This window comes from Molossus molossus, unplaced genomic scaffold (genome assembly GCF_014108415.1).
Source record: "Molossus molossus isolate mMolMol1 unplaced genomic scaffold, mMolMol1.p scaffold_m16_p_27, whole genome shotgun sequence".
Lineage (NCBI taxonomy): Eukaryota > Metazoa > Chordata > Mammalia > Chiroptera > Molossidae > Molossus > Molossus molossus.
In genome coordinates, this window is record NW_023425363.1 from 2,105,208 (window position 1) to 2,169,727 (window position 64,520).

A 64,520-nucleotide genomic window follows, 5' to 3' on the forward strand; every position below is an offset into this window, starting at 1 on the left:
GTCCATTGTTCATGCATACATGCGTATAAGTTCTGTGGTTTATCTCTCCCCCACCATCCCCTCTTCTGGGGATTGTCAGTCTGTACCCCACTTCCACATCTCTGGGACTACCCCATTCCTCAGACTGTTATGTTCATTATATTCCACAAATAAGTAAGATCATATGATACTTGTCTTTCTCTGTTTGGCTTGTTTTGCTTAGGATAATACTTTCCAGGTCCTTCCATGTAGTCTCAAAGGATAGGAGAACTCTCTTTCTTACGGCTGCATAGTACTCCACTGTGTATATGTACCACTGCTTTTTTATCCATTTGTCTACTGATGGACATTTGGCAGCTGGCTGTCTTTTTATTTTGTTATCATTTCTTTTGCTGTGCAAAAACTTTATTCTGATGTAGTCCCATTTGTTTTTTTTTTCTTTTGTTTCCCTTGCTTGAGGATATGTAAAAAAGAAAAATGTTCAAGATTTTACTGCCTGTGTTTTCTTTTAGGAGTTTTATGGTTTCATCTTACATTTAAGTTTTAATCCATTTCAAGTTTATCCTGGTATATAGTGTAAGAAGGTGGTTTAGTTTCATTTTTTGCATGTATCTGTCCAATTTTTTCAATACCATTGTTTTTCCCTCATTGTATGTTCTTGCCTCCTCTGTCTAATATTAATTGACCATATGGGTGTGGGTTTGTTTTTGGGCTCTCTGTTCTGTTCCATTGACCTACATGTCTGTTTTTATGGAACTACTATACTGTTTTGATTACTATGGACTTGTAATATATTTGATATCAGATAGAGTGATTTCTTTAACTTTGTTCTGGATTCTCAAGATGCTGTGGCTATTTGGGGTCTTTTGTGGTCCCATATACATTTTTGGATCATTTGTTCTAGTTCTGTGAAATATGTCATCAGTACTCTGATAGGAACTGCATTGAATGTGTAGGTTGCTTTGGGTAGTATAAACATTTTAAAAATGTTAATTCTTCTCATCCGTGAGCATAGCATATGTATTTGTACCTTCTTCAATTTCCTTCTTCAGGGTCTTATAATTTTATACACCAGTAATGGACTATCAGGAAGGGAAACGAAGAGTGAGAGCATAGTAAATGAACTGGGTGAGAGGCTCAGCCAGGCGGTTCAGGTCGCAGGAACCCACTGTTCCCATGGCTTCCGAACTGCCATAGAAACCACACATTCTGAAACTATGATCTCCTCACTGACACGTACGTGAAAGACACCAAGGAACAGGAGTTTCTCTTCTTGTGTCAGGAAGAAGGCAGCCTGGGCCCTGTGCTGGATCGGGGGTCGAAAGACCACCCACGGAGAATGTTTTAGTTTTTGCCCTAGTGGAAGGAATCTTCTTCTCTGGTTCTTTTGCATCAACATCCTGAGTCAAGCAACGAGGCCTGAGGCCTGACCTCACGTTTTCCAGTGAGGTTTGCACCGTGACTTGGCCTGATTGATGCTCAAACACCTGCTGCACAGACCTTCGGAGCAGGAGTGAAAGACATAATCATCGATGCTGTTCGGACAGAATAGAGCTCCTCACAGCGGGCTTGCCAGTGAAGCTCATCGGGATGAATTTTACTTTAAGGAAGCAGGACATGAATTCATGGCCGACAGACTCATGCTGGGGCTGGGTTTTAGCCAGGTTTGCCGCATAGAAAATCCATTTGACATCATGGGGAATATTTCACAGGAAAAGAAGACGAACTTCTTTGAGAAGAGAGTAGGCCAGTATCAGAGGGTGGGCGTGATATCAAGTCCAACAGAGAACTCCTTCACCCAGGATGCTGACTTCCAAATGAACGGAAGGTCTGCTCTTATTTTGCTGATTTTTTCCCCTTTTCTTCAAAAGAAATAACTAGCTACCTGAAGTGTATCAACCAGCTACACTGTGAATTCTGCATCACATTCATTAACAGCATCTTTAAAGCTGTGTGGCTACCGCAAGCTTAGTCTGTTTATTAAGGATGCGCGTGGAGCCGCCTGGAATGAGGGCACAGACAAGAGCCGCGCGGATTCCTGAAAGATCTCGTCCTGTTCGACTGTTACCAGCAGGCTGACTGTCCATGGCTTCACCGTGGCTCTTTTTTTTAATCCTCACCTGAAGATATTTTTCCACTGATTCTCAGAGAGTGGGAGGGAGGGAGAGAGAGAAAGAGGTTAAACATCAATGTGAGAGAGATACATTGATTGGTTGCCTCCTGCATGACCCCGACCAGGGCTGGGGATTGAACCACAACTGAGATACATGCCCTTGACCGGAATCAAACTCATGACTCTTTGGTCCGCAGGCCAGCGCTCTAGCTGCTGAGCCAAACTGGCCGGGGCTTCACCATGGCTCCCTCTGTGGGGATGTAGGTGGGTCTGGCCAGCAGGTTTAAGCATTCATTCAGCTACTACCCCAGGGCCGCTGGAAGACATCAGCCTCGCTGTTTCAACCAGATTTTAAAGTTTACTTACTTGTATATAAAACTGGCATTTTACACACATATAAACATAGTTTGTATTGTCAACCTAAAGGCATTATTTAACCTAACTCAGGGAGTTTCTACTTCAAATGCAAAGTATTGTGTTGACCACTAATGGGAGTTAAACTCAAAATTTACCAGGTGACCAAGAGAAGTTAAACTGTATTATTTCTGTTCTTTATTTTCTTTAATGAAGTGAAGTACCTTTTCATCAACTTTGAGTTCAATCCTGAGCGCACCTAAATGTTAGCAGTTGCACCTACGTAGAAGGTGGGCTGTTCTGTGTTCTGTAGCCAGGTCGAGTATTGTGGGATAAGAGATAAAGGGGAAGGGACTTCTAACTTAAGTCACGAGGCACTGAGGTGTGGTCTGTGCCGACTGCTAGGAACCTACCCTGGGTGTGTGACCGTCCGTATCATTTTACTTCTCAAACTGCATTTCCCCCAACTTCAGTTAGTGTGAGAGATCCTTGAAGACCCTCAAGCGCTTGGGTCTTGCTCTGGCCGGTTTGGCTCAGTGGTTAGAGCATCAGCCTGTGGTCCAGAGACACCCGGGTTCGGTTCCCGCTAAGGGCATGTACCTCAGTTGCAGTTTATCCCTGGCCCTGTTTGGGTCATGTGAGTGGCAGCCACTCAATGTGTCCCTTTCACGTCAATGTTTCTCTCTCTCTCTCCCTCCCACTCTATCTGAACAAAAAATGGAAAAAAATGTCCTTGGGTGAGGATGAAAAAAAAAATAGCTTGGGTCTAGATAGGACTGTATATTGATTTTCAAATCATCCTTGAAAGAAAGAATCCAGCCAAGGTCTTGCTCCTATTAAATGGTAAAAACAAGGCTAAAATTGGCTTTCCAAAAATTGTGTTTATTCTGATTTTGTTTAAGTTGTATGTAAATAGGTACTATAGGCTGAATCCATTTATATTTACTGAATGCCTTTTACATTAGAAAATGTGTTTAACCTTATCTATCCTTTTACATTATATCTATAGTGTATACTTTGAAATAATTAGCCAGACTTCAGCTGCAGTTTATAATCGATTGAGTATATATTGTTCAATGCAATTACTTCTAGTGTTTACCTGGATCTGAGCATCACTTGGTGGGTTGGAAAAGTAATGTTACATGAACTATTAGTACATGTTCCATTCAAATATTAGCTACTGAAGCAAGAATAACTAATAGACACATATCAGTTCTTTGGCCCCATCTGTTAACATGTGTTGTGTGTTGGTTAACCACTAGCCTATATACTATTGTCAGTTTTCTTCACCATTTATTGTGTAAATGATCAAACCGTCCATTTAAAAATTTCTGTAATATGTAACCCTTTTCTATCTGTTAAGTTATTGTTAACTGAAGTTAATCCAAATTATATGGTCCTCACACTTATGTAACACAGAAATAAGTAAATACTTTGCAAAAAAGATTTTTTTTTACTTTGACACTTTGATTTCCGTTAACCCTCATTTTAATGCACTTCACCAGATATTGCATATTTTACAAATTTAAGGTAAGACCCTCCACTAGCAAAAAAGAATTTCAACTGACTGTAGGTTCAGATGATGGTTAGCATTTCTTTCTTTCTTTTGTTAATCCTCACTGGAGGATATTTTTCTTTTCTTTTTTTTAGAGACAGTGGAAGGGAGGGAGAGCCGGTGGGTTGGGGATGAGAAGAGAGAAGGAAACATCAGTGTTGCAACAGACACATCAATTGATTGCCTCCCGCACACCCTCTGACTGACCAGGGCTGGGGATTGAACCTGCAACCCAGGTACATGCCCTTGATTGGGAATTGAACCTGTGACCTACCCATGTGCAGACCGACACTCCAACCACTGAACCACACCAGCCAGGGCAGTTTCTCAGCACTAAAGTATTTTAAATTAAGGTATACACATTTTTTTTAATGTAATGATATTGCATAGTATAAACATAACTCTTATATGTATTAAGAAACAGAAACATTTGTGCAACTTGTTTTATTGCAATATTTACTTTATTGTGGTGGTCAGGAATCGAACCTATGATATCTCCAAGGTATGCCTGTTTGTGTCTCAGTATAGGCTTCTTTTGATTTATTCTGTTTGGAACCCTTTGAGCTTTTTGAATTTGGACATATTTTTTTCTTCATTGTGACAATTATTTTTCAAACTAGCTCTCTGTTTCTTCGTCTCTTCTCCTTCGGGAACTCCCATAATATATATATATTGGCCAACGTGAAGATGTCCCAAAGTTTCCTTACGCTTTCTTCACTTTCCTTCATTCTTTCTTCTTTTTGCTCCTCTGACTCAATGCTTTCAAATGCCTTGTCTTTGAGTTCATTGGTTCTTTTACTTGATCAAGTTGGCTGTTGAACCCCTGTAATGAAATTTTCAGTTCAGTTATTGTATTATGCAGTTCCAGGATTTGTCCCTTTCTTTTTTTATAGTTTTTAATCTTTGTTGATATTTTCATTTTATGTATGTATTGTTTTCCTGATCTTACTTAGTTGTCTATCTGTGCTCTCTTGTGGATCATTGTGCTTCTTTAACACAATTATTTTTATTGTCTTCAGGTAATTCATAGATAGCCACTTCTTTTGGTTTGATTTCTAAAGGTTTGTTTTATTCCTTTGATTGGGACATGTTTTCTTGTTTGTTCATGTGCCTTGTGATTATTTGCTGAGTTTTATGCTTTTGGAAAAACAGCCACTTGTCTGTCTTTACAGACTGGTCGCATGCAGGAGAAGACTTTCGTCTTTTAGTTCCGCTAGAGATTCTCAGGGCCTCTGAAACCTTTGTAGGTGATGCATGTTCACTGGGCTCCTTGGTGTCATTTCCCAGAGGTTTGCTGGTTTCTTTCCAGGAACGCATAGTCTCTTGCTCCCTCTGGTGTCTGAATGGCGCTACAGCAGCAAGGCACCAGGTTCCTCTGTTCTCTGTGGCCCACGGGCACTCAAAGTGTGCCAGCTGCCTGTCAAAGCCGCAGATCTGGCCAGACAGATACCTCAAGCAGCTGTGCACAGTCACAACGCTGGCTCTTCCCCCTCCTTCCTGAGGGAGAAGCTACTAAGCCAGGTGCCTTCTCCTGATCCAGCCAAGCTGCCCTGGCCTCCGTGGTGCACAGGCCCTCTCGGGCTGCCTCCAGACCTCCTCGCTTTTGGCAACCCCAGCCGTTTCCAGTAGCCAGTTCTGTTAGCCTGGCCAGGAGGGAGAGAAACCAGGCTCCGGGAAGCCCTCTGAGAGCCGGGATGATGATGCGCACCGCACACTCCTCTCCCGAGGGACCGGAGTCCTGGCTGGGGCGGGTGAGTCACTGACCAGCTCGACTGGGGTACCAACTTCTTAACTGGTTTCTGGAGATTTCCTAAAGGGATTTTGGTCCATATGTTGTTGTTAATGTGGTGTTTCTGCTGGAGAATGGAGCTGAGACTTCTTATTCCACCCTCCTGCTGACATCACTCCGACGCCTCTATTCTTTTTTTCCTTTATTGATTTTTAGAGAGAGAGGAAGGGAGAGGGAGAGGGAGAGAGAAACATTGATGAGAGAGACATTGATTGGCCGCCTCCTGCATGCCCCCCACTGGGGATCAGGCCCACGACCTGGGCATGTGTTCTGACCAGGAATCGAAACAGTGACCTCTTGGTGCAGGGTCGATGCTCAAACACTGAGCCGCACCGGCCAGGCATCCAACTCCTCTGTTCTTTACACAAGAGATTACATGAGGTGGCAAGATGTCTAGACCCTGGTGCTCAACTGAAACATACTAAACAAAAGAGTGAATGAGTGAGGCAGAGCATACAAAGGATATACCTCCTGTAACTAATGAGGAAATGAAAGATCAGGAAGGCTATGAGATACGCCTGAAGTCAGCCTAATTCTGCAGCAGAACAGCAATCAGAGACCCAGAGTATCTGTAAGCAAGACATGGACCTGGAGTGTGGGTTGGATAGTTTCACACAAAAAGTCCTGCCCTCCAGGAACCTCAGAACACGAGCTTATTTGGAAATGATAGGGTTTTTGCAGCTGTAACTAAGGTAAGGATCTTGAGGTGAAATCATCCCGGATTTAAGGTGGGCAATACATCCACTGACCAATGTCCTTTAAAAGAAAGGAGAGAGAGATTTGAGACGGAGGCTCGCACAGAGAGCGCCGTGTGAGGAAGGAGGCAGAGGCGGAGGGTGCAGCTGCAGGCCAGGGAACACCAAGAAGCCATCACCACCTGAAGCCAGGAGAGAGTATCGACAGGTTCTCCTTCAGAGCCTCTGCAAGGAACAGATCATGCCACCACCATGGTTTTGGACTACCGGCCTTCGAGAACTGTGAGAAGATAAGTTCTGTTGCTTTAAGCCCCCCGGTTCGTGACAGCAGCCCTAGGAAAGAGTGCAGGGACTACCGTCCCTCTCAGAGCCACCCCTTCTACTCCAGCCCCCCCAGACCTGGAGAAGGGAGAGGCTCCCAGGCACTCGCTCATCACGTTGGCTGTAGGGTGAGCGCGTAAAGACATTTTGTAGGACAATCTGACTATACACATTTACATTTTATTTTGTTTATTAGAACCAACAATTATAGAAATTTCAGTCTAACAAGACCATAAAGGACCAAGGTCTGCAGGGATACTTGCAGAACATACTCTAAAACAGGAGTGGGGACGAGAGGGAAGCCCCGGCCGCCGATGCCATCTGTCGCCTGAAGAGGAGCTGGACAGGACCAGCCGGAGCCTCTCGGGAAGCTGCCGCTTTCCTGCCCGGGCTGGAGCTGGTCGGGGAGGCCAGTCATGTCCCCCGTGTGGGTGGCTCACTGCCCTCCACGCCACCCCCGGCAGTTGCTGGAGATTCTCTCTCGGTCCCTTGGACAGCAAGCGGCCAGAGCCAAGGACACGAAGCCAGGGAGCGGGTCTGGGGCCAGCGCCGGTCGTGTTAGAGACCCTTGGGCGGGTCGGGGACAGTGTGCAAGGGAACCACGAGACGCCCTCCAAGGCACGCATCGGACACTGGACATCAGAAACAGAGAGACGGCAAATCTTTGTCCCCAGTGATGGCTCATGTTTTTAGTGATGGAGTAACAAACGGGGCAGGATTGTGACTCTCATTTCTTTCACTGCCTTGGTGGCCAAACACTTGAAGAGTCCCACCAAGAAGGCTGCACTGAACCGTGAGCCGAGAGCACAGATGTTCGGGAAGGACAGAACCCCACGGCCGCGAACAGAGAGGCGGGGCTGGGGTGTGGCTTCTGCCGGGAGGGACCGAGCAGGCGGCTGCAGAATGAGCTCTGGCTTTCACAGGTGTTGATGGGCAAGGAGCTGGTTCGTACCTGACAAGACAGCCTTGTAAGTGAAATAACCGGCTCCTAACCAGCGCCAGGCACCAAAGCCTCACCCATCTGCTGGGAAATCGGTGTATTTGTGAAGCTGGACTTCAAGCTGTGCAGGCTGTAACCCCCAAGCAACGTAGATAGCAAGTGCAAGAGGATTATGGTTAACAGGAATGAATCACATGGGAAAGTAGTCCCCCTTGAAGAGTCACTGTCTGAAAGAAGCAAAGTCCAGTTTCAGCAACAGGCACGCTTTGGGAGGCTGGAGGAGGACTTCAGATGTAGTGAGGCCGGCAGGGGGAGAGGCTTCATCTCTTCCAGAACAGAGTGGCCAGTGCCAGGCTACTCATATAGAGTTCATTATGCCCACTGAGCTCGTTAACCTCCGATAGTGCTAAAAGAGAAGCACTAACAATGCCAGTGAACTTGAGTAAAGTGGATTTGAGCTACAATAGAACTATGACCAGAAGCCTCAGTACTGAACAAGAGTGAAGGGTGGGACTTCCGGTCAGGATGGCGGGTAGGTAAACGCGGTATCGCGTCCTCCCACAACCACATCAAAGTTACAACGAAACTACAGAACAACCACCATTCAAAACCGCCTGAAATCAAGCTGAATGGAAGTCCTACAACTACGGAATTAAAGCAGCTGCATCCAGACTGGTAGGAGGGGCGGCGGCGCGACGGGCTGGTCCCACACCCACGTGTGGCCGATAAAAATCACGAGGACACCTCGGCTGGGAAGGTCCTTCCTGAGGACTGAGGGGTCCCCGTCCCACACCAGGTGCCCCGCTCAGGGTTCCAGTGCCAGGAAGAGAATCCCCATCACTTCTGGCTGGAAAAACCAGCGGAAACTGAGGCTCAGGGAGGCTGAGGCGGCTGGAGCCCCAGGCAGCTCCTTAAAGGGCCCGCGCACGGACTTATCGGACTCTCTCCCTCTAAGCTCGGAGGGGAGGCAGGTCGAGGGGCACCAGAGACACACAGGGAAGAACTGAGCTGGTTGGCACTGGAGCGAGGGCTGGAGAGGGGGCTTTCTCCGGGACAAACATGCTGTCAGAGGCCTTTGTTCCTTTGGTGAGCCCTTCCCGGGGGCGGCAGACAGAAGCCATATCTGGAACTCCAGCAACCTGGCTCACACTGGTAGCCCCGCCCTGCTGACTCCCTGAGGCCCGCCCCGCCCCACCCAACTTTCAGTCCCACCCAAGCTGTTGGCACTTGCTTAACCATAGGATTGGCCTGACTTGGATCCTGCTTCAGGTTTTTCCTAAATTTTTTCAAACGAACAGCATCTGGTCTCAGCTAGCCCCATACCTCTCATTAAGTAACACACTGAAACAAACACAGGGAGGCAGCCAAAATGAGGAGACAAAGGAACAGGTCCCAAATGAAAGAACAGAACAAAACCCCAATAAAAGAACTAAGCGAAATGGAGATAAGCAACCTAACAGATGCTGAGTTCAAAATACTGCTTATAAGGATGCTCAATGAACTCAATGAGAACCTCAGTGAACTTAGGGAGGGCCTCAAGAGCATAAAAAAAGACCAGTCAGAAATGATCGATGCACAGTTAGAAACGAAGGAGGCTTTAACTGAAATAAAGAATAATTTACACAGCTTCAATAATAGAGTACGGAAATCCAAGGAGCAAACCATCGATTTGGAATATAAGGAAGCAAAAAACGTCCAATCAGAACAGCAAAAAGAAAAAAGAATCCAAAAAAATGAGGATAGTGTAAGGAGCCTCTGGGACAACCTCAAGGGTGCCAACATTCGCATCTTGGGGGTGCCGGAAGGAGAAGAGAGAGAACAAGAAATCGAAAACCTGTTTGAAACAATAATGGCAGAAAACTTTCCTAACTTGGTGAAGGAAACAGACATACAAGTCCAGAAAGCACATAGGGTCCCAAACAAGATGAACCCCAAGAGGCCCACACCAAGACACATCATCATCAAAATGCAAAAGATTCAAGACAAAGAGAGAATCTTAAAAGCAGCAAGAGAAAGGCAGCTAGTTACCTACAAGGGAGTTCCCATATGGCTGTCAGCTGATTTCTCAAAAGAAACTTTGCAGGCCAGAAGGGAGTGACAAGAAATATTCAGAGTGATGGAAAGCAAGAACCTACAACCAAGATTACTCTGTCCTGCAAAGCTGTCATTTAGAATCGATGGACATATAAAGAGTTTCCCAGACAAGAAAAAGTTAAAGGAGTTCATCACCACCAAACCGTTATTATATGAAATGATGAAGGGTCTTTTTGAAGAAAAAGATAAAATATATGAACAAACAAAATGGCAATGAATACATATCTATCAACAATGGAATCTACAAACAAAATGAACAGATAGAACAGAAACATTCTCATAGATACAGAGAACATTTTGTTGGTTGCCAGATGGGAGGGGGTTTGGGGGAATGGGTGAAAAAGGTGAAGGGATTAAGAAGTACAAATTGGTTGCTAAACTGACAAACCTCAACGGGAAAGGGGCTGGCGGGGTGGGAAGAAATAAACCAAAGAACTTATATGCATAACCAATGGACACAGACAATAGTGTGGGAAAAGGCGGGAGGGAGGCGGGAGTGGGGAGGAGGGGGTCAATGGGGGAAAAAATGTGGAACATCTGTAATACATTCTACATTCAACAATAAAGATTTTATAAAAAAAAAAAAAAAAGAGTGAAGGGAAGCATTTTCCTCTATAATTAGCTTCCCCAGGTAAGCTTTTTGAAGAATAGAAAGTCCAAGTGCTCAGGACTTTGTACCTTTTCTACTTTGGCTTGGTTTGAATGATTATTTATTAGCCTTGTCAAGGCCGAGAATACTTGACTTGAGGCTCAGTAATTGCAGTTACAAATATGGAATGTCCTCACGGTTTAAGATGAAAACAACTTGTCAATGTATTTGTCTGTAAAAATTGTCTATTTTTACAGAAAGTCTATTTCTTTGAAATCTAAAGGGAGGAGAGTCTTGAATTTCATTAGTTTTTTCAGATCCTTTTGAAATTTACAACTTCTGAAGTTAGAACCTATTTCTTACAGCTTTTCTATTCCAAACGTTGTTCTGGTGAATTCTAGGTCATTGTGTGCACCTTGTGGTGGAACATTCTGATTCACACCTATGCAGGCTTCAGTTTTCCTATCTAATTTGGTTAAGTATTTCTTATAGAGCTTTTTCTTCTTTTTTAAACCTGGGTTGAGAAATTGAGTAATGAAAATTAATCCTTTCACTTGGATACTTATAGATTTTCAGTGATTGAGTCCAAGTGTCTTTTTAAGAAGTTTGTGGGTGGGGACAGGCCGATGTTCTACAAACAGGACAGGAGAGTGGCGAGTAGCCACTCGCAACTGCTCATCCAGGTTCACACCTGTCAGTCTGAGCACTGATTGGGCAACAACTTGTTTTGAATTCCTTCTGTTTGACCTAACTGGTGAAATCTATGCTCATGAGCTCATTTGCAAAGCTTTTAAAAAGATTTTTGGCTATTCCAAATGGGACTTATTAACAGTATGTGTATACAAAGATCACATCAGGTAGATGAGAGACTTTTGATCCCTTGTTTGCTTAAGTTGTAAAATGATGGCTTTGAAAAGCAGGTTAGAGTCTAACCATGGTGCTATTTTAGGCTGGTTTGCTCAACACAGGTCACAGGTCTAAGCCTAGTATGACAATAAAACAAATACTTAATTGCTTCATTTCTAAATAAAATAGGGGTGGGGAACCTTGTTTCTGACAAGGGCCGTTTGGATATATATAACATCATTCACAGGCCATACAAAATTATCAACTTAAAAATTAGCCCGCTGCCCTGGTCGGTTTGGCTCAGCAGTTGGAGCATCGGCCTGCGGACCAGAGAGAACCGGGTTGGGTTCCTGCTAGGGGTACGTACCAAAAAAAAAAAAAAAAATCAGCCTGCTATATTCCATCAAACATTTAACAAACTCACCCCTAATGCGATGGCTGGTTGCTCCGTGGTGAAGTTGTGATGTCAGCTGGTATGGATGACGTTGCTACTCGCAACTGCTTTTCCAGGTTTGCATCTGTCAGTCTGGAGCCCAGTTGACTCTGTGATGGTAAGTTTTGAAAAGAACAGCTCGCAGCAGTCAGTTGTTCCAAACACAGATGCATATTTCAGTGCATGTCTCCTCAAAGTGGACAGTCATCATTGCTTAGGGAACGTTTACAGAACTCAAGCAGCGGGAGGTGGTTGTACCAGCTTTCAGCTCATCGTCGCTTTGCAGCTGAATGATTTCGCGCTGTAGGTTACCAGGCACATCAGCTGGTTCCACATTGAATGGTGCAGCAAAGACGTTCAATTCCATTTGTTTACTTTTCACGTCCTTGAATCTTTCATTAAATGCCTCAATTAGTTTTGCATATTCAGCAGCATATTCAAGTGTCATAGAAGGCTTTTGTCCTTCAGGAGTGGGGAAGCGCACCATGTTATTCCTTTTGAGTTGCACTTTCCACAGCCTTAATTTAGCTTCAAATGATATCATGTTTGAAAGCAGAGAGCTGAGAAGCTGGTTGGGACCCTGCAGCTTGACGTTCAGCTGAGAGGTACTTGGTCATGTCCACCATGAAGGCTAAATCACACAGCCACTTGCTGTCATTGAGTTCCATGACAGGTTTCCCCTTCATCTCCATGAGCTGCTTGACTTCACCCCACAGTTCATAAAACCTCATGAGCATGTTCCCGAGACTCAATCACTGTTCTCTGAATCAAGATCATTCAGTAACTCCTTAAACTAGCTGCTGTTAAACCCACTGCTTTTGACAATTTATGCATGACACTGCTGTTGACATCACATTGTTGAGCCGCAACAACTGTGCACAGAGACTTTCTCGGTGTAGGATGCAGTGGCATCTAATTTGATCATTTGGATCAAGACTGAGACGATTCAGTTCTTTCTTTTTTTTTTTTTTTTTTATCCTCACCCGAGGACATTTTTCCATTTTTTGTTCAGGTAGAGTGGGAGGGAGAGAGAGGAACAGAGAGAGAGAGAGAGAGAAACATGGATGTGAAAGGGACACATCGAGTGGCTGCCACCCGCACAACCGACCAGGGCCGGGGACAAACTGCAACCAAGGTACGTGCCCTTAGCGGGAACTGAACCCGGGTCTCTCAGGACCGCAGGCCGACGCTCTAACCGCTGAGCCAAACCGGCCAGGGCTCAGTTCTTTCTTGACAAATGCAATTAACCCTTTTTTGCGAGCCAGCCATGGCTGGAGCTCCATCGGTAGTGAGGCTGTTTAACTTTTCAAATGTTAGCACGTTTATTCATTGATAAAACAAGTCCCTCAAACAAGTCCTCCCCTCCTGCAGTGCCACGCATGGCTTCCAGGGACAGCAGTTCCTCTCACGTGTCAAGCTCTGCAGTTATCGCACGGACGAAAATGGCCAGTTGGGCAGAATTTGTTATGTCCGTTGTCTCATCACAAACCAGAGAGGAAAACTGGAGATCCCCTGCAGAATCCTTCAGTGTCTCTTCAATCTCTTGTGCTAAGTCAGGAATCCGATCTGACTCAGTTCTCGGAGACAAACTAACCCTCTGGGACAAATGTACTCTGTCTGTGCTAACAACTCCGCAGCGGCCACCACGCACTCCTCACAGACTCTCCCTCTGCAGGAGGCTCAGCGTCTTTGCCATTAGCTCGCTCACCACCTAACTCGTCTGAACAACGTTGTCTCTGTCACAGTGAGGCCTAGTCAAAGCGGCTAGTTGTGATGCCAAACTCCACTGAAGAGCATTGCTTTATCCAGATGCATTTGGCCTCCCAATGCATTAAGTTTAGCATGTTTTGAGCTGTAATGATGCTCCAGATTGGCTTTTTTTTATGACTGCTAACACATCGCCACAGACTAGGCACACAGGTTTGCCTCCGACTTCAACAACAACAAAAAGTCATTTGTCCATTTTTCTCGGAAAGATCAACACTCTGCATCAACTTTTCTTTTCTTTGTAGTCACCATTTGTAGGATGTCACACCACTTAGGTTTTAATAACTATTCTGTGTGTGTGTCACCAGTGTGTTACGATCGTTCTGCTTTGGTCACTGTTCTAATTCTGCATCTTGGTATTATCGACTCTTGAGTTCTTTCTGGTGAACTGTAATTTCCTTAATCTTCTTCTGAGATTCCATTTTTGCAAGGATTGTTGATCATGGACATGTTGATAAAGGTTGGATTGGGGTTATTGTCTGTGTTGACCAAGAAGTCGACAACATCACTGTCAATCATCGGAGGTAGGGTCATCAGTGTCGTGAGGAATCATCTCATCGCATCTCATCTCATCAGCACTGAATGGCTGTAGTTTCGCCACAGTGTGTTAACACTTTCACAGTGTGTACACTCCCAGTCTGCCTGTCATTGACTGTCCTCTGAGTCACCGCAATACAGGCAGACAGGATTCAGGCAGCCGATGAAAAGCATACGTCTGTCTCATCATGTCCTGTCTATCCCATAACGGATGTTCCTTGCTTGTCCCTCAAAATTTACATTATTATTATGATTCGCTTAATATAAATTTATGTTACTATGAAAAAAGCTCCTAGATGTATTGAATTTTGAGTCCCACCTGTGGTTGCCTTGGGAGGGCCAGACCAAATGATTTTGTGGGCTTTATACAGCCTGTGGGCTAGACGTTCCCCATCCCTGCTCTCGAACCTAAGGTGTCCAGTCTTTGTGGACTGGGGCGTCCCCTTCTCCTGGTCTTATACTTTGTAGGCCTGCTCTGTGTTATATCCCAGTAATTCTCCATCTGCTAGAAGAAGGAATTTCTCCTGGGTTCCTTGAACCCGAGTTGTTTTTGCAAGAAAAATCTTGAAGAGGAAGGTATACATCAGCCATGACCACCAGGGTATTGACCATGAGCTTAACTAATCAGGAGATGCCAGACGGGGCAATGAGACATTCAAGGCTGGGGTCTAGTAAATGTTAAGAAATATAAAATTAACAACTTGTGCAGCTGCTAACTGCTGATATCCGCTTCTGTACCCGCAGCTTGCTTGCTCTGCTAAACTCTTAACGACCCCTGTCTTATATAAGCAACCCTCCCCCTGAGCTCGGGGCTGCAGTTCTCCTCTGTGTAGGTTGGCTGCAGTCCCTGCGCAGGTAATAAAGCTCCTAATATTCAAAATTACTTTGTGTCCGAGTGAGGTTGATTCTCTTGGGTTACAGCATGGGTTACAACACTCTGCGCTTGGTCATTCTGAAGGAGAGACCAGATTTCTCAGATGCAAGAGACAAAAAACCCTGATGTTTCATCTTGAAACCACCCCTGCCCAGGCAGCAAATAAAACTATAAAATAAAGAAAATTCAGTAACTGGTGCCAGAAAAATACATTCCATGCTTGTGTGGAGCTGTAGATGCCTCTGAAAACCGAGGACTTGTCCATGGCTAGTGGGTTGTTTCTCCCTGGACCGGGGCCAGGACGAGAGGGGTGCAGGTTCCACGGGAAACTTTCTCTGGCACAAATCATGCAAGTGTTATGGGCATGTGCCCTCAGTGTCCCCACCTGTTACTGGTGGAAATGGAGCTCTTGGGGCGCCGCAGGAACAAGGATTTCCTGAGGCCCCCAGGGGAGGAGGTATTGGGGACAGTTTTATTGATGATGTAACATTAAAGGAGTTCCCCTCCAAGGTCCCATCACCCTCCTTCCCACACAGAAAAGTCCCATCTTGTCTTCAGCAGAGCTAGGATCGAAGCCACTGCCCTGAGTCTTCGCTCCAGATCAAAGCCCCATCCAGTCCAACGTCTGGCCAGCTTAGCTTGTGTTCCCAGCTCTAGTCCATTGTGTTTGGGGTCACATGGAAGGCTAGTGTGGCTCACGGAGCAAGGGAGTGCAAGGAAGCAGGAGCAAAGCAAGAGAAACAAGAGCGAGAACTCTCTGTCTCGGGGGTTTTAACTAGGAGCTTAACCAATGAAGCCTTCAGGACTTCAAGGGCTTGCAGTGGCTCCACCCCCAGCCAGTGATCCTTGTTTCCCAGGCTAGCCTGACAGGCATGCATCTTTCCTACGTCACCTGACTTCTCTGCGCAGGCACCTAGCTTCCCCTTTGTCCGGTTCCCCCCTAGTGATCTGCAGGGATGGACTGGTGGTTCCCTGGGATGCGTGAAGTTGCAGCCTCCCGGTGAAGCTGCCCAGACAACCATGCTTATAATGTCTGGTCTCCCCTCTGCTCTCTTCCTATTGGTAATATTAGCTAGCACTCATTTACCTATTAATAGTTAAATAAATGGAGATGTATAGAAAGAGAACTGTCCCTCCCCAGAATTATATAACCCTCTCTAGAGGTATTGATTGTTAGAATTTTTGTTTATATGATTTTGATATTATCTCATTTATTTAATGTACTTAAAATATGCACAAATGCAGAATTTAGAAGCAGATTATATGCATAGTTCTTCAATTTGTTTTTCAAAGCATATTAGATTTTAGAGATATTTTAAGTAACAAATGTCAATATGAGAAACATTCAAGCCTGTAAGGAATTTTTCTGAGTTTATTTGAGCCAATCTGATGACAATTGCCGGAAAAGAAAGCTTCAATGGATTGAGAAAAAGATCCCCCAAATGGCAGTTTTACCACATATTTTATACATTAGACTCAAAGGGCAAGATGTAAGGGGTTACATGAAAGTCATTGCTGACTGATTAGGAAGATGGGAGAAAGCAAGGGGGGGACCTCTGGGACTGGATAAAAGGATGGACTCATACTACTTTTACATTTGTGGGAATGGGATAGTTAAGAGTCAATCATTAACATGACATGCCCTGGCCGGTTTGGCTCAGTGGCTAGAGCATCAGCTCACAGACGAAAAGTTGGGGATTTGATTCCTGGTCAAAGGCACATACCTGGGTTGCAGGTTTTATCTCCAGCCCTGGTTGGGGTCACGTGGGAGGCAACCAATTGATGTGTGTCTCTCACATCGATGTTTCTCTCTCTCTCCCCCTTCCTCCCTTTCACTCTAACTAAAAAATAATGGGAAAATATCCTCAGGTGAGGATTAACAACAAAATAAAATAAATACTTTAGAAAACAATAGTAATTACCATGATAACAATAACAATAAGAGGATTTGTGGTCTCTGCCCTGGTGCGTGGTTGTGCTTGGAGGTGTCTGAAAAAGGGGAAGTTACCTTGACATTCCAAAGGCATGTCATCACAGATGCAAAGGTAAGGATTGACCTTTGTCAGGGATGATTCTAGCCTAGGACATGACTCCTCTCCGTGACCTGCTTTTAGTCAGAAAGTTTTCATTTCAGACCATCCTGTGTGGTTACTCTTGGCCTCTGGGTTTGTGAGGCCGCCACGCAGTCTTCCCCTGAGCTTGGCAGGGTTAGTATGGTCCCTCTTTCCATCCACACAAAATGTGTACCTACCCTGTTATTTTAAATTTTCACATAATATCTAATAGACAGCAGTGAATTATTTAAGTGTTCCCACTTGGTAGGCATGTAAAGTATTTCTTCTACTTTAGCTAATGCAAATCATTTAGATTGAATAATCTTTACATGCTTTTTGGTTTACATGTACTAATTTTTCTCCAGGAGAGGTACCTAAATAATGTAATAAAAGTATTTGTTCTAATAACAAGAAAGTTTACATCTAATATATACAGACCTAAATATAATTATTTTTTAGGTCAATTCTTTATTGGTTTATGCTTATGATGGTTAATCTTACGTATCAATTTGACTGGGCCACCGATGCTCAGATATTTGGTTAAACATTATTCTGGGTATTATTTATAATACTTTCAACAATAAAGTTAAAAAATAAAGTAAAAACTGTAACAAACAGGGGAAAAAGAGATTATTCTGGGTGCATCCGTGTCGGTGTTTCTGGATGCGAGTAACTTTTGAATTGATAGATGGAGTAAAGAAGGTTTCCCTCCCCAGCAGGGGTGCCTCATCCGATGTGTTAGAGGCCTGACTACAACAACAGTAAAATTGAAATTAGGGAGAATTGCTGTCTCTCTGAGTGTCTTTGAGCTGGGACAGCAGTCTTCTCCTGCACTGGGACTTATTCAGACCCACACTGGAGTTACATCAGCTTTCTTGGTTCTCAGACCTTTGGACTCAAACTGGAGCTACATGTCAGCCCTCCTGGGTATCCGGCTTGCTGACCACAGGCCTCGGACGTCTCGGTCTCCATAACCACGTGAGCCGATCCTTCGCTCAAATGCAGAAGTTCTAAAACTGGAAACCCCTTCCTGCGAAGCTGGAGCTTTGATATAGCCTCGGTTTCTCCCCTTCAGAGGGCTTCTTCACCCCTAGACTACAGATTCAAAACTGCAAGGTACCTGAGCAAGTGGTGCCAGTCCAGGTAAGTCCAGTGCCGAGCTTTTCCTAACCCATGAAACAGACATGTCTTCCTCAGGGGTGGCCCAAAGTGGGACTTTAAACGATGACCTTGGTGTCTGAGAGTTCTAAGACAAATGCAGGTGGAAAGCAATGAGTCAGGGAGGCCAAGCAGGGATAGTTTTGGTTCATCCACTCGGGTCACGGACCCAGAAAGCTCACTCCTACAGCAACACTCTGCTCTCGGTGCAGGTTTTTATCATTTATCCCACGTTCCATGATGTGTTCTCACACTGCCACCTGCTTCCCATGAGAAGTCCTCATTCTTATTCCACACACATGGTTGTACCCTGGTCAAGGGATTTAATTTATCTTTACCACTAAAAGGAAGAAGGACAAACATGAAGGAGCCCACAAATAGCACCTCTGAATGAGGGCTTGCGGTGCAATGAATCAAGGGAGAAGCGCTCTAACTTGCCAATATGTGACGCCAAGTTGCAATCCCAGGATTGTTTTAAAAACTGGAGATCAAAAAAAGCTAATGCAGAGCACAGGTATTCTGATGCTTTATTGATTCCCACATTAACCTCACAGTAGCCCTGAGTCAGGCTCTGCTGTCATCTACTTTTATACATAGATGGTGAGATTGAGGGACTTTAAGACACACCTTAGACAACATGAGAGCCAGTCACAGGTGGAGACTCAAATTCAGGTAGCCCAGCTCCAAAGCAACTTGATTATACCTCTTAGGAAGTAGGCATTACATACTCCATCTAGGGCAACAGCTTGAAAGGCATCGGAGACACACGGGGAGGAACTGAATTCTCCAGCATCAGGGCAAGAGCTGAGAGGACAGCTTTCTCCAGACAAAAGTGCTGACAGAGGTCATTGTTTCTTTGATGATACCTCCCCCACAGAGACGGCAGGTGGGCAAAATATCTGAGACTCTAAGAACCTGGCTCACACTGTTGGCCCCGCCCTGGTGACTCCCTGAGGCCCCGCCCCACCCAACTTTTGGGCCCATCCAAGCTATTTCCAGTGGCTTTTCCATAGGGATGGTCTGTCTTGGCTCCTGCTTCAGATTTTCCTAAAATCTCTCAAACAAGCAGCATCTGGCCTCAGCGAGCCCCTTGCTTCTTGCTACGTGGACCCAGCACTAGGAGCAGTTGGACTTGGTTCACAGCTTGGCCTTGCCTGGGCACCTCCAAGCTCAGCACAAGAAGCAAATCACTGTGTAGCTCATGCCTGGTGGCCCCCTGGCAGAACACAGGTGACACCTGACCTTGACCTGCATCTTCCAGGAGGCCCCAGAACCAGTGTATCCAGTGCACAACCTCAAACAAGGTCATAGCATCACCATGCAACCACCTCCACAAGTGACACACTCAAGGGTAGACTCAGTGAGCACCAGCGCCCTGCCAAAGTAAGTCCTGCTCTGGGGGTGGGCCCCTGCACGGTGGTCAGAGGTCGGTGATTCTGAGGCAGGCTAGTAAGCCAGGACAAGTGGAATAGGGAAACTGAGACAGATTGTTACACAAGTATTTTGCAGCCGTCTAGCAAATCCTATCTTCCCTTAACCAAGGATTCTTAAGAGTAAATTTATGCTTCTTCCTAACCAGAGGGTAAATAACTGAAATCACCCAATCAGGGAGACAGACAGCCTAAATCCAATTAGTGCCATTTACCAACCACACTCAACCATATTCAAAGACAGATAGTTAAGGGGATAAATCTCATTTGGGCACATCAGCATAAAACTGATGAATATTCTATTGAGATCCTCCCCCAAGACCTCCCCTAATTTCACAAGTCTTTAATTTTTTTTTTTTTATCCTCACCCGAGGACATTTTTTCATTTTTTTTGTTCAGATAGAGTGGGGGGGAGAGAGAGGAAGAGAGAGAGAAACATCGACGTGGAAGGGACACATTGAGTGGCTGCCACCCGCACAACCAACCAGGGCCGGGGACAAACTGCAACCGAGGTACGTGCCCTTAGTGAGAACTGAACACGGGTCTCTCAGGACCGCAGGCCGACGCTCTAACCGCTGAGCCAAACCGGCCAGGGCCACAAGTCTTTAAAAACCCTCAAATCGAAGGCGCCAACATGTGCTCTCCCTCCCAGGATACATCTGTGCCTTTCCCCTTCCCCTCCCCCTGCTCTCCCCCCACGGGCCTGCATCTCCTAAACTCCAAGGGACCCCACAAGGCTTGGAATCAGGGCACCAATGGGCAGTAGCACTTTGTCCTGGGCAAACCCCGACCCTGCCCCCAAGGCCCCCTTTTCTCTGACATCTCAGTGAGCCAGCAGCCCAGCCTAGGCCCATTTCCCCACCCAGTCCCTCTCCGGTTATCCTAGGCCCTTCCTGGTTTCACTGTCCCCAGTTTTAATAAATGTCCTCTGAAATTCCCCTGGACTCGTGTTGTGAAAGTTTTCCTGAATGAAGTCGAGAACCCATGCACTACCAGACAACCGTAGGCAGATCCACTCAGGGCAGGTCCCCTTTCTGGTAACAGTTGGAGGTTGTAGCCACTCCTTGCAGTTGATCGGTAAATTCCTCCCACTGACCTGCCAACAGCAATGAAGGCTCAACTACAAGAGGAGGGTGTACACAGCCCACACTGGGAGGCACATCACAAGTGCCCAGCTAGGGTGATCGGGGAGGCTGTGCCCAGGACCCTCCAGGACACCTACATTAGGCCACTCTACCAAGCATGGGAGACATAGCAGCTCTACCTAATACATAAAAACAAACACAGAGAGGTTGCCAAAATGAGGAGGCAAGAACAGAACAGAACAGAACTCCAGAAAGAGAACTAAACAAAATGAACATAAGCGATTTATTAGATGCAGAGTTCCAAACATGGTTATGAGAATGCTCAGTGAACATAGTGAGAACCTCAACAGCATAAAAAAAGACCAGTCAGAAATGAAGGATGCACTAACTCAAATGAAGAATAATTCATAAGGAATCACCTGTAGAGTAGATGAAATCGAGAATCAAATCAGCAAGTTGGAATGTAAGGAAGCAAAAAAAACACCCAACCAGAACAGCAAAAATAAAAAAAAAGGGAGGGTAGTATAAGGAGACGCTGGGACAACATTCACATTATGGCGGTGCCGGAAGGAGGAGAGAGAGAGAGAGAGCAAGAAATAAAAAACTTACTTTAAAAAAGTGACAAGAGTCCGGCCACTGTGATTTAGTGGTTGAGCATCGACCCATGCACTGGTTCAATTCCCAGTCAGAACACATGCCCAGGTTGTGGGCCCAATCCCCAGTAGGGGGCATGCAGGAAGCGGCCAATTGATGTTTTCTCTCATTGACATTTATATCTTTCTCTCCCTCTCCCTCTATAAATAAATGAATGAATGAATGAATGAATGAATGAATGAAGACAGAAAACTTTCCTAACTTGGTGAAGAAAACAAGCAAGCCCTGGCCAGTTTGGCTCAGCAGTTAGAGCGTCGGCCTGCGGTCCGAAGAGACCCGGGTTCAGTTCCCGCTAAGGGCACGTACCTCGGTTGCAGTTTGTCCCCGGCCCTGGTTGGTCGTGTGGGTGGCAGCCGCTCGATGTGTCCCTTCACATCGATGTTTCTCACTCTCTCTCCCTTCCTCTCCCTCCCTCCCACTCTATCTGTACAAAATATGGAAAAATATCCTCGGGTGAGGATTAAAAAAAAAAAAAAAGAAAACAAACAAGTTCAGGAAGTGCAGAGTTTCGAACACCAAGACATAATGATTAAAATGCAAAGGTTAAAGACAAAGAGCAAATCTTAAAAGCAGCAAGAGAAAAGCAGTTAGTTACCTACAAGGGAGCTCCCATATGAATGCCAGCTGATTTCTCAACAGAAACTGCAGCTCAGAAGAGAGTGGCAAGAAATATTCAAAGTGATGAAAAGCAAGGACATACAATTAAAATTATTCTATACTGCAAAGCTATCACTTAGAATCAAAGAGCTTCCCAGACAAGAAAAAGCTAAAGGAGTTCATCACCACCAAGCCAGTATTATATGAAATGTTAAAGGATCTTCTTTAAGAAGGAGGAAAATAAAAAGATAAAAAATATGGACAATAAAATGGCAAAAAATACATATCTGTCAACAGTTGAATCTAAAAGACAAAATAAATGAACAAGCAGAACAGAAACAGATTCACGGATACAGAGAACAATTGCCAGATGGGAAGGATGGTTGGAGAATAAATGAAAAAGATGAAGAGATTAAGAAATACAAATTGGTAGTTACAGAATCGACACGGGATGTAAAGTACAGCATAAGAAATGTAGTCAATAATATAATATCTATGTATGATGTCAGGTGGGTGTGAGATTTATTGGGATGATCACTTAGTAAGTTATGTAATGTCTAATCACTAGGTTATACACCTGAAACTAATATAATAATGTATGTCAATTGTAATTGAAAAATAATTATTTAAAAGTGGAAAAAAGAGAAGCAAAATAGCCCAGCTGGGGTGGCTCAGTTGGTTGAGCATTGTCCTGTGCACCAAAAGGTTGCTAATTCAATTCCAGGTCAGGGCTGATCCCAGTCAGGGAGCACAGGGAGGGCAACAGATCAATGTTTCTTTCTCATGTCAATGTTCTTCTCTCTCTTCCCTCCTCTCTGTATGTTCTCAGGTCAGGATTTTTTTTTAAAGAAGCAGCAGCAGCAAAATAGAAATGATAGCGGGAATTTTATGAGAAAGCATATTTTGCTCAATTTAAGAAATAAAATTCTAATAATAATATGTTCCCTTGGGAAATAGTGTAAGCTTATTGTCCCTAAAATCAGATGGAGTTGTTGGAGTTGGCTTGGGGTGAATTTGCTCTTGGTGAGATGTTGGACTTAGGTAGACATTAAGTCACCTTCCATTTCTAGGATTTCTTTTAAGTTTTGATTCCACAGAAAATGTTAAAAAGAATTTCTATAGTTCCCTTAGGAGTCTTCTAATTCTGAAGTAAGGCTACATAATACTACTCGGCCATAAGAAATGACAAAATACATCATTTGTGACGGACAGACCTTGAGAATATCACACTAAGCAAAACAGATCAGACGAAACCTTAAGAACCATATGATTTCACTCAGATGTTGGATATAAAACTGAGAGCAACAAATGAAGAAAAACTCATAGACACAGAAAACTGTTTAGTGGTCACCAGAGGGGAGGGGGACGACGAGGGGCAATAAAGGGGTCACATAGATGGTGGTGGAAGATTTGACTTTGGGTGGTGGCACAATGCAGTATGCAGATGATGGGTCATAGAGTGTACATTGAAACCTATGTAACTTTATTAACCAATACATTTTAACATTTTAAATGATCACGGCTGATTTAATGTGTATGAATAATTTTGAAATTTTCTTTATAGCACTTAATAGGCAATTTCCACTAAAAAAAAAAAAAAAAAGATGGGCACCAGGATTCAAAGCAGCTTTAATTCAAAATATCCCCCAACAGTTTCCCACCAATAAGAGAATGTAAAGCAGTCCCTAGTCATTCATACAACAGAATAGTACTCAACAGTTTTTCAAAAAGGTGTTACCAATATATTCTGTTGACTGAAGGAAACCTTACCAACACAGCACATACTGTATGACTCCATAAATATACAGTTTGAAACAGGCAAAACGTGTGCACAGCGGTGGTCTGCGTGAAGGCAGAGGCCTTGGGTCACAGGGAGCCTGGAACAGCAGACGCTTGAATGTGACCATGTGAAGGGCGCACTGCTGCGGGTGTGGGCTTGGGTTCAGGATTGCTGTCGCAGGAGGGGAAGGCTTGTGCTGGCTGAGCCCTCAGGAATAAACCATTCTCTGGACTCACAGCTTCATTTATTGTTGGGTGGAGAGAAAATGCACTAAATGAAACACAATCCCAAGCATACCTTTCTCTTTTGAAGATGCGGAACCTCTGATGATGGTGCTCATTTAGGGCTCTGATTTTCATTCCAAGGATTTCCTTACACTTCCTTCTCTGGCTTGTGCCCCATGCACTGAGCACGTGTCATGTGGCCGCTTCCTCGGGCGTTCATCCAGTGAACCCTTCCATTCTTACTTGGGATCGAAAGAGATCTTGTTCTCAAACATTAGAGTTGGTCCCAGAAACACCTGGCATCTGCTCCTTCTGAGGTTTCTTTCTTTCTACTCAGGTGTTCTGTCCACAGGTTCTCCTGAAACCTGGTGGGATCTCACCCTCTTGTCCGTCTGGCCCGTCAGCCAGATGTCCCTGTTTAAATTTCCCCCCATTCTGCGTCAGTTTTACCTGGTCAACCCCTTCATATTCATGGAATCACCCAGTGTGGCTGTCGAGTGAGGCTTCCTTCACTCAGCAGAAGGCTGTGGTCTGTCTCGGCAGCGAGTCCTTCTGGTTGCTGAGCCGTGTGTTCCGTCGTATGGATGAGCACAGACTGCTTTCCATTCCCCTGGGATTTCTGTGACCCTGCTGAGGGCCACTGAACCTGTGACTGCTCATGCTGGTGATGGGCTTTCCTTTGTCACTGCCCTAGGGGCTTTCGAAATTGGGTATTTCCCTCCCAAGCCCAGCTTGGTGTTTTTCTGCTTCTTCAGCTGTAGGACAGAAAAAGTAGATGTGGGCAGTGAGAGGGAGAGCGGAGATGCTGAGACCGGGAGAGGGGCAGGGTGGGCGTGGGGGCGCGGGGAGAGCGAAGCCCAGTGGAAGAGGAGCAGAGCTGAGATGCTGAGACCGGGAGAGGGGGCGGGGTGGGCGTAGGGGGCGTGGGGAGAGCGAAGCCCAGTGGAAGAGGAGCAGAGCTGAGATGCTGAGACCCGGAGAGGGGGCGGGGTGGGCGGAGGGGGCGCCGGGAGAGCCAAGCCCAGAGCCCTCTGTGCACCTACTCTGCTCTGTTACCAGCCCAGAGCCTGGACCTCTAGCCCCACCCAGATCCCACCCTACCAACCCCAGCTGAGGCTCTGCGGGTGTCACAGTGGGACATTTGTGACATCATGCTGTCCCCTACCAACTGACGCAATCTGTGGGAATCCCCCAGCCAGCCCAGAGTCCTCTCTCCTCCATCCCACAGAGCCCCACTCCTGTCCAGGCAATCAAAAGATGTCCCAGTCTAGTGTTGCATTTATTGTTCAATGTATCATCACTTCTTGTCCAAGGGGTCGCAGATGAGCTGACGAGAAATGTTGAGAAGGAAATTCAAGAGGTAGACTAAAGAAAATTTATAGGTGAATGTGGTACTCGCCTCCTCCCCCAACCACATCAAAATTACAACTAAACTACAGAACAACCATCATTCAGAACCGCCTGAAATCGAGCTGAATGGAAGCCCTACAACTATGAGATTAAAGCCACATTAAGACTGGTAGGAGGGACGGAGGCGGACGGGCTAGTCCCACAGTCATGTGTAGCAGATAAAAATCGGGGGCACCTCGGCTGTGAAGGTCCTCCCTGAGGAGTGAGGGGTCGCAGTCCCACACCAGGACCCCCAGCCCAGCAGGGCAAATCCCACATGGGCCTAATATATAGTTTTTGTAAAGCCACAGTTAATTTTTAAAATTAATTAACTAATTTATATTGTGGTCAGGACACTTAACATGAGCTCGACCTCCTAATTTTTAAGTGTACAATTATACATTGTTGTTAACTATAGGCACTATTTTGTATGGCAGATCTCTAGAACTTATTCATCTTGTAAAACTGAAACTTCATACCATTGAAAAACAACTGTTTCTTCCTCCCCAGTTCCTTGCAAACACCATTCTATTCTCGGCTTTTATGAGTTTGACTATTTTACCTCAAATAAGTAAAATTATAAAGTATTTCTCCTTCTGTGACTGGCTCACTTACTTAGCAAATGGTCTGCAGGTTCATCCATCTTGCCACAGATAGCATTTTCCTACTTTTTAAGTCTAAACAATAATATTCCATTGTATGCACAAAGTATATTGTACTTATCTGTCAGTGGACATGTAGGTTGTTTCTACATCTTGGCCTTGTGAATAATGCAATTAACGTGAAAGTACACATATCTCTTTGAGATCTTGACTTAACTTCTTCTGGATATAAATAAGAAGTAGCATGGACAGTGCGGCTCAGTGGATTGAGCATAGTCCCATGGACTGAGATTCCAGTTGGATTCCCGATCAAGGCACATGCCTGGGTTGCGGGCTTGATCCCCAGTGGGGGGGACGAGCAGAAGGCAGCTGGTCGATGTTTCTCTCTCACATCGATGTTTCTATCTCTCCCTAAAAAATCAATAAAAACATATTTTTAAAATGGGCAGAGGAATTGAATAGGCATTTTTTCAAAGATGACATACAAATGGCCAGTAAGTACATGAAAAGGAGGTCAGCATCATTAATCATCAGGGAAATTCAAATCAAAACCACCATGAGGTATCATCTCACACCAGTTAGAATGGCTAGTATTAAAAAGACAAGAACCGCCCTGGCTGGTTTGGCTCAGCAGTTGGAGCCTCGGCCCACAGAATAGAGAGTCCTGGGTTCGGTTCCTGCTAAGGGCATGTACCTTGGTTGCAGTTTGTCCCCGGCCCTGGTTGGGGCTGTTTGGGTGGCAACTGGTCACTGTGTCTCTCTCACGTTGATGTTTCTCTCTCTTCTCCTCCCCCTGCTCTCCCTCCTGCTTTATCTGAAGATAAATGCAGATATGTCCTCAGGTAAGGATAAAAATAATAATAATGATAATAATAATAATAATAATAATAAAATTAAAAATAGAATGAACTACCACATGATTCATCAATTACACTTCTAGGTATATATCTGAAGAAATTAAAATCAGCATCTTAAAGAGATATCTGTACCCCCATGTTTATTGCAGCATTATTTACAGTAGCCAAGACATAGAAACAACCTAAGTGCCTCAGTAGATACATGGAAAAAGATAAAATGTGGTATACAATGGAATATTATTCAGCCATGAAAAAAAAGAAATCTTGCCATTTGGGACAACAAGGGTAGACTTTCAGGGCATTATGCTAAGTGAAGTAAGTCATACAAAGAAAGACAAATACTGCATGGCCTCTCTTAGATGTGGGGTTTAAAAAACAAACTTATAGAAATGGAGAACAGATTGGTGGTTGCCAGAGTCAGGGGTTGGTGAATAAGCAAAATGGGTGAGAGTGATCAAAAGGTACAAACTTCCAGTTATAAGATAATTAAATTCTGGAGATGTAATGTACAGCATACTGTATTATATATTTGAAAGTCGCTAAGAGAGTAAATCTTAACAGTTTTTATCCCAAGAAAATTGTAACTACATGAGGTGATGGATGTTAACTTATTGTGATCATTTCACAACATATACATATTTCAAATCTTTATGTTATACACTTTAAAGTTATACAATGTTATATTACAATTATATTTCAATAAAGCTGAAAACTTAACATTTTAAAGTGATTTACAAATCATAACAGTATTATAGTATTCTGTATTTGTCTTCATAGTTACCAGTGAGTTTTATGCTTTTGTGTTGTTATTTAGTGTCCTGTCATTACAATTTGAAGAAATCCTTTTAGCTTTTCTTATAAGGCAGGTATAGTGATAAACTTCCTCAGCTTTCATCTGTCTGGAAAAGTCTTTAGTTTCTCCTCATTTCTGAACAACTTTGCCAGTTATAATATTCTTGATTGGCAGTTATTTTCTTTTAGCGCTTTAAATAGATCATCCTACCCTGGCCGGTTTTGCTCGTGGTTAGAGCATCAGCCCACAGACTGAAGGATCTTGGGTTCAATTCCCAGTCAAGGGTATGTATTGGGTAGAGGTTTGATCCCCATCCCTGATCGGGGTTGTGCGAGAGGCAACCAATTAATTGTTTTGTCTCTTTCACATCGTTTCTTTCTCGCCCCCCCAACCCCCACCATCTCTCCCTTCTATTATTTAAAAAAATCAATGAAAAAATATCCTCAGGTAAGGATTAACAAATATATAATCCTACTCCTTTCGGGCCTGCAAAGTCTCTGCTGAAAAACTCACAAATAGTCTTATACAAACTCCCTTGTAATGACAAAATGCTTTTTTTTAATCTTTCTGCTTTCAAAATCTTTATCTTTGAATTCTGATAGTTTGATTATAATGGTATTTGGTATAGACATTGGGATCATCTTATTTAGGATCATTTGGGTTTAATAAATCTGGATGTCCATCCCTCTTCCCATATTTGGAAAGTTTTTAGCCATTATTTAAAAAAATAAGTGTTCTTCTCCTTTCTCTCTTCTCTTTCTGGAACTCCCACAATGCAATATTAATTATTTTATGGTGTTTCATAAATCCTTTAGTCTTTCTTTAGTCTTTTTCCCCTCTGTTCTCCTCTAAATAATTTCAAATGACCCATCTTCAAGATTGGGAACTTTTTCCTCTGCTTGAGTGAAGCTGTTATTGAAGCTCTATTGCAACTTTTCTCTGTTCAGTTATTCTTTAGCTCCAGAATTTCTGTTTGGTTCTTTTTTAAAATCTAAGTTCTATCTGTTGATATTCTTATTATGTTCATGTATTAATTTCCTGGTTTCATTTAGTTGTCTGTGTTCTACTGTAACTTTTAAAAGATGATTATTTTGCCCTGCCAGTGTGGCTCAGTGGTTGAGCATTAACCCATGCACCAAGAGGTCACCGGTTTGATTCCCAGTCAGGGCACATGCCCAGATTGTGGGCTCGATTTCCGGTGGGGGGGGGGGGCATGCAGGAGGTGGCCAATCAATGTTCTTTCTCATCAATGTTTCTTTATTTTTTTCCCTCTCCGTTCCTCTCGCTAAAAATCAATAGAGAAAAAAAAAAAGATGATTATTTCATTTAATTGTCTGTGTTCTATTGTAGCTTTTTAAAGATGATCATTTTAAGTTGCCCTCTTACAAAGCAGGCAACATGTCAGTCTCATAAAGATGATTATTTTGAATCTGTTGTCAGAATTTATAGATCCCATTTCCTCATGATTGGTTATTAGAGATTTATTTTGTTCCTTTGGTTACATAATATTTCTATGATTTGCCCTGGCCGGTTTGGCTCAGTGGTTAGAGCGTTGGCCTGCGGTCCAGAGAGGTCTGGGTTCAGTTCCCGATAAGGGCAAGTACCTCGGTTGCAGTTTGTCCCCAGCCCTGGTTGGGTCGTGTGGGAGGCAGCCACTCAGTGTGTCCCTTTCACATCGATGTTTCTCTCTCTCTCTCTCTTCCTCTCTCTCCCTCCCACTCTGTCTGAACAAAAAATGGAAAAATGTCCTCAGGTGAGGATTAAAAAAAAAAAATTATTTCCATGATTCTTTAGGTTTCTTGTAAATTTACATTGGTGTTGGAACATTTTAAGAAATAGCTACCTTTCCCAGTCTCTATGCAGTGCTTTGCAAGGAAAGACCTTCATCTACCTGTCTGGCTAGAGATTCGGGGAGCCTCTCAAACATTATCATAAATGTGCACGAGCCTCCCCTTTCCCTCCCTCCTGTGGAAGAAGACTCGTGGTTGTGCACCTTCTCCCAATCTCTCAGAGCTGTGCTGAACACAGTGTCACCTCCTCTCTTCTTTGTCTTTAGCTGTCCCCAAGCATCCAAACTATTCCTGTCCCTTCAAGTGCTCTGGGTGAGGCAAGACATTCCTCAGGCATAACCTCAAAAAGGCCAAGAATGTTGAATACAGGCTCCACTCTCTCATCCCCAAGGGAGAAGTAACAAGCTGAAGTAGTCTCTCTTGCACTGAGCTGTGCGGGCTTGGGAGGAGCAGAAGTGGGTCAAGTGAAATTGCTCTTAGCTATTTTGGTGCAGCCCTTCTCCACTTTGTGCTGCTCTTGGATGCTGCAAATTCTTAACTGGATTCTGGACTCTTCAAAGTTATTTTGTTCTACATATTGTTAAATCAGTGCTTCTTTGTATGAGGTATAAGGGCTGGGGCTTTATATTCCACCATCTTACTGATGTAACTCCATATACTGATTTTAATATGTTGCCCGATTGTTTATTAATACTTTACTTAGAATTTTCCATTTATATTCACATTCCATTTTAATTTGTGTTTTCTTTCATTTATTCAGGTAATACTGGCCTCATAGAATGAGTTAGGAAGTGTTCTTCCTCTTCTATCTTTTGGAAAAGCTTGTGAATTGGTATTCCTTAAATGTTTGGTAAAATTTGCCAGTAAAGCAGTATGAGACTGGGCTTTTCTTGTGGGTAGTTTTATGATTACTAACGCAATCTCTTTACTGGTTACAGGTCTACTGAGATTTTCTATTTCTTTTTATTTATTCTTACCCGAGGACATTTTTGCATTTATCTTCAGATAGAGCAGGAGGGAGAAAGGGGGGAACAGGAAAGAGAAACATCGATGTGAGAGAGACATCAACTGGTTGCCACCCAAAACTCCCCATCCGGGGTTGGGGACAAACTGCAACCGAGGTACACACCCTTAGCGGGAACCAAACCCTGGACTCTCTGGTCCACGGGACGACACTCTAACCACTGAGCAAACTGGCCAGGGCAAATTTTCTATTTCTTATTGAGGCAGTTTTGGTAATTTGTTCCTAGAAATTTTTCGATTTCATCTAAGTTATCTAATTTACAATTATTTTTAGTATTCTTTTTTTTAATCTTTTTTTAAAATTAATTTTTGTTACAGAGGTTTCTCCTTTTCCCCCCACTGATTCCCCCCTCCCCCTCCCTTTCTGCCCTGTCCCCAGTTTGTTGTCCATGTCCATTGTTCATGCATACATGCATATAAGTTCTGTGGTTTATCTCTCCTCCACCATCCCCTCTTCTGGGGATTGTCAGTCTGCACCCCACTTCCACGTCTCTGGGACTACTGCATTCCTCAGACTGTTATGTTCATTATATTCCACAAATAAGTGAGATCATATGATACTTGTCTTTCTCTGTTTGGCTTGTTTCACTTAGGATGATACTTTCCAGGTCCCTCCATGTAGTCTCAAAGGATAAGAGATCTTTCTTTCTTACAGCTGCGTAGTACTCCATTGTGTATATGTACCACTACTTTTTTATCCATTCATCTACTGATGAACACCTGGGCTGTTTCCAGATCTTAGCTATTATAAATAGTGCTGCTACAAACATGGGGGTACATATATTCTTTCTGATTGGTGTTTCAGGCTTCTTAGGGTATATTCCTAGAAGTGGGATCACTGGGTCAAATGGAAGTTCAATTTTTAATTTTTTGAGGTAACACCATATTGTTTTCCATAGTGGCTGCACCAGTCTGCATTCCCACCAGCAGTGCACTAGAGTCCCCTTTTCTCCACACCCTCGCCAACACATGTTGTTTGATGATTTGTTGATGGTGGCCATTCTGACAGGTGTGAGGTGATACCTCATTGCTGTTTTAATTTGCATCTCTCTGATGATTAGTGATGATGAGCATTTCTTCATATGTCTCTTAGCCATTTGTATGTCCTGTTTGGAGAGGTGTCTATTTAGTTCCTCTGCCCATTTTTTAATTGGGTTCTTTGTCTTCCTTTTGTAGAGTTGTATGAGCACTCTATATATATTGGAAATTAACCCCTTATCTGATATATCATTGGCAATTATGCTCTTCCATACAGTGGGTAGCCTTTCTGTCTTGATGATTGTATCTTTCTCTGTGCAGAAGCTTTTGAGTTTGATGTAGTCCCATGTGTTCATTTTCTCCTTTGTTTCTATTGCCTTAGGTGATGTGTCAGTGAAAATTCTGCTGCGTATGATGTCTGAAATTTTTTTGCCTACAGTTTCTTCTTTAGTATTTCTTTATAATTCTTTAAATTTCTTTAAGGTTGGTAGTATTAGAATAAATGCTCAAATACAATTCAACCTTTTCTCTGCTTAATTGGCTATAGTAGTGACAGGTAGCCCGGGCCCATTTATTGTCTGGTTTCACTTACATGCTTCCACTGGTGGGAAGCTTTTGTTGTCAGTGAGTCTTGGGGTCTTGGTTGGTGGGTGTGGGCTGGGGGTTGAGTCTGCAGCAATGCAGATGAGCATCGGGTGCTTCTTTGGCAGCTTTGGTTCCTCATGTGGTTTGTTTCCTAGTGTCTGGCATTTCCTGTCCAGCCACTACTCCTGGTCTTTGTTCTCCTGTGGTGGGAAGCTTACGACATGGCTGTTAGGAATTATATTGCCTTGTGAGTCCTAACACAAACCTGTGAAGAATTTTTGTGCGTTTATTTCAGGCAAACTGACCATGATTGCTGGGAAGCAAACTCTCAATGGATTCAGATAATGCTCCGAAGAAGGGCAGTTTTGCACTTTATTTTATACATTATAATCAAAAGATGTAAGTGGGTTACATGAAATCTAATGATGATAGAGAAAGCAATGGGGGTGGTGGTGGTGGTGGACAAAAGTAAAATGATAAACACAGGCTTCTTTTACATAGGTAGGTACAGGAGAGTTAACAAGTCAACAATTAACATGATAATAAAAATGAGGGGATTTGTTATCTTTGTCTAGGTGCATTGGTTGTACCCTGAAGGGTCTGGGAAAAGGGAAGCTACCCTGACACCCTGACATTCCAAAGGTATGTTATCATAGATGCAAACAGACAATAGGCTCTCCCTGGCCAGTTTGGTTCCTGGTTCCAGGCCAGCTGACTAAAGAATTTCAGGTTTGGTCCCCAGGCCCCGCTGGGATCAAGAGAGAGGCAACCAATCGATGTGTGTCTCTTGCAACGATGTTTCTTCCTCCCTCCCTCCCTCCCTCCCTCCCTCTCTCCCTCCTGCTAACTCGAAAAAAAATCAATGGAAAAAGTATCCTTGGGTGAGGATTTGTTGTGGTGCGACAGAGTCAAAGAAAGACCACTAGAGAACTGAAGTCCAAATAAGAGCCGTTTATTAGCCGGCTGGCGTCTGATTCCAAACAGCCCTGTGACAGAGTCTTTGGAATCAGCCCCGATATGCTTTATTACCTGCCTTTTATACCTCATAGCAAAAGTTTAGTGATATAAGAAAACAGTTTCTTCTTGATCTAATGCCCAGGGCTACAACAATGTTGTATAGAATTAGTTTGCCTTGCAGATAACAGGAGCACCCAGGGACATCCAGGAACACCCAGGGACACCCAGGAACACCCAGGGACACCCAGGAACACCCAGGGACACCCAGAAACACCCAGGAACCCAGGAACACCCAGGGACACCCAGGAACACCCAGGGACACCCAGAAACACCCAGGAACCCAGGAACACCCAGGAACCCAGGAACACCCAGGGACACCCAGGAACACCCAGGGACACCCAGAAACACCCAGGAACCCAGGAACACCCAGGAACCCAGGAACAACCAGGAACACCCAGGGACACCCAGGCATTTCAAGATACATTGGGTCACACTTAGCCCCGAGCTCCACAAACACAATGCAAGCCCAATTCCTTGAGATTGTGGGGGAGGTCGAGTCTCTGATTCAAGACCTCCAGGCTCTGTGGACTCTTGTCAGACACATAGCCTAGCCGGCTCCCAACAATTTCTTGGTTCAGGGGTCTTTACTAAACAGGTTCAGTTAGAGGGCACACAGTAACTTTCCCAATCATCAATTATGGAGCTATAAACAAGTCAGCACAATAATTTACCAATCATCAATTATGGGGTTGTAAATATGCCAGCACAGATTAACAACAACAACAAAAAAGACAATAGGCTCAATTAAAGTGAAAGTTGACCTTTGTCAGGGAAGATTTTAGCCTAGGACATGGGTACCCACCATAAACTGCTTTTCGTTTTTAAAGTTTTTGTTGTTGTTGTTAATCCTCACCTGAGGCTATTTTTCCATTGATTTTTTTAGATAGATGAAAGGGAGAAAGAGAAATAGAAACACACCGATGGGACCAACTGGGACGAGATGGGCCCTGCAACCCAGGTATGTGCCCTGGACCAGGAATCAAACCCTTGACCCTTTGGTCTGAGGGCTGGTGCTCTAACTGCTGAGCCAAACTGGTCAGGGCATAAAAGGTTTTCATTTCAGACCATCCTTTGTGGTTACTTTAGGTCTCCGAGTTTGCAAGGGTTTCCATGGCCCCTTTTCATCCACAGTTTTATTATTATCTGATATATCTTAGAAGTCATCTTTTATATATTTTATTGAAAACAACTATGGTGACGGAGGAAATGAATTTTGAATTAAATATAAACCACCGCAGTCTAGTGGTTAGAGCTACCATATCAGACAGCACAGGTCCAGCAGTTAGATCTCTCTATTTTAATGGGAGAAAGAAATAACCAACTGCTGCCTATGAACGGTTTCAAGAGAACTCACTTAATAGAAAGAGAAATTTTAAAAGAGAAACCAGCACAAGATTTGCACAAAGAAACGGAAGGGGGTGGGGGGACAGTTTTTGTCAGTAACACTCATAAGAAAATAGTCTATGGTCAAAATTTAGCACCAAACTACTAAACTTAAATAACGTAGTGAAGCCATACCTCTATAAACGGTGGACAAACACAGATCCCAGGGCACAGGCAGAGGCAAGGAAGATAGCAGGAGATGAACTAAACATACGACTGAGCAGGAAGAAGAAGCGTCAAGCCGGCCAGTGTGGCTCGGTGGTTGAGCATCCACCCATGCACCAAGAGGTCACCAGTTCGTTACCGGTCAGGGCACATGCCCAGGTTGTGGGCCAGATGGCGGGGGGTGAGGGGGGTGGGGGGGGGTGGGGGGAGTGGGGGGTGGGGGGGGTGGGCATGCAGGAGGCGGCCAATGCATGTTCTCTCTCATTGACGTTTCTCTCTCTCTCTCCCTCTCCTTCTTCTCTCTAAAATCAATAAAAGGAAAAAAAGAAGCGCCAAACTATGAAAAGGAGATGGGAAGCGGAAATGGGCGGGGGCTATGGTGCTGCTGTTTTTTTTTAACAAAAATTCTAGAACTGCTTAGCTCTTTGCATTACGTGCATGTATAACAAACAGTGTATGCCTGACACCCACCTGCAGTGCTCGAGTTCCCGGCACCTGGTTTCTCCCAGGAGGAGTGGTCCACGGCTCCCTCCCGGCCTGGGAGAGCCCCGCCCATGCGCCTTTCTGGGAAAAGGCTTTGCCTGTTCTTCTGTCTGATGAACGAGCCCCCTTAGTCCTGGCGTCTTCCTCCAGCTCTGCCTCGGAACATCCTGGCTCCATTTTCGCGTCTCCTCGCTTAGATCTCAATCCCGGTTCTGCAGTTGCTGCTGCTGTTCTAAAAGTTGCAGGCCGTCCCCCAGGCCCAAGTCTCCACGTCCTGGCCTCCCGGGCCGCCTCCCACCCCAGAGCACGGCCCCACTTGGACCTCAGGTCTCAGGGTCCCAGTTCGTTACCCCTGGGCATCTGCGCTGTTCTTCTTGATCGCCTTCTGTACGGAGCCGGGGTTGGAAGAGCCGCCCTTTTTTGGTCACCACGGAGGTGAGGCTTGTTTACTATCACCATGGAAACCCCGAGCTGCAAGCCCTGGGCGGGGCTTCGGGAGGGGCGTGGTCAGAGCCCACGGGGTGGGTAGAGGACCTCAGGTAGGTTTCCCCCGCCCTCCGGGACAGGGAACCCCGCAGCTCCATCCAGAACTGGGGCTCAAACCAGCGCCCTGGGCCTCTTGGCAGCGTCAGGCCCGTCGGAAGCAGCGCGGCGCCGGTGCACGGTTCGGGGAGCACCGTCTTTCAGAAGTGGGCACGGGCACCTGATTCTCGAGTGGATAAAGGACGGCTGTGTTAGGGTGAGAGGGAGGCGGGGGCTGGAAGGAGAAAGACTGTGGGGAAGGAGGGGATGTGGGGCAAGAAGTCAGAGGAATTTCGTGAGGGATTTCCGGGGATAGAGTCACGTGGGGAGGGGCCCCCACGACGTCCCATTGTGACGCACGCAGAGCCTCAGCCAGGACCGCAGAGACCGGAGGGAGAGTCTGCCAGCGCCCTAGGCTCCGCCCTTCTGCTCTGGTGGGACTTGCTACTCTCCCCCTCAGCGCTCATCCTGTGAGCTGGCCCCTCTCACCTGACCCTTACAAGAAACCAGTCCCCCAATGCCACCTTCATTTTGGATTTCTAGCTTCCAGAACTGGGGAGATCTGTTGTTTAAGTCACCCAGTCTATGTTATTTTGTTATGAAAGTCTGACTAGACTAATACATTAGTCATCAGGGAAATGCAAACTGAAACCACAAGATAACTGCAACTTACTAGGATGGCTATGATCAATAAAAACAAAATATCAAGTGTTGGTGAGGATGTGATGTGGAGAAATTGGAATTCGCATATATTGTTGGTGAACGTGTAAAATGGTGTGGCTAGATGGAAAATGGTTTGGCATTTCTTCAGTAAGTTACACATGGAACTACCATATGGCCCTAGATATATACTCCAAAGAATTAAAAACAGCTGTTTAAAAACTTGCACACACGGATGGCAAAGAGGGCTCCTGGGTGAAAGATGGAAACCTTATTCTTCCAGGTCCACCTGAAAGTACAGAAAGGAGCAATTCAGACCTGGAGGCACCTTCCTTCTGCCCAGATCAGGCCTTTGTGACACTGACCACAAATGATTCCTAGCCAAAGGAGCCCTGGTGCTCGCTCATCCCTGAACCGGGAGGCTGGCGGTTCTCACCACCCCACAGGTCTCAGGCTCCATGAGAAAAGTTTTAGAGACAGGCTTTGATGAAGTCATCCTGGTAGCTGTTCTGGACAGTGGCGATTCTGCTCATCTGACCTTAACGAAGAGGCCTGAGTTGGGTGTTACGTTAACTAAACTCCGCTGCTGGTCACGCAGTATTCAAAGTGTGTGTTCATGGATGCAGATACTCCGGTCCTAGCAAATACTGATGATCTTTTTGAGAGAAGAGTTGGCGGCGGCACCAGACCCAGGGTGGCCTGACTGCTTCGATTCTGGGGTCTTTGTGTATCAGCCTGCAGTGGAGACGTCGGCCAGCTGCTGCGTGTCGCTTCCAAGAAAGGTAGTTTCGATGGTGGGGACCAGGTTTTACTGAACATGTTTTTTAGCAGCTGGGCAACAACAGATCTCAGAAAACACCTGCTGTTTATTTATAACCTAAGCAGCATTTCCATATACTCCTACCTCCCAGCATTTAAAGCGTTTGGTGCAAATGCCAAAGTCGTGTATTTCCTGGGGCGAATCAAACCATGGAATTATACTTACAATCCTGAAACAAAAAGCATTCAGAGTGAGTCCCAGGATCCCACCATGACTCACCCCAAGTTTCTTAACCTGTGGTGGGACATTTTCACCACCAGCGTCTTCCCTCTGCTTCAGCAGTTTGGCCTTGTCACGGACACCCACTCATACCTAACCGTGGAAGATGTCTCGGGAGCCATAGCCCATCTGGCCCTTGGGGAGACCCCAGCTCCATCCAGCACAGCCTTTTGTGTCCTCAGAAGAACGGAAAGAGCGGTGGGAGCAGGGCCAGGCCGATTACATGGGAGCTGACTCCTTTGACAACATCAAGAGGAAACTTGACACTTTTCTCCAGTAGAAGCACTGTGTCTTCCCAGGACACATCCACTTCACCGGCACTTTTCTCTGATACTTAGAGCCGGGTCTGTTACAGTTGCTAGAGGATTTCACTAAAATTCATCACAGAAGGACGAAACAGGGTGAGAACAGGGCAGAAATTATGAAGTAGCAGTTCTGTTATATGGACAGTGGCCTGTTTTTTAACCCTAGGCTTCTTCAGCTAATGTTTCAGATGTGCTGTTATGCCAATCGCCAACATGTGCGGTAAGGGAAACTCAGTCTTGAACTATTAAGATGTCTATGCCAGCTCCTAAGGCGCGCTGAGCCGGCGCCAAGTCAGCCTCCCTTAGAATGGGACGCGCTGTCTCCGGCTTGCTGCTGTGCCCTGCACTAGACCAACTGCGGTTTACAGTTGGCCAGGGCCTGCCGGAGTGATTGCAGTTCTGCTCTCAGGGGCACACTGCCGAGAGCAACACTGCGGAGTGACCCACACCACAGATGACATCAACCCATTTCTTTCCTAGCCTTAGTGTCCGAAAATGCTCCCCAGGTCATGCACTGCGAGGCAGCAGGCTACGATGCTTTTGTTCAAGCCGTGTATCTGAAAACAGCAGTGTGTTCTCAATGGTTACCTGCACTGGCACCTTGTATGAAAAATAAAAAAAATAAAAAAACAAAAAACATGGGGGTGGGGGTGGGGAGGAGGGTGTCAATGGATAAAAAAGGAGAAACATCTGTAACAAAAATAAAAGTAAAAATAAAATAAAAGAAACGGGAAAACAAAATCTTATACACAAAAGTTCATAAAAGCACTATTCACAATTGCCAAAAAAGTAGAAGCTCAAATTTCCATTAGCTGATGAATGGATAAACAAATGTGGTATATTCATAAAAGGAAAGATTATGCAGTCATACAATGAATGAAGTGCTGATACCGGCCATCACATGGATGAATCTTGAAAGCATTGTGGTGAGTGAAGAAGCTAGCCACAAAGGCCACATATTGTATGGCTCCCGTTACATGAAACAGTCGGGTCTAGAGGAAGGGGAGGGTGGGAGGAGCTTGCTCAGTGGTATGCCGTTTCCTTCTGAGGTGGAGGATGGTTTGGACCGAGAGGGCAGTAGAGGTGGTTGGTGACTGCACAGCACTGTGAGTGTGCTATATTGTACTTGATAATGTTAAAATGGCAAATTTTGTTATGTGCATTTTACCAAACTACAATAAAAAGAATATTAGGATTGTGCCCAGTAGACCCTCTCTGATAGTAAGTCCTCTAATATTTGGAAGGGCCTGCCTCCTAGAGCCTTTAGGCTACATGGTTCCTGGGAGAGACGGGCCCATCTCAGAAAGAAATGTGGTGGCTTTTGTCTAATGGAGTAGATGATACTTCCGTAGGCAGAGACCACAACTTTGGAAAGGCATTTTAACAGATTCATTCAATTTGGACTGAAAGGCACAGAGACATTACAAATTAGAAAGAGGCCCCTGGACCCCAAACCTGTGTGGGCCTACTCAGTGAGTGGCAAGCGGGAGCCTCCTGTGGAACAGAGGACTGGTCGGAGCGCAGAGCCGAGAGCTGCAGTCTATTCTGGGGAGTCGGAAGAACCGAACTGCATTGGAGACCTTCGGGCTGGGCCAGGCTGGGTTCGGGTTGCTCCGTGGCTGCTGCGCATCTCCCAGGCTCCCTCCTTTGGAACTCAGTGTCGCCGGCAGCGAGCCTGTCTCCGCTTCCCTGTAACACGCTGGGCATGTGGGAATGTGTTTAATTCTCAGATTGCCTCGTTTCCGGTACCATTCCCCCGGAAATGTCTTGAGGAGCCTCCTCTTCTGCATCCAGACCTAATGTAGATGATTATATCCTAACGCTGGAGTCCAAGCCTGATGCCACACTGGGATGAGAATTTTCAGTTTGGGGAGAGTCTGTACCTTTTACCTGAGAGAAGAATATAAATAATTTGTGGCCATAGAATGTATTGTGGCTGCAAATCCTTTGAAGCATCGCCCAGTAAGAGGTGGCAGTGAGTATCTGTCAGCACTGGGAAGTCTGCTTTGACCAATAGAAAATGGACCCATAGCTTAGACTGTGCCAGCCTCTGAGCCAAGACCTTAAGAAAGTGACACTTCCCTTTCCTAACTCTTGGAGCAGTCTGGATCCTGACCTGTCCTGTAGGAGGGCCAACTCTGTGAAGCCACCGCGGTGAAAGGACAGTCCCACTGAGCCTAGCCTGCCAGTCAGACCTGGCAAAGGGCTTGACATGACTGCCCTGCCTCTCTGCCCACGAATATCCCCGTGGCCTGAGTGCACACATGTGGATTAACTGGCCAGATTCTTGACCCCCACACTTGTGACATATAATAAATGGCATTGTTTTAAGTCACCAGCAAAAGTCTCCAGCCCCTCCTGCTTGGTTTCACGTGCTCACGCTCATCCCCGTGCCCCGGAACCTGTAGAACATGGCAGCCCCTACAGCCAGCGTGTTTGGGATGTTTCTTCTCTTCCAACTGGCAAGGTGACCCTGGGCAAGTCATTGTCCCCAAGCCCCAAGTATGTCTTTGCAGAGTGGGACATCTGGTTCTACAGAGCACAGAGTGTGGCATAGATGAGGCTGGAAAGGAAGGACTGTCACAGGATGTGGTTGGGGCAGGAAGTAGGATGAGGCACTTGCAGAGACTTCTGCAGATTCAGTCACGTGGGGAGGGGACTGCATGACAGCACAGACATCCCAGTGGGACACACGCAGAGCCTCTATGGGTACTGGCGGGGTGCGAGGGGCAGAGATAAAAGCCAGGCTCGGCTGGCAACCGACCCAGAGTCTGTGAGGAGGGGGAGCTCTGTGACTTCGTGCCTCCCCTGGGCCTGCCTTCCACACCCTCGGAGCCCACCCTGCTGAGTGTGTGGTGCTCACCTTCCAGCCTTAGGCCTCAGGTCTCCTGCTCCAGCCTCAACCATCACCTGTGAGGGCCCAGGGCTGGGGCTGCTACATCCCACACTCGAGTCTCCCAGGTCCATCCCTGCCTTGGCCTGGGACCCCCATTTAAGACCTGCTGCTTCTGTTCTTCATGGCCATATCTGACCAGCACTGGGGGTGGGGAGCAGGTGAGAAGGATGGATGCCACAGGACAGTGCCTCTGTGCCATGCAATGCCTTCAGGTGTGGGCACAAATGGCCCCTGTGGAGGCTGTGTTCCAGTTGGACGACTCTAGATCCTCTAGAACAAATTTGGTCTGAAAAACACTGAACCTCTGGAAACATCCATGCAAGAAGCTGAGCTAGATCGTATAGGAACTAAAATAAGTGAGGGTCATGCTCTGTGGAGAAAAAACAAAATAAATAATGAGGAACTAGGTTTTAGGAGTATCTAAAAGTTTTAACAAGCTGCCTTTTTGACCTATGCAAAGAAACAGAGCCTCAAAATAAGGCTTAGAAGAACCCCCAGGCCCTAAAGGTGTGGGGAGGACAGTCCTCTGGAAGACCCCTGGATTGTTGGCTAACAGTTGTCCTGGGGGAGATGGGAGACTGAATCCTGAGAATCCCCTGGAGTTTGGGGAGCTGATAATCATTTCTATTTTATTCTTAGGAACACTTCCTTCAGAAAGAAAAGATTATCAATTGACTAAACAACATTAAACATGTTCAAAAATATCTCCCTAAAAATGCAAGTCCTTACTATACTGTCAAAATATGAATGGAAGCCAAAGCAGAAAATCTCTTGTAAAAAAAAAACCAACAAAAATAGCAAGTGTCTTCAGAGGAAGCTATTTCACATCAGAAAGGGGAAAATGAATAAAGACCATTAAAAAAAAGATGAAGTAAATAATTCAAGAGCAGACTGGGTGTGAAGATTAAATGAAGTAACATGTAAAGCACTTACTATAGTACCAGGGCCGTAGTGGGTCCCCAGGAAAAGTGACCGATAAAACCTGAATTTTCAGACCACTCAGAGGAAGTCAGTGGTGAGTCATTCTGTGAGATGATTCCCCAATTCACACACCCATCAGATAAAGAGAGAGGCCCATGCTCTGCTTGTCCTGGGCATTCAATTAGAGTGATTTGGTTGGACTTCGTTATAACCTAATTGGAGAAGAACAATACATTTTAGAGAGAGGAGAAAGAAACCATACAAGAAAATGAAGTGGAAAAGGGGTCTGCACACTGCCATCTTCTGGCTTACATTACTCCACTGTAAATATGAGCAGCAAACCTAGTCACTACTCATGCTTGGGGAGAACCGAGAATCAGGTGAAATTATCTAGCACTCCCCCACAGCCTTGTCAGCTCTGTACACCAGCACTCCTCAGAGTCCTAGATTCTGACATGTTTGTGGAAGCTGAATAGTCATGCTAAATACTAAGAAATAAAAGAATGTTCTCTCAGGAAACATTTCCAGAGCCCTACTTTGCTTAGTCCTTACAACAGCCCTTTGAAATAGGTTACACTGTGCTCAGTTTAGAATTGAGGAATCCATGACAGAAAAGTGGGGTGACCTGCCCAGTGTCACACAGCTAGTAGGGAGCAAGCACAGGACTGGCACCTCTGTTCCCTGACACCAGCCATCTGGTGTACTTGCTACCACCTTCTCGGTGGGATGGATCTTCTCACAGTCACCCTTCCTTGTTTATGTTGCTGACGACATCTTAAGCCCATAATAAAATTCTGATAAACAAACAATAGGGACAAAGCTTACCTTATAGTTAAAACCATACGCTATGGTCCTGACTGGTTTGGCTCATTGGTTAGGGTGTTGGCCTGCGGACCGAAGAGTCGCGGGTTTGATTCTGGTCAAGGGCACGTACCTCGGTTGCGGTGCGGGAGGCAACCAGTCGATGTGTCTCTCACACACAGATGTTTCTCTCTCTCTCTCTCCCACTCTGTCAGAAAATAAATGGAAAGATATCCTCGTGAGGATTTAAAAATATATATATAAATAAATAAAACTATACATTATATTGGAAGACAGCTGTTTGGTCCTAGAGGACCAAGAGATTGCCATCAGGGCACCTGGGCCCAATCTCCCTCCCTTGGTCTTGCTGTTGATGGTATTAGAGGGGGGCTGCCAGTGAGGTCTCTCTGCATGTAACCCCCACTCACTAAGCTCACTATCAGCTGCTTTAGGTGAACATGAGTAAGCAAGGCCTTTGGGTTTAGTTAAATGTCAAATTCAGATCTCTAGGCTGAAAAACATCTCCAGAGCTGAGTTCAGCCAACATTGTCACACGAGGCAAAGGTAAATGGAGAAAGTCACATTTTTTGTCATACAGGGTCTAGCTGGACAGGAACCTTGTCTCCGCATGCACAGCTGTTACCCTAACAAGCGCTAAGCTCTGCTCCTGGCATTTCATTCCTCACGTCAGGGGCAGCGTGCTGCCCCAGTCTCTTCTGACCACGAACAAACATGGCAACCTTCTAAGTAGACAGCGCGCTTACACTGAACCGTGCACGTCCTCACCGTGGCGGGTCGCCGAAGGTTGAAGGGGAAGCACAGAGAGAATGGTGCAGCAATTGTTTCCACTTGTAATACTTTTGGATGCTCCCATTTTAAGGGAAGATGTCTTTCCTAAATAAGAATTTTGAGGCACAGCTCAAAGAATGAAAACCTGGCAAAAACCAAAATCATCATGCAAATCTAAATGCCTGAATTTCGCAAACTCCCCGGATCTGCATTTTTTAACCTCTTTGCAGCAGCTAGACTCAAATCCTATCTCCCTCTCAGGGGCTGATGAGTGGCCTTCCTGTCAGTAAGCAGGAGGCTGCAGCCTGGAGGACACCTGTCTTCTGCCTGGGGCTCCAAATGGTGTCACACTGATTTCCCATGAGTGTTTCTGATGAAAACTTCAAATGCTCCAATGGTTCCAAGGGTATTTTTTCTTCTGGAGAGTGGAGAAGTTAGCAATGTCCTCCAGCTACTCTCCCCCACAGCTGGCCCTGGCCCTTCGCGGGACAAGGCAGTAGCGAGAGGGCTCAGCCCTGTCCTTCTGACATGGGACTCCTCCAACAGGCAGTCTCTGCTCCAGAGCTCCTCACCCAGCAGGCAGACACCAGCCAGGTTTGCATCTCTAATAACTTCAGCTTCTGCTCATCTCCTCTCACATACTGTCCAAGTCAACTGGGCATTCCTCACTGTCTGCACACATTCTTCCAAAGAACCCAACCTGCGGCCAGTCTGTTTCCCCAAACTGCATTATATAGGGAGAACCCACTCTACAGAGCATCCTCCTTGTTTCCTTGGGGTTCAGCTTTTAAATCCTTGGTTGAAATATGTTGGATAAGGAATGTGTAACTCTAAAAGGTAGAAGACATCTTCAACGGGCTTTGTGGAGTTGGAACACTTTCAGGCCCTTAGAAAATAGGAGTCAAGACTTTTTTTTTAATCCTCACCCGAGGACATTTTTCGATATTTTGTTCAGATAGAGTGGAAGGGAGAGAGAGAGAGAGAAACATCGATGTGAAAGGAGCTGGGAACAAACTGCAGCCGAAGTACGTGCCTTTAGTGGGAACCGAACCCTGGTCTCTCCAGACCAAAGGCCGATGCTCTAACCGCTGAACCAAACCAGCCAGGGCCAAGTCAAAAGATTGTTTTACGGCTAAGAAATAGCAACTGCCCAGGTCTGAGGTGATACTAAATTATGCAGGGACTAAACTGAGTAGAGACTGAGAAGCCAAACTTAACATGTGTTTCTCAGGGATGGGAACACCGTTGGCATAATCCCTGCATCCTTTCTCCTCCATAGCAGTTACTTCTGAACTTTTCACTACTACATCCCTTTATTCCAGTGGGCTTATACAGTCATTACTAAAGACACACACTCACTAAGGCCAGCTTCCCTGCCTCGCTCCCTTAGAAATCTAGACGGAACTTGTACCACAGAACAGTCAGGATGGCTCCTGGCGCTTCCTTATAAGCCAGTTTTGATGCGAACAATCCTAAAGATGCATCTTTGCACTGTTTCTCTAATACATATTCTCTGGAAGAGGGAATGCTTAGACAAAAACACTTACCATCCAAAAAGCCAGTACCGATTTACATTCTTTTCCAGTCTAGCATGAGAGTATCCCCCAACACCCTTGTCAATGTTGGTAATTATCATCCTTTTTTTTTGGTATTTAATTGGACATTGATTGTTTTTAATTTTGAAAATGTCCATATTTTACATAAGTTTATTTCTTTGAAAAATAAGGTTTAGTTTTAATTTTGGTGAGCAGCAGGGCTGCACCAGACCCAGTTCCTCTTTTCCTCCTACAAAGACTGGAGCCCATTCCAGATCTTTCCTTCTCTTAAGAACATCAGACTCGGTGGGTGTTGTATTTGTTGAATTAAGATTGATGATTCATGTTCTTAAATAAACAGACTAGGATAGTGGTTTATCTTATTTAGATGATTTTTTAAATTTAAGAGCTCATTTATTCACTTATTTAATAACGTTAATCCCAAGAATGAAGGTATCTGTTGAGAAGGGATCCTGGCAAATAATTGGGTTCACATTTATAAATAGAGCCAAGCAGCTGTCGCTCAAAAGAGGCCTCAACAAGGGCCTCTCACTCAAGGCCTGCTTAGGGGAGAAGCCTGCAGTGAACTGCCTGCTGGCACTGTGTTCCTGCCCTCTAGCCAACCCTTATCAAGGAATTCCTGCAATCATATTTCAGCCAGTAGGACTGAGCCTTTCCCCATCCAATCAGAGATGTGAAGCTATTTCATTAGCTTATTCGCCAACCAATCACAGCAGTTCCATTCTGACCAATCAGGACAAGGCTTTTTGTACCAATCAAACTATGAAAATTTGGAGTCTTCATTTGCATTAGGAAGGACCAATCAAGGACCAGAAGTAGGGACTTTTCTCTACACAAGTCAGCTCAGAGAGCACCCAAGGGCTGACTTGCAGCCCTGCTGTTTCGTGATTGAAATAGTATTGAGATATTTCACAGCCATACTATATAACTGAGCTGTTTGCATTGAATAAAGTTTCCTTCTTCACTGCACCCAAAATTGGGGATTCCTGTTAAATTGGCACCAAGGACCATTGGTTGACAATAGTTTTATCTTTTATTTAATAAAAAGTAAAAAGCACTATCCTAAAGCAGAGACTTAAGACTCCCATGAGGTGGGCAATGTGCCATTGAAAATTATGCTAGGGAAAAATATTGATTAAATCATGGGGACAGCCCTGGCAGGTTTGGGTCATAGAGCATTGGCCTGAGGACCAAAGGGTCCTGGGTTCAATTCTGATCAAGGGTACCTGAAGCAGTTGCAGTTCCATCCCGGGCCAGGGCCGTGCACAGTTGATGTGTCTCTCTCACATCGATGTTTATCTCCCTCCCACTCTGAAAAATCAATGGAAAAGTGTCCCCAGGTGAAGATTTAAAAAATAAATAAAATCATGGGGACAATATAAGGGGGCACACGAGAAAATTAACATTATGTACAATATCATCTCATCTCAATAGTGAATCTGAAGTGACTGGAAGGAGAATGTTGATGTTCCCTTTTTTCACTCCCCCCCAAATCAATATGAGGCTTTTATTGCATCTTTAAAATATCGCAAATAAGTGTGACAAATCACTTGGCATCTTGGTGTTTCTGTAGCCAAACAACTTAGACCTTATTTATCAGCCTGCTGAACAGGCATTTGGATACCATCCAAATATTTTCTGATATCCTTGTTTTTAACTTGTGGAGTGCTGGATCAAAGCAGCTGAATTTGATACAGGTTCAATGTCGCTTCCTTCAAGAATCCACTCATCTTTCTGGACTTGGGACAGGCTGGTATTCTTTCTTGATCTGGGTGCTGGATCCACAAGTATTTTGCACTTTGAAAAATTCATGGATATTTTTCTGTATGTGTGCTATTTGTCATTGAAGATTCAAAAACATATTTGGGATATATATGTAGCCAGTAAAAAATCTGCTTCAGATACTATTCTTACGCACTGAAAGTGTTTATTTTTATAGTTTAAAAGTGGTAACATTTTTGCGTTTTCCGAGCTTATTGGTCAAGTCCACTGTCTTCCGGCTGTGGGCGCTGCTCACCCCTTTTCTTTCCCCCTCAGGAGAGGCCAGGAGGAAGGGGCCCGGCCCAGCGTGGTGTTGGCCACCTCGCTCCGAGTGCTTCGCAGCAGTGCCCCCTGCCACTTCATGAGTCGGGCAGGGACCGGCAAATGAGGCCGCAGGAAACTGAGAACCCTGCTGGCCTCCACCCGAGGCCGCCTCTCTATCCCCGCTGCCCTCCGCCGGGCGCCCAGGGCCCAGTCGCGGCGCGCCCGCCCCAGCCCCAGCCCCGCCCCCTCCACTTCCAGTGCCGCTCCCTCCGCCCCAGCCCCGCCCCGTCCACCCCCGCCCTGGTGTGTCGCCCGGAGGAGGAGGGAAGCACCGAGTCTCCACCCGCTGGTGGCGGGGCTTCCACGCCGCAATCAGGCTCAGATACTCCAGAAGCGCCCCTTTCTCAAACCCTCAGGGGCAACGTTGGAGCATTCTCCTTTTATTTATTTATGTGTTTATGTATTTATTTTTCTCAGCTTTGTTGAGATGTAACCGAATGTGACATTATGTAAGTTTAAGTTGTACAATGTCTAAAACTGACCAAGTACATGGACATGAAAGAAGGGAGATGACGGTGGAATCGGAGGGGAAGGGGGCAGGGGTGGGCTTGGGGGTGGGGAGGGGGCAGGAACAGATGAACCAAATGATTTATATGCATGTGTGCATCACCCAAGGTCGCAGACAATAGGGCGGTGAAGGGCTGGGCGGGGCGGGAACCAGGTGGAGGGGAGCAATGGGGGAAAGGGGGGTACATCTGCAATAGTCTCAACAATAAATATTAAAAAGAGTAATCAATAAAATGAAAAGGCAACCTGTGGAATGGGATAAACCATTTGCAAAACATGTATCTGATAAGAGGTTAATATCCAAACTATGTAAAGACTCATACAACTCAATAGCAAACAAACAAATTGATTTCTTAAATTGGCAGAAAAATTGAACGTTTTTCCAAAGAAGACATGCAAATGAACAAAAGGTACATGAAAAGATGCTTTTTCTCTTGTTAAACGTGTTCTGGCGTTCGGGAGCGACTACACAGTCCTTCCCATCTCCGGGCCACGGGACCCTGCAGGCACAGCGAGGACTTCAATAATGCAGAGCCACTCTCTCGCTGGGACCTCGTGGCGCAATGGTAGCGCGTCTGACTCCAGATCAGAAGGTTGCGTGTTCAAGTCACGTCGGGGTCACATTTGGCTATTTTTCTTCTCCTCTTACAGAGCAGTGTAACAAACGGAGTAGAAACCATGAATAAGAAATTTGGCTTCATGAAATCTGGTTCTCTTTCCAACAGTACAGAAAAGCCCGCTCCTTTTTATTTCATCACGAATACTATATAGGACTTACCAACTTGCGACTGCTAGAGGAAGAGGTTCCTTCTGGGCCTCAGAGTGAGCCCGGAGAGAGTGTGGACCCACCCAGCCAGCAAATCGGCAAGCGCCCTGCCCACCTCGGCTCATTCTGCGGTGGCCCCTGAGGTTGCCTGTCTTCGTCCACCCCAGCTCCACCCCCTGCCTCCGCAAGGCCACGCCCACGTCTACCTTGTGGGTAATTTAATTCACTCCTGGAAAGGTCCAGGAGGTGAACCTTCGGTCCCAAACAGGACTGGTACCATTTGCTTGTCTGTTTCCTTGCTTGCCTTGATCATCTCTGATTTCTCTTTGTCCTAGGCGTACTTTCTGGTGGTCATTCTCTCACCACTCTCAGAAGCTCTATGGATTCAGCTACATCTATAAAGCCTAGATATTCACATCAATATTGTTGGTTAATAGTTTTTTAAAAAAAAGTTCTGCCTGTTCACTAGCAGAGAAATGTATAGAAAAAAAGCAAGTTGCATAAAATATTAAAAACAAAAAAAAAATGTAAATGCATACTGTACATGTGAATGGGAATTATATACACCAACTTTGGAATATGGTTACCTCTGCAGAATGAAGAAGGGGTAAAGACAATTTCTAACGTGTGTTTTTTAAATAAACATTTTCAAACTATTAATATTCATTAAATTTGGTTAGAGGTTTCATGGAATCTAATATTTTGAAACACGAGTTTCAGGTTGGAATTCACTCTACATGCATAGTCCAAAACTTCCAAATCAAGAAATTAATTTATAATTTCCCAGGTTAGTCGGACCCATGGCATGCTGGCAGAAGTCGAGTTAAAGTCTCTCTGAAAGAAATACATTCTCAAAACAGGCCTTCTAGTTCTCACACATATAAAGTCCGAATCAAAACTTGCTCATAATATCTTTTTAAAGAAAATAAATTGATAAAGATCTTATAACTAAAAATAATCAAAATCAGATCTACATACTTCAGATATGGGAATTATAAGTTCCAAGATGGACAATTATCCATTTCGTTTTTTAAAAATTAAAGAGAGAGCCTGGCCAGTGTGGCTCCGTTGTTGAGTGTTGACCCATGCACCAAGAGTTCACCAGTTCAATTCCCGGTCAGGGCACATGCCCAGGTTGTGGGCCTGATCCCCAGTGAGAGGCATACAGGAGGCAACCAATCTATGTTCTCTCTCAGTCATAAAAGGAACTTTACTTTCCTGCCTCTCTCTATATATAGAACACTGGCTTTGGGACAGCCAACTGCCATGTTGTGAGATTAAGTTCCCAGGCTAGTTAAAACAAGAATAGAATGGTTTTCTCATGCCTCAACCTAGTTGAGTTTAACAATTTAGCAGCTCTATCAGAGTGACTCCATTTTATTTTTTTTCTCTTTTCCTCACTGGACTGTTACTGGGTACAGTAGTCTGACTTCCTACAAGTCTGACATATAGAAGGCTGGCTTCCTGGGCTGGTTACTGTAAATAAGGGGTTAGTTTTATGGACTAATTTTAGTTAGTTTTGCTCCAGACTGACTGTGGGTCAGAGTTCTATATTATATATGGTTGTCCATTTGTACATTTAGTCTCTCAGAGAATATTTGCCAGCTGCTTCCCTACATGGTCACTGCAAACTGTGGTCTTGACAAAAGCTCACAGCTCATGTCAAGTGACCCTGTCCACAGGGCTCCCTCTGTCCCCAAGAGCTGGAAACCACTGCCTCTTTCAGGTCTGCAGACCCCAGGGTGAAAAAGCACGGCCCCCCTTCCTAGCCTTAAGAATTCTTAGGATAAGGTTTTCTCTGTGTAGGTGTCCAAAGGAGTAACCCCATGATGTACCTCTGTGATATGTCTCATTGCTGTGGCTAGAACTTCCAATACTATGTTGAATAACAGTGGTGAAAGTGGATATCCTTGCCTTGTTCCTGTTTTTAAAGAAAAATATTTCAGCTTTTCAGTGCTAAGTATGTTAGCTGTGGGTTTGTCATATATGGCCTTTATTATGTTGAGGTATCTTTCCTCTATCCCCGCTTTGCTGAGAATTTTTTTCTAAATCATAAATACCTGTTTAATTTTGTCTAATGCCTTTTCTAGACCTATTGACATGAACATATGATTTTTATTCTTTATTTTGTTTATGTGGTATATCACATTAATTGATTTGTGGATATTGAACCAGCCTTGCATTTGGGAATAAATCCCACTTGATCATGGTGTATGATCTCTTTAATGTATTGTTGAATTTGGTTTACTAATATTTTGTTCAGGATTTTTGCATCTATGTTCATCAGAGATATTGGCCTATAATTTTCTTTCTTTTTTTTTTTTTTTTTTTGTAGTGTCTTTGTCTGGTTTGGGTATCAGTGTAATGCTAACCTTGCAAAATGAGTTTGGGAGCCTTTCCTCCTCTTCATTTTTTTTAAAATAGTTTGAAAAGAATAGGTAATACTTCTTTGAATGTTTGGTAACATCCACCTGTGAGGCCATTTGTTTGTTTGATTTAAATTAATTTCATTAGCTATTATTGGTCTGTTCACATTTTCTGTTTCTTCCTGATTCAGCCTTGAAAGGTGGTATGTTTCTAAGAATTTATCCACTTTGTTGGCATATTATTATTCATAGTATTTCCTGATAATCCTTTGTATTTCTGTAGTGTAGGTTGTCACTTCTCTTTTATTTCTGATTTTATTTATTTGGGCCCTTTCTTCTTCTTGTGGAGTCTGGCTAAATGTTTATCAATTTTCTTTTCAGAGACCCAGTTCTTGCTTTGTCATTATTTTCTCTCATCTTTTTAGACTACATTTCATTTATTCTTTTTTTTCTTTTTTTTTTAATCCTCACCCGAGGACACTCTTTGATATTTTGTTCAGATAGAGTGGGAGGGATAGAGAGAGAGAGAAACATCGACGTGAAAGGGACACATCGAGTGGCTGCCACCCGCACGACCCAACCAGGGCCGGGGACAAACTGCAACCAAGGTACGCGCCCTTAGCGGGAACCGAACCCGGGTCTCTCAGGACCGCAGGCCGACGCTCTAACCGCTGAGCCAAACCGGCCAGGGCTCATTTATTCTTGCCTGATTGTTTTTATTTTCTTCCCTCTACTCTGCTTGGACTTTATTCTACTTTTTCTAGTTACTTAAACTGTAAGGTTAGATTAGTATTTGAGATACTTTTTTCTTGAGGTACGCCTGTATTACTATAAATTTTTTACGTAGAAGTACTTCAGCTGCATCCTATAGATTTTGTCATTGTGTTTTCATTTTCATTTGTCTCAGGTGTCTTTTGATTTCTTCCTTGATCTCATTGTTAACACAGTCATTATTTAGTAACATGTTATTTAGTCTCCATGTGTTTGTGTACTTTTCAGTTTTTTTCTTGTAATTGAGTTTTAGTTTCATACTGTTGTGATCAGAGAAGATGCTTGATATATTTTAACCTTCTTAAATGTATTGAGACGTGTTTTGTGGCCTAAAATGAGGTCTATCCTACAACACATTCTATGTGCATCTTAAAAGAATGTATATTCTGCCCTGGCCGGTTTGGCTTGGCGGTTAGATCATCGGCCTGCAGTTCAGAGAGACCCGGGTTCGGTTCCCACTAAGGGCATGTACCTCGGTTGCGGTTTGTCCCCGGCCCTGGTTGGGTCATGTGGGTGGTGGTCCTTTGATGTGTCCCTTTCACATCGATGTTTCTCTCTCTTTCTCTCTCTCCCTTCCACTCTATCTGAACAAAAATAAAAAATGTCCTTCAGTGAGGATTAAAAATATATATATATATATTCTGCTGCTTTGGGCTGAAATGTTTAAAAATATCACTTGAGCCCTGGCCAGTTTGGCTCAGTGGTTGGAGCATCCGCCTGTAGACCAAAGAGTCTCGGATTCCATTCTGGTCAGGGCACATTCCTCAGTTGTGGTTTGATCCCTGGCCCTGGTCGGGGTCATGTGGGCGGCAACCAACCAATGTGTCTCTCTCACATCAGTGTTTCTCTCTTTCTCTCTCCCCCTCTCACTCTATCTGATGATAAATGAAAAAATATCCTCAGGTGAGGATTATAAAATATATCTATATCTATCTATCTATCTATCTATCTATCTATCTATCTATCTATCATCAATTTAATCCATCTAGACTATGTATCATTTAAGGCCACCACTGCTTTCTGTCTAGATGATCTATCCATTGACGACAATGGGGTGTAACAGTTCCGTACTAGGACTGTATTACTGTCTCTCTCTTTATGCCCATCAATATTTGCTTTATATATTTGGTGCTCCTATATTGGGTGTGTGAATTTTTATGAGCTATATTCTCATGTTGGATTGATCCCTTTATCATTATGAAATGCCCTTCTTTGTATTTTCCTTCTTTGTCTCTTCTTACAGCCCTTGTTTTAAAGTGGGTTTCTTGTAGGTACTATATGTACGGGTCTTGGTTTAGTTCATTATGTTAAAGTAATTATTGATAAATATGTAGTTATTGTCGTTTCATTAATTGTTTCCTGACTGTTTTTGTAGTTCGTCCTTTATTCTTTTGCTCTCTTCTCTTGTATGTTGGTAACTTTCTATAAGTTGTGTTTAGATTCCTTTCTCTTTATTTCTTGTATATCTCTTGCAGATTTTTGATTTGCGGTTACCATGTGCTTCATATATACCAAGCTATGTTTAGAGCAGTCTATTTTATGTTGATGGTGGCTTAAGTTTGAACACATTCTAAAACCACTACAATTTTTATTCACCCCCTCCATGTTTACCTTTTTTGTCATTATTATTACTTCTTTTGCGTGTGCATTTTTGTCTATTTCTTAATTTTTTATTGTAATTACCCACAGTCTTTCTACTTTTGTTTTATAACCTTAGTACTAGTTTTGTAATTGGTTGATCCATTGCTTTTATTGTTTGCCTTTGTTGGTTAGAATTTATTTCTTTCCTATATCTTTTTATTCATATTTAGATCTTTTCTTTTTTACTTAAAGAAGTCCTTTTAATATTTCTTGTAATACTGGTTTAGTGGTGATGAACTCCTTTACCTTTTCCTTGTCTGGGAAAATATATTCTCTCCAATTCTAAATTATTGCCTTGTTGGGGAGACTCTTTGTTGTAGATCTTTGCTTTCAATCACTTTATTTCATACCAATCCCTTCTGGCCTGAAATATTTTTGTTGAAAAATCAGCTGATAGTCTTATGGGAGCTCCCTGGTAAGTAACTAACTACTTTTCTCTTGCTACTTTTAAGATTCTTTCATTGTCTTTAAACTTTGGCATTTTAATTATGATGTGTCTTGGTGTGTACCTCTTTGGGTTCATTTCATTTTTATTTATTATGATTAATTATTATTATTATTTTTAATCCTCACACAAGGACATGTTTTTCACTGATTTTAGAAAGAGAGGGAGAGAGAAACATCAATGTGAAAGAGAAACATCTATTGGTTGCCTTTCGCACTCACCCCAACTGGGGATAGAACCCACAACCTAGGTATGGGCCCTAACCGTGAATCAAACTCAGGACCCTTTGGTGCTTGGGACAATGCTCCAACCAAATGAGCCACACTGACCAGGGCAGGTTCATTTTATTTGAGACTCTCTGCACTTCCTGGATTTGTGTCTGTTTCCTTCACCAGGCTGGGGAAATTTTTAGTCATTATTTCTTCAAATAAGTTTTCAATCCCTCACTTTTATTTATGATCTCACAGTCCTTGCACAAATCTTGGAAAGGATTATTAGTCTCTTTATTCAAATGAAGTAGTTTACATTCAAATGGCTAAATAATTTTCCCAGTGCTAAGTGGCTAATAAGTGGCAGAATGGGGACTGGAAATAACTTCTGCCTCACTCCAGAGACAGCAGTGGGAATAAAAGGCCATGATTTAATGTCAGATAATTAAGAGACAGGAATATCCAACTCTGTCCCTTTAGTCACCAGTCACCTAGTAAATGCATTGTGAGCACCCGCTGTTCCCAGAAACTAAACATTAAAAATAAATAAATTCTATATCCTCTATTGTGAGGGATCAGAAGTGAAGACCATCATCTCTAAATTGTCAGGAGCAGCCAAGCCCCTATAGTCTATGAAATTTCTATATTTATAGTTATTCTGGTTGTTTGGTTCTTCCTCTAAAGTGTCTCAAATTTATTTAATCTAGAATAGTAGAGCAGATGTGCTTGCAGATCACCTGGAAATCTTTTGTTTTTTAATTAAATGGATTCTATTATTCAATCATAAACATAAACATTATAATGTATGGCCTTCATCTTTGTTACACACACATGCAAACATTTTCTTTTTTTTTCACATCTTAATATGGTTTTATTGTTGAAAGTATTACAGATGACCCCCTTTTTTCCCCATTGACCCACTCCTTCCCGCTCCCCACCCCGCCCCCCACTGCTTTCCCAAACCTAACTAATGTCTGTGTCCATTTGTTTTTGAAAATCTTTTTTTTTTTTTAATTTTTTTTTTTTTATCCTCACCCGAGGACATTTTTCCATTTTTTGCACAGATAGAGTGGGAGGGAGAGAGAGGAAGAGAGAGAGAGAGAGAAACATCGACGCGAAAGAGACACATCGAGTGGCTGCCACCCGCACGACCAACCAGGCCCGGGGACAAACTGCAACCGAGGTACATGCCCTTAGCGGGAACCGAACCTGGGTCTCTCCGGACCGCAGGTCAATGCTCTAACCGCTGAGCCAAACCGGCCAGGGCTTGAAAATCTTTTTGACATTCACATTAGAAGTTAGTAGGACTGAGGTGAGTTCTGAGTCTGCATTTTACTCCCAGACATGCCTCTGCTTCAGGTCTAAGTACCACATTCTGAGCGTCAAGTTGGAGAGACTTAAGATTAGAGAATGTTAACCCTGAATGGGCCTTAAAGAGCATCCAATATAATCCTTGCATTTAACACATTGGATAATTAAGTTTAAGAGGGTGAAGAAACCTGTGAATGACTGCACAGGGTACTTAGGGGAAGAACTGACCTAGAAGTCATTGCCCTTAGATCAATCAGTATATAAACAGCATTGGTTAATACTGGTACAAGAGTAACCAACATTTCTAAACATCTCCAGACCCTGGAACGCATTACCCCATTTGATTCCTACTGGGGAAAAAAAAAAAAAGCAAGTTAGACATTTAGACATTATTTCTTCTTATTATTATTCACAGTTAAAACAAAAAACAAAAACAAGGCTTATATAAAAGCAACTGACCAAACTAGAATTTGATTGTAAATATGTCTAACTTCAAGACACATACATTTTTATCCTGTTTCAAAACATCAAAGACAGCATGTATAATTTTCAAATATCAAGGAACTCAAACTGCATTCAATGACAGACTATCCCTATTTTTCAAATTTAAAAAACAAGTAGGTTGTTTTCAAATATTTTAATTTTCTCACCATCAAATTCTACTTATGTAGCTTGCTAAAACTGGAATTTACAGAGCTTTAAGACTTCCGGTCAAGATGGCGGGTAGGTAAACGCGGTATCGTGTCCTCCCACAACCACATCAAAGTTACAACTAGACTACAGAACAACCATCATTCAAAACCACCTGAAATCGAGCTGAATGGAAGTCCTACAACTACGGAATTAAAGCAGCAGCCACATGGAGACTGGTAGGAGGGCGGAGGCGGACGGGCTGGTCCCACACCCACGTGTGGCGAATAAAAATCAGGAGGACACCTCGGGGGGAAGGTCCTCTCTGAGGATTGAGGGGTCCCCGTCCCACACCAGGCTCCCCGCTCAGGGTTCTAGTGCCAGGAAGAGAATCCCCATCACTTCTGGCTGGAAAAACTAGCGGGAACTGAGGCTCAGGGAGGCTGAGGAGGCTGGAGCCCCAGGCAGCTCCTCTTCAAGGGCCCGCGCATCAACTTATCGGACTCTCTCCCTCTAGGCTTGGAGGGGAGGCAGCCTGAGGGGCGCAAGAGACATACAGGGAAGAACTTAACTGTTTGGCATTGGAACAAGGGCTGGCGAGGGGGCTTTTTCCAGGACAAATGTACTGTCAGAGGCCTTTGTTCCTTTGGTGAGCCCTTCCCTGGGGCGGTAGACAGCTGCCGTATCTGGGACTCCAGCAACCTGGCTCACACTGGTAGCCTCACCCTGGTGATTCCTTGAGGCCCCGCCCCACCCCACCCAACTTTCAGGCCCACCCAAGCTGTTGCCAGTTGCTTAACCATAGGATTGGCCTGTCTTAGATCCTGCTTCAGGGTTTCCTAAATTCTTTAAAGCAAGCAGCATCTGGTCTCAGCTATCCCCATACCTCTCGTCAAGTAATACACAGAAACAAACACAGGAAGGAAGCCAAAATGAAGAGACAAAAACAGGTCCCAAATGAAAGAACAGAACAGAACCCCAGGAAAAGAACTAAGCAAAATGGAGACAAGCAATCTAACAGATGCTGAGTTCAAAATATTGCTTATAAGGATGCTCAGTGAACTTAGTGAGGGTCTCAAGAGCATTAAAAAGGACCAGTCAGAAATGAAGGAGGCACTAACTGAAATAAAGAATAATTTATGCAGATTCAATAGTAGAGTAGGTAAAGCCAAGAAGCAAACCATCGATTTGGAATATAAGGAAGCAAGAAACACCCAATCAGAACAGCAAAAAAAAAAAAAAAAAAATGAAGACAGTGTAAGGAGCCTCTGGGACAACTTCAAGCGTGCCAACATTCACATCTTGGGGGTGCCAGAAGGAGAAGAGAGAGGACAAGAAATCAAAAACCTATTTGAAACAATAATGGCAGAAAACTTCCCTAACTTGATGAAGGAAACACACATACAAGTCCAGGAAGCACAGAGTCCCAAACAAGATGAAGCCCAAGAGGCCCACACCAAGACACATCATCATCAAAATGCAAAAGATTCAAGACAAAGAGAGAGTCTTAAAAGCAGCAAGAGAAAAGCAGTTAATTACCTACAAGGGAGTTCCCATTAGACTGTCAGCTGAATTCTGAAAAGAAACTTTGCAGGCCAGAAGGGAGAGGCAAGAAATATTCAGAGTGATGAAAAGCAAGAACCTACAACCAAGGTTACTCTATCCTGCAAAGCTGTCATTTAGAATCGATGACCATATAAAGAGTTTCTCAGACATGAAAAAGTTAAAGGAGTTCATCACCACCAAACCATTATTATATGAAATGTTGAAGGGTCTTTTTGAAGAAAAAGATAAAATATATGAACAAACAAAATGGCAATGAATACATATCTATGGACAACTGAATCTACAAACAAAATGAACAGGCAGAACAGAAACATTCTCATAGATACAGAGAACATTTTGTTGATTGTCAGATGGGAGGGGGGTTGGGGGAATGGGTGAAAAAAGGTGAAGGGATTAAGAAGAACAAATTGGTTGCTAGACTGACAAACCTCAAAGAGAAGAGGGTTGGGGGGTGGGAAGAAATAAACTAAAGAACTTATATGCATAACCAGTGGACACAGACAACAGTGTGGGAAAAGGCGGGAGTGGGGTGGGAAAAATAAGGAACATCTGTAATACATTCAACAATAAAGATTTTAAAAATATAAATAAATAAATACAAAAAAATAAAGAGCTTTAAATTACTTCAGTGATAAAAGTAAGGCAACTAAATAGAATACAGACATTAGTAATACTTATATAATAAAACTACTTAAGATAATATAAAACATTTAGAAGAATAAAAATCATATGATTATATCAATAGATGCAGAAAAGCATGTGACAAAATTCAGCATCCATGTATGATAAAAACTCTCAGCAAAGTGTGAATAAAAGAATCATAACTCAACATAATAAAGGCCATATTTGACTAACTTATAGCTAACATCATACTCAGTGGTGAAAAGCTGAAAGTATTTTACTTAGATCAGAAATATGACCAAGATGTCCCCTTTTACCACTTTTATTCAACACAGTATTGGAAGTCCTATCCACAGCAATCAGACAAGAAAAATAAATAAAAGGCATACAAATTGGAAAGAAAGAAGTAAAATTGTCAGTATTTTCAGATGATATAATACTATATATAAAGAACCCTAAAGATTACACCAAAAAAACAAACAAACAAACAAAAAAACCAGAACACACAAAAAAACTCAAAACACAAAACAAACCATTAGAACTGATAAATGAATTTACTGAAAGAAGCAATATAAAAATCAATATTCAGAAATCAGTTGCATTCTTATATACCAATAATAACTATTAGAAAGAGAAATTAAAAAACAATCCCATTTACAATTGCAACAACAAAAATATGTAATCGAGGAGGTAAAAAACCTATACTTAGAAAACTGTAAAACAATGAAGAAAGACAGTGAAAAGATACAAATAAGTGGAAGCAAATACTGTGCGCATGAATAGGAAAAGTTAGCATAGTTAAAATGCCCATATTAGTCAAAACAATCTACAAATTTAATGCAATCCCAATAAAGTGTCAATGCCATTTTTTACAGAACTAGAACAAATAATCATAAAATTTATATGGAACCCAAAAGTTAGAGGTATCACACTACCTGAATCAAACTATACTACAAAGTTATAGTAATTAAAACAGCATGGTACTGCATATAAACAGACACAGTAGAACCCAATAGAAAGCCCAGAAATAAACACATGCCTATTGTAAAGGAGGCAAAACTATACAATAAGGTAAAGACAGTTTCTTCGATAAATAGTGTTGGGAAAACTGGACAGATACATACAAACTCAAAGTGGATTAAAGACTTAAATGTAAGACCTGAAACCATAAAACTCCTAGGAAGAAACATAGACACTAAACTCTTTCACATTGCTCTTGGTAATGTTTTTTTTTGGAAGAAAGACAGCTAGAGCATGTAGCCAAGTCCAACTGTTGATTACCTGGCTGTGGCCTCAATAAATCTATTTGCCCTTTGGGGTGACACCAACAATAAAATAAAATATAAAATAATATAAAATGGATCAGAGCTGCTGCGGTAGTTCCTCAGAAACTACCCTGCAAACATTATTCTGTGATAGGCAGTTAGACAGACATGAGCAGAGCAAGGCTGATAGGCCAGGTACAGAGGCCACCAGCGGGGAAAGCCCCAGGTGCCTAGCAAGGGACCGAACTGGGAAAACAAGGACCTGTCCCTCAGGGTAAACTTTCCTCCCTTAGCATATCACTGGTCACGCAGTTTACACCCTCTGACCTTTCCTCCCTAGAAATAACATCTAGGCCTCAGTTGTATTACAGGTCCAGGCCCAGAAAAGCAGCAAAATCAGGTGAGTGAAGTCAGGACCAGCTTCCTTGACTAATGACCCCCTGCTCTGGCACCTAGCTATCAGGGAGACCTGAAAGGGCACACCTGGAAAGCTGATGAATATTTTATTGAGATCCTCCCCCGAGACCTCCCCTAAGCTTCCCACCTGCAAGAGAGATAAAAGCTTCAAGACAAAGGACCCAGCACCCTTGCTCTCACAGGGCCTTTCCCTTCCCCATTTTCTTCCCCCACAGGTGTGCATCTCATAAACTCTTAGGGTCCCCACAAGACTTGCAGCCAGAGGAGCAATGGGCAGTGGCAACTAGTTCCAGGCTAACCCCCTGATACTGTCTCCTACACCCCTCTTCTCTGACTTCTATGCTAAGTCCTGTACCGTTTCACTGTCTCGAGTGTGCTTTTGCTGCAGCCAAAAAATTCTTGCTTGTTTTGCTACACTTGTTTCTTGACTGAAACTGTTCCTTCAAGAAGACAAGAACCGATAGCAATATCTCAATCTTTGGAATGTTAAAACAGGGCAAAATAATATTTTGCTGAGTCCTAAAGAAACACTGTGACCCAAAAAACTGTTTGTAAAAATAACAAGAAAGCAGTTATTATGACTACTGGACTGAAAAAAAGAAAAACTTTTATTAGAATTAGCATCTCTCTGTTATTTTATCTGCACCAATAGAAATGTCTTTCTTCTATATTAATGTGATTGTTCCCCTTCCTTTTCTCATAAATACTCCTGGCCTTTGTCTTCTAATCAGAACGCTCTCTGGACTTCCCTGCATCTGTGCTTCCCCAGGAGCTATTCTTATTCATCTCAATAAATGCTTGCTGCCTCTCACTTTGTTTTCAGGTTATTTTTAGGTTACCAAAACTCTTATCAATTCGGATCAGGACTTAAATCTGCTTTTTCCTGCCCATCTCCCATACCTGACGTCCTCAACCCCTAATATCTTCTTTTGTCTTCAACTAGAGGTGGTAGTTAAGGTAATGGCTTCAGCCATTTTGACTGTTAGAGTTACTTTTGTTTGTTTTTCTCCTGGTAATCTGTCTTTTATTACAAGATAGCTCAGCCAAGAACCCAGAAGGGTGGAGGAGAATTATGTTTCCTCCTCTACTGAGCAGTAGTCTGTACCACACAGCCTAGGTGTGTAGTGAGCTAGAATGTCATCAGGTTTGTATAGTGTTCTCTATGATATTCATATGACCTGGAACTAACCTAAGGAGGCACTTCTCACAAATGCCCATTGCTAAGCAGCAGCATTTAGGGGACTCCCAGAATCTGATTGGATTAGGGGTATGATTAAATGAGAAGACTCATATTTTAATTAGGTACATTCTTTCTGAATAAATCTGCAGATATACTGTAATGTCAATCAAAATCCCAACACCTTCCAAATCAAGCAGGTTTTTTCACAACTACTTATTAAACAGGCTGAGCCCTCATTATAATAGTGCAAGACAGAACCCTGGGTGGAGATTTAATATTCTAATGATACGTGACCCACGAAAAGGCAGGAAGTTCCACCGCACAAGCACTCGATACACTTAGACGTCTCAACTTCTATACACTTAGACGTCATCTTTCCCACCATAACCCCTTCAAAACCGTTCCCCAGCCTTTGTTCAGGGAGCAAACCATTTTCCCTTTTTCTGGGGACTAACTCCCTTGCATGCATGAGCTTTCTAATAAACCTCTCCTCTAAATACAATTTTTTGTGGTGAACTCCATTGATTTCCATCTTTGGAGATCCCTAGAACCCGGGACACTGATAATACTTATAAAATGATCCTTTTTGGCCCTGGCCAATTTGGCTCAGCGGTTAGAGCATTGGCCTGTGGTCCAGAGAGAGCTGGGTTCGGTTCCCGCTAAGGGCACGTACCTCGGTTGCAGTTTGTCCCCTGGATTGTACGGGAGGCAGCCACTCCACTCGATGTGTCCCTTTCGTTGATGTTTCTCTCTCTCTCTCCCTCCCGCCCTGTCTGAACAAAAAATGAAAAAATGTGCTCGGGTGAGGATAACAAAAAAAAGATCCTTTTTGCCGTGGCTGGTTTGGCTCAGTGGTTAGAACGTTGGCCCTCCGAGCAAAGGGTCATGGGTTTGATTCCCAGTTAAGGGCACATACCCGAGTTGCAGGTTGTGTGGGAGGCAACCAATCAATGTGTCTCTCTCACATCAATGTTTCTCTCTCTCCTTCCACTCTATCTAAAAATCAATGAAAAAGTATCTTTGGATGAATAATTTAAAAATTAACCAATTAATCAATTTAAAAAATAATAATCCTTTTCTTCATCAATTTCAATGGCCTTCACATAGGTGACATATGACATTCTAATGTCACCTATGAATGAGGTCAATTTCTTGGCTGCCTATTGCGCCCTTTTGTAGTTGTACAGTCTTGTGCCAAGTATTGTTTTAAAAACTATTTACTGACTGATAGAGCTACTTCTTTCCTCATCACTTTGTTTTTTCAAAAGATGTTTTTTCTCCCTGGCTGGTTTTGCTCAATGGTTACAGCATGGGTCCGCGGACTGGAGAGACCTGGGTTCGGTTCCCGCTAAGGGCAAGTACCTCGGTTGCAGTTTGTCTCCAGCCCTGGATGGGTCGTGCGGGTGGCAGCCACTCGATGTGTCCCTTTCACGTCGATGTTTCTCTCTCTCCTTCCCACTCTATCTGAACGAAAAATGGAAAGATGTCCTTGGGTGAGGATAAAAAAAAAAAAAGAACAGCATGTGCTTTTAACTAACTCAGATATATTTTACATTAAAATTATTCACATTAAAAAAACACAGACAGCCCTGGCCAGTTTGGCTCAGCGGTTGAAGTGTTGGCCTGTGGACCAGAGAGTCCCGGGTTTGGTTCCCACTAGGGGCACGTACCAAAAAAACAAAACAAAACACACACACACACACACACACACACACACACACACAAATGTTTTGAGGATCTGCCACAATACAAAATAACTGTGCTCTGGCTCCATTGCATCTAGCATTGATTCCTTTATCCCAATAGAGTAAAAACTGGACCCAGAAGGGTAGAGGAAACATGAAAACAGAGACAGGCCAAATAGTTTCATATGCGTGAGGCATATTATTCCTTATGAAATGTAACCTCCAGATGATACTTAAAAGCTACAAGTGTTGCTCTTGAGTTCTCTCTGCAAGTGAAAAACTTCAAAGTGTTTCCTAAATACTCAGTTCCATGTTAGTTTTGCCTGCTGTTGAGAGTTAAATCTCCACCTGGAATTTTCTATTTACTCCAGAAACTGGAGGAGGTGCTCTGGTTCTATGTAAATAATAACTTTTAGGAGCTGAATTGATACTGATACATTATTATTAACTAAAGTCCATACTTCATTCAGATTTCCTTGATTCTTGCCTAATGTCCTTTTTCTGGTCCAGGATTCCACCCCAGATGCCACCTTACATTTCATGGCCTTGTCTCCTTAGGCTCCTCTTAGCTGTGACAGTTTTTCAGAATATCCTTGATTTCATTGATGTTGACAGTTTTGAGGAGTGCTGGTATTTTGTAGAATGTCCTTCAAATGGGATCTGTCTAATGTTTTTCTAAAGATTAGACTGGGGGTTATGGGTTTAGGAGAGGAAGACCATAGAGGTAAAGTGTTATTTTTATTACATCACATTATTGGTATTATACTTGGTTGAATAGTGTCCCTCCAAAATTCATGTCTACACAGAATCTCAGAATGTGACCTTATTTGGAAATAGGGTCTCTGTAGGTGTGATGAAGTTAAGATGAGGTCATATGAATTATGGTATCCTTAAAAGAAGAGAAAATAGACACAGAAGCAGACACACAGGTGATGGTAGAGACAGAGATGGAATTTATGCTGCCACAAACCAAGGAATGAATGCCAAGGATCGCAGGCAACTACCAGAAGCTAGGAGAGAAAACATGGAGCAAATTTTCCCTCGGAACCTTCAAAAAGGAACTAACCCTGCCAACTCCTAGATTTCTGACGTCTGGCCTCCAGAACTGAGAGAGAAGAAACTTCTGGATTTTTTAAAACCATCACATTTGTGGTAATTTGTTACATCAGCACTAGGAAACTTACAGGTACATACTATCAGCATGATTTATCACCACTGATATTAACCTTGATCATACAGGTGAGGTAGTGTTTGCCAGGTTTCTCCTCTGTAAAGTTGCAATTTCTCCCTCTTTTAATACTGTCTCCTTTGGAAGGAAGTCACTGTACACAGTCCCTATAAGGAGAGTGTGTGTGTGGGGGGGAGAGGGGGGTTATGCTCCACATCACAAGAAGCATTTATTTGTTGCTACAAAGGACTGACATTTTTCTGTTGAAGAACTTGTATGCAGCAACTTTATTAAACCCCTTTATTAATTTTACTAGTTTTTTTTTCCCATTTGATTTCTTTGGATTGTCTTGAATTATTACAAGTAATAGTTACTGCAAGTAATGTTTTACTTCTTTCTTAATATTTGTATATTGCATTTCTGTTTTGTGTCTTATTACATTGTCGAAAACTCCAGAAGACTATTATAAAGAATAGCAGTGATTGATGAGCTCGTGCATATTCTAGGATTTTTGTCTGTAGATCCTCATTGCTTTGGGGAAACTCCTCCTCCTCCACTCCCCAGTAATTCTGGTGGCATTATTTCTGGTCATAGCACCCAGCCCTTTTTTACAGAGCCAAGTTCATGATCCAGGTCCCGCCAAGCTAAGACCCTGTTTCCCTGGTCAGGATTATTGTTCTAAAGACGGGCAAGAGAACTACATAGGGCCAAACAGTTGTCTCCCTGGGTTTGTTTGTAGCTAGAAGAGAAGTGGGGAGGGTCTTATTTTCTGACTTATAGGGTAGGAAATGTGGGAGAAGGAAAAAATTATCTGATTCTTTTTGGCTGCTTGAATAATTAAATCAACAGGAGACAGGGTAACAAGAGAGAATCAAATTTAATTTTGTGCACATGGGAACCCCACATACATGAGAGAGTCATAGACTCCATATAAATGAGAAGTGAGAGTTTTAGGGACAGAAAGGGGAAAATGAGGTATGTAGGGCATTCTGAGCTAAAGATGAGGTAAGGCACCTTGGGGCTTCAGAGGAAAGAAAGGTCATTGTAGGATGATAAGGAGAGCAGATGTTTAGTAATTGGTAGTTTGCCCACCATAGGTTCAAATATTATTTCTGATAATAACTCTTATTATGGGCAAGTCCCCTCATTTAAATTCTTCTAGGTAGTTGAGAAGGGGAGGCAGATGTTTCTCTTGAGCCCACAGAGACTTGGCTGCCTTCAGCACAAAATAAACCACATATCACAGAGACACATCTTGGGGGTGACTCATTCTGAACCCCCACACTGGGGCCACCCTCCCCCGAGCAGGAAAAGAGAACTGCCTTCAGAGAAAAAATAACACCAAGGAAAAATAAAAAACAGTGAGAAGTGGGCAGGGATGAGGGGAAGGGAGAACACTAATGACTGTTTTAAAATTCCTGAATCCAAACTTTCTAAAAATGTGACACAAAAATTTATGTCTTTT

The 64,520-nt window shown here is 43.7% G+C and overlaps 1 non-coding gene and 2 pseudogenes across 1 annotated transcript; all 3 read left to right on the forward strand.

The window, feature by feature from the left end:
- Positions 1-757: 757 nt before the first annotated feature.
- On the forward strand, positions 758-24,369 carry LOC118641225 (annotated as a pseudogene).
- Positions 24,370-36,346: 11,977 nt separating this feature from the next.
- On the forward strand, positions 36,347-37,434 carry LOC118641226 (annotated as a pseudogene).
- Positions 37,435-47,563: 10,129 nt separating this feature from the next.
- Positions 47,564-47,635, forward strand: TRNAW-CCA. The gene has a single exon. It is a non-coding gene; the product is annotated as a tRNA-Trp (tRNA).
- Positions 47,636-64,520: the final 16,885 nt, after the last annotated feature.